The sequence below is a fragment of the Diadema setosum genome, chromosome 19, assembly GCF_964275005.1.
Source record: "Diadema setosum chromosome 19, eeDiaSeto1, whole genome shotgun sequence".
NCBI lineage: Eukaryota > Metazoa > Echinodermata > Echinoidea > Diadematoida > Diadematidae > Diadema > Diadema setosum.
In genome coordinates this window covers 35,960,205-36,032,293 of record NC_092703.1, presented here as the reverse complement: position 1 = coordinate 36,032,293, position 72,089 = coordinate 35,960,205, and the positions used below count along the sequence as shown (strand labels likewise).

Below are 72,089 nucleotides of genomic sequence, written 5' to 3'. Positions count from 1 at the left end.
ATTATAGTCAAATATTCTACTTGTTGTTTCTACTGTTTTGGACACTTTCAAAAAAGATATCTAAATTATCTACAAATAAATATAACAAGTTGTGATTATATTTGACTTCTGGCTTGCGACCTTGAAATGAGAGGAAAAAAAAAGAAAGTTTACCAGGAAACTCCCAAAACCGTTGCCATTAAGAGGGAATAAGCTCTGTCCTTGTCCTTGTCCGTGTCCGTGATTATATCTTACTGATCTACTGACATTGACCAAGGATAGGTGCTGGGATACTGTCACCTTTCTTTCCCCTATAAAGCTATTGAACAAACCACAAGAATTAATGAGCGGAAATAACCGTGTCTAATTCATTTTATTTATCGGATGGCTACGGCGCTTGTCCCGTGGAGTGGCATGAGCCCACTATGATGGCTTTATGAAACGCTGATTAACAATCCTCCTTTATATTCCACACACACAAAAAAAAAAAAATCAAGATGTATACCTCGACAAAAACATTGTCCTTGTCCCAGACGCCTCCACCGTGATGAAGGTTATCAGCCTGCGGAATCAGGTGTTCCTTGATTTCAGTTTGATCTGTGGTGTTAAGCTAAAATAGAAAGGTCGGGTGCAAATTACAGCTACATCTTTTTTTTTATGCAGATTGGAATTTCAGTTTGTCGAGATATTATTGTATCGTAAAATTCAGGGGGGAAAAAACTTGTTTCAACGGCGTCATGTTTACTCGTATGCTTTGTTTGCTTGTTCTTTAATTTTAAACTAGTAAAAATCTAAACAATGGTAAAAGGCTGTGACATGTCGTGTGTGGGCAAATTGTTTTATTGAAAAAGAAATGTTTTTCCGCGAATGAAATAAAGACATATTGTAATTTGCAGTAGTGAAATAGATTCTGTTAACGGTCTGGAGTAAACACGTATTTTCAATCTGATCACATTCTGTGGGAATGGATCGTGTATATAGCAAGGTAGATATTTTCATCATTTTCGCTTCGAATTAGAAAGTACTAATGACAAATAAATGTGTTTTTTTTTATTTCTATTAACAATATGCTTTCGAAACCAAATCCATTATATGCAATTCAACACATCTAGGCATTTTTTGCTAGAAACTCTACTTGCCATTTGCCGCATCATCACATCAAGCTCAATTATCGATTGCAATTTCCGTTTTATTTTTATTCTTTATTCAGAATTATGTCCTTGAGGACGATCTTATAAGTCCAAATCAACCGAACAAATCCCTGTGAATAGCTAGCACATACTTTGTACATCGCCAGCAAACGACGACGGCAAGTGTAGAAAAGTAAATAAGCAAAATCATGTACCATAATACTTCAGTAATGAGGTTTTACAGAAGACTTTACTTCACGATTACAAATAGCTAGGATACCCCTCCCGATTATCCACAATATTTGGCTGTCCGATAAATATACTTGCATTTATGGTGACTTTAATTCCTGTGGTAAAACGTAGAAACCAATTAGTGGAAGTATGGTACCATTAAACAGTGTGGCAATTTTGTTGGCATGGGTTTTTTGCAGTCGTAGTGACTGTAGCTCGTTGCTTACGTTTTCAATAATTTCTTACATGTGCAAATTTTGATATCTTTATTCAATAAATAGAATCGCTAGACTCTATGCTGCACTGGAAAATAACCTTGCTGGCTGGGACAATGAATACGACCTCGACAGACATTTCAATGCGTGTAACATTGCAAACAAGAACGAATTCTGTTTAAAAAAATGTTAAGTTACAGAATTAAAACGTTTAATCTGTTGGCAAGAGTAGTTGTTTTTTTTTTTTTTTTGTTGGGTTACAACAAGTACAAGTTACAACAAGCCAGTTATCGGTAAAAATATGATTTCATGCGAAAATTTGCATAATACATTCACTAAAAATAGAAAGGCTTTATTTTCATATTGTATGACCATGTAATCTTGTAGTTGACATCAAGCTCTCTCTTCAGGAAAAATTTTGCGGCGATCGCGCGATCAGCGGCCGAGATCTGATGGGGGGGGGGGGGGGGGTCAAATTGAGCCCCAGAAAAAAGTTGGTCTCAAATAACCCAGATAAAATAGGGTTAAGTTAAATATATAGCAAATTCGGAAATCATTCTTCGATTTCTTTTTCTTGTTGTAATTCCACGTTTTAAAGACATGATGAAGGAATTTGCTCAAGCATACACGTATGTGTGTGTGTGTGTGTGTAGTGTGTGTTTATATACATATGGGAAAAAATTCTAAATGCGAGAATCGATTACACATAACAGAAAGAGATTTACAATGTTCAAGCAAACACAATCCTACCTCCAGGTTGGCGTGTTCGATTTCAACTATGCACTTATAAAACTGGCATGCATAGATGCGATCGATGATGTGCTTGGCTTCCATCATATTCGGGTCTGCAGAGTGCCTGATGGCTGTAATGGTAACATCAGTCACCTTACAAAAGGCTTCAGGGTCATCTATGCAGCTTTTCAGTTTGTATTTCCTTCTAAAACAATGAATTGAAACCAAGCATTTATGATATTTTTAGTGCAATGAATTGACTGTTGATAGGCCTAATTATAATTGTGGTTACACTGCCAATCTTAATCGATAAGACTATAGTAACTCAAATGGGTCCCATGACTATGCTCCGTCGAAAACTGCTCCGAAAATTACGACAAATGCTGGGCGACAAACGCTCCATGCCATTCGTTCTGCCGACATTATTTTGCTCTGCCCATACTTAGTCCGCGGATAATCACTCCGCCGACATTTGCTCCGAAAATACGACTTTCGCTCCTCCGTCTTTTGCCCTGACGACGATTACTCCACCGACATTTTCTTCGAAGGAACGACACTTGCTCCCCTGACCATAGTGCTCCGCTGACTGTGCCGAAAATTAAACGTTAACTTCACTTATATCACATATAATGGTGATATTTGTTATGAATTCTGTGTAAAACTACGAAAGTCTGGTCACATTTAAATGTTATTTAGAAATTATTTTTGCAGAATTCTTGTTTCATTTATAATAAATACTTTGTATTGGAGTCTAGTTGATTCGGTTACCATCGATTCATTCAAACGTTCCTATGGTTAAAGTGCCCGTTTTTCCTGCACCTAAGTGCTGCGCTATTAGTTGGAACTTGCGTGTCTCGAAACCACTTGAGTGTTGCAATTGTTAGGACTACTTTGTGATTCGTGCGTTGACTTGTTTATATCAAACGATAATCACAGTGGTTTTGAAAGTTTTGCAATATGGCAAAGAACATATTGATTTGGTTAGCAAATTATTACTATATAATGCTGCCAGTGTCAAAGACGGTTTGCTGAACAGTGTGTTTCCTTTTTCCCTTTTGTCCGCTCACATGTCACTCCTTTTTATTCCTCTCCGTAAATTGTGAACAGCGACAACAACAACAAAAGCATATACACTCTAATACACTGCCACTACAAATCAAGACTGTGTGCTTTACCCACTTATTGTATCCCTATGTCTTTGAGGCAACATGTTCATAGTGAGGAATAAGAAGAACTCGGAATGTCGCTTTGGCGACCGGTAGGCCTATGGGATGTCTCCGTCATAATGCATGGTTCTCCTCATAGGTCTATAGTACAAGTACAATGTCTTGACAATGTGTGATGACAGTTTCACATAATTGCATAATATCAAGAAGACAGATTTGTCACAAATGTGTTGAATGTTCACTTTCCTTGAACTATAGGTATAATTCCATGAATGGCTATATCATTTTAGAGTTCAGGTATTTGGGGATTTCAGGATCTTTACCTGACTTTTGTTTCTTTGATAAGTATATGCATTGATCAATTTTTAAAGCATGGAAAAAAAGTGTGACTTCAGTATTAGGTAGAAAAATATCAGCAATTTCACCTGACCTTTGTCCCTTGACCTTTGCCCCTATGATCCTAAAATTCCCAAGAGAATCACTGTCAGGTAGAACATGCATAGGTATTTACTACCTTTCATGATGATACCTTGAGTCACTTTCGAGATATGGTGGAAGAAGTAAAATGTAGCATTTCACTTGACAATTTGACCTTTTGACCTTTGACCTTGAGGGAAGAATCTTTCACGAGAATCTCTATTGGGTAAGACATGTAGGCCTATATCTTCTTTTTCACGAAAAATCCTGAACACTAACTTGGTAATACTTTTCGCGAAAGACAAAATGCCAGACTTAGAAAGAGCGAGAGGATTAAAAAAGATCTGCCTCATGTGCATTCCAAAACAAGATACAAACAAGAGATCTAATTCCTTCATGAATTTTCTTTGTGTGGGAGCAGTGACAGAATGCATAATACAAGCGATTCTTGGAAATTAGATAAACATTGCAAAGCCAAGATACAGCAAATACTGAGACTTATGCGGAACAAAATCTTTATGAGTCAGATAGATGAAATTAACTTGAAAAAAAAAAAGACTTATCAAAAAACTGGAATTGAATTACAGTGCCCATGGCTTGATAAATTAATGAACCAGTAACTTTGATTACCCTGGCATTTTCGGATACTGTAACCAATGCAACATTTGAATGAATTTGATTTAAGAAAGGCATAACAACTCGAGTTAACAATTTCGGAATGTCTACCTGTCAGTAGTACTGCTACCTGTCGCAGATAGCACATGTCAAACCACTTGGAAACTTTACAAGCATTAAAAAGACACAATTTAAGATGTCCAAGTTATGAAAATTGTAAGACATGTTCGATTCATGACACGTAATAGAGTGTGTATAACCTGTGTTCAACTTTATACAAGGCTCATGGATAATGACGCTTTGGATATAACTTTCATTGATTTTGTCGGTAATATTGATTTAAAGAAATAAGCACTATTTATACAAGTAAATAAATGCAACTAATTTACTCATAATGCATAGATTTTTGGATGTTTGTATAGCACGTGCACAGGAGAATTAAGTCTACTCTACAGCCTTTACTTTACAGCCTTTTACTTTGTTACTTTCACGTCTACAGACACCATTCTGCATCTGCGTATTGGTTATGGTGATCAATGTAGGGGCGCTCTTCGAATACATAGGTTCTTTTTTGATTGCTTCCGGAAAAGAAATTATCTATTTCCCTTGATAATTAAACATTACCATTAAAAATGGACAAGACCCCCCCCCCCCCGCCAAAAAAAAAAAGAAACGTTGTTGTTGTTTGCTCCAAGTTAAGAACGAGACATCTATATAATGTATGTCTTTAAAACTTTTTTTTTTCATCTGATGTAATATTTTGCATAAATGAGTTTGACATTGAACTTTACCCACCCTTGTGCTCCTTGAAGATTGATGTGGTTTGCCGTCGTTCCAAATACGTCTTTTAACCTTGAAATAAAATCAAGAGGGCGATTGATTAAAGACAATGAAGCAAAACAAGGAAAGGTCACTTTAATCACATGATACCTGTATATTGGCATTGTTCGAGTTTGAAATTGCATTGCGGCCCTTGAGGAACATGAGGGAAGAACATCTTTCAAGTAGGCCTACTCAAGCAAAGTGTGTAACACAACCAACGGGTTTTTTTTTTTTTGTAACATTGTTTGTCGTCATAAACAAGTAAATAAACATTGCTCTTACTTCATTGACACAGGTTATATATGTATATGTTTGATACGTAGAAGTACATTAGTATACGTGTATATACGCATAAGCACAACGTTGCATCAGCAGACTAACAAAAGATTTTAAGATCTTTAAATGATAGCATTGATATTTCTCATCCATTAGATAAATGCAACTTTTAGGAAATGGCATTACAGAAAAGTTAAAGTAAATTTAAGTGCATCGAGAAGCTTTTTATAATGACAACTATTTTGAACTGATCATGGGTTTCCTTAAACACTAAGCATGGTACACTCATTAACTTTCTATCATCGACTGTGTCAAAGCAGAAGACAGCACGGTATAAATACGTAAGAATAATCTGTTTGGAATTTATCAACTCGCTTCTTTTTCATGGTTATTAGGATTTTATCTAAGCATATACATACTAGGTGTTTCAAAAAACATTTCCCACTTTTGATCATAAATATTTCAAAACTATTCATTCAATAAAACTGTCATTGATATGAATAATAGCTGGATAGTGTACAATTTGGTTGAAGGGAATTTGCACGTGAAAGCATAGATCAGTTTCATTAAATCTAAGACTGATTTTGAAGTTAGGTTTCAGATTTTGGTCAAATTTTAACCCTCTGTACAAAAATTGAACTTCGCACAGGAATCAATGATGTGTATGTGAGTGTGTGCTGACAATGGCCCTGAACAATGGACATGCCTGGACCACCTGTTGACTAGGCGTCAGTCTGGCGCTCCCTGTCACATGAATGCTTAATCAATAATTCATGTGGATTGCCCTGGGCACTGCTAGTCTGAATTCATGCACGCTTAAAGTCCTTGCAAACACCACATTTCATTCCAGGTGGCAATCATTTTCAAATTTTGCTTCACATATCACTAAATTTGGGATATGAATAAGCATAAATGATCTAAAGTTCCTCATTTTAATACAATTGTCTACTAATTAAATAGTCTGACAAATTTTTCGCTTTTTCGATAAAAAGAGATAATTTTTGGTAAAGAGTTCAGCAGCATTTATTCCTTGGGGCGATTTGTTTCAGAGTAGATTTATCTAAGACTCCATATACACAAGTGTATATAACCTAATTGATTTTCTTTACTTCCTGTCACCACGTTTACGATAGAACAGAAGGTATTCATTGTAATTTTGTTTTTCAGAAGTAGGGAGAGCACTGACGCGACTCAACGACAGTATCGACAGGCGTTTGACTTTACACAGATACTGCCAGATGCTGAATAAAGACTAGCTGTGGTAGTGGAATTTCTCATGAATGAATAATAAAGCATTCAAACCCTGGCCATTGTTCAGGACCATTGTCAGGGTGTTAACCACACACTCCTGTACACACCCATTGACCCCAGTGCAAAGTGAAATTTTGTACAGAGGGTTGAAAATAGAGCAAAGTCTGGAACCTAACTGTGAAATTAATCATGGATTTCATGAAACTGATTTATGCTTTCATATTTAAACCACCTTCAACCAAATTGTACACTATTCAGCTATCACTCATATCAATGACAGCGTTATCTGATATATAGTTTCTGAATTATCAAGAATCAAAAGTGGGAAATGTTTTTTGAAACACCTAGTATATATGTATATTTATTTGTGTATATATATATATATATATATATATAATGTATTAATAAAGATGTGTATGTGTATGTGTGTGCGTGCATTTTATGGAGGCATGATGACAGAAAGTCTGTAGTGTGGTTATTTTCATTATTACTCCATGTCAGACAATTAATATTGATCAAGTCAACACGAGATGCACATTCGATTGGCCACGTATCAGTGATTGTGTAAAAGAATGGTCGAATGTACCATATATTATATATATACATATATATATATATATATATATATGATATGGCTTTAGCCATTGAAGATGTGATCATGCAGGTGCTCGTATCATTTTGAAACCGATTGTGAGCTTATGCTTTCACTCAGTTCAAAGTAATGCTGAAGATTGTATATGCTCAGGGTGGCCCAAAAAGAACGGAAGGCCTCAGATCTTTGATTCCAGCAACATTGTTTAAAATATGTCATTATTTTGCATACTATTAGAAAGGCCATTCTTTTTCCAATAGAATGACTCCAATTTCTTTGATTTTTGTTAATGCGTTATGATTTTAGGACCATTTTTGTGAACCCTTGCAATTTTCAAAATGTGATCATTTTGCACTCTCAGACATACCGAAATCAGCGACAATTCGGCTTGCCATAGAACCAGTAGCGTTCACTATGTGTGGAATGTGGGCGGAAGGTGTAATTGTTATTGTCCGTTATCATTGTGAATAATGGGAATGTCATTGTGAATATCATTGTGAATGCTACCAGTTCTATGTCAAGCCGAATTTTCGCTGGTTTCGGTATCTCTGAGAGTGAAATATTATCACATTTTGAAAATTGCAAGGGTTGACAAAATTGTCCTAAAATCATAACACATTAACCTAAATTAAAGAACTTTGTGTCATTCCATTGGAAAAAGAATGGCTTTTCCAATAGTGTGCAAATTAATGTCATATTTGCAACAATATTGCTGAAATTAAAGATCTTCGGCGTTCCGTTCTTTTTGGGCCACCCTGTATATTTAATACTAGTGAGTTTCCTTACAATTTTATGGTTAATAATCTCATAATGATAATTATTCAGGTGTTTAGAAATGTGCAAACAATGTAAGATAAGTTTGGGAAAGAACCATTCCAGCAGGAGATATGAATACGATTAAGAATCCATTTGTTAATTTTTATCCAAATTACAATATCATGGTAAAGTGTTCAAACCAGTTAGAGATTTTTAAAAAGACAAGGACTTTGCGGATATTTGGCGCAATACAAGCCTGTGCACATTACAATGTACATGGCGTTGCAATACTGCTCAAATTGTTTTGTTCGTATCTTACAGCCTGAAAATGTTGTGGTTGATGTACATTCGAAATATGAATACCGAAGTGACCATTCTGCAAATACTTTAGATGTGAATCGTTTGGTAAATAATACAGAAATATGCTAGCTGTTTGAAACCTCAATATTGCTTTGTTAACCGATGACTCTTTTAAAACCACGAGGGAAAATCTGATAACATCAGTTATCAGGGAAAATAGTTTTAAAGAATTGGTAAGCAGCCGATGTTTGTTTTTTTTTTGGGGGGGGGGAGCATAAAAATACAGAAGATTGTGTTGCCTATAAAACTCAAGATCAAATACGATCAATTTGTTGGAGAAATGGATAAGATCATATACCTGAGAATCCTGACAATAATAAGTTGCGTGAAGATTTCGGCATCAAGGAAGCTGAGCTGCTGAACATTCATGAGGAATATGTTCAAAAATTGATTGTGGACCCAAGATCTTCATGGACAGGGGAAAACACTTTTTTAACCATGAAAAAGGGAATGACTGTTCTACAATAACCAAACCACAGCGCACATTGACGGACGAAAATGTTCTATGCTTACATGTACACATCAAATTGATGATAGTCATATTGATTCTATTTCAGCTGATCTGGACATAACAGCACTTGTGAAACTATCATCATTGTGTAAATATAATATACTTGAAAACGAATTCAATGACGCATCACTGTCATGCGATAAAACTCCCGGCCTTGACGAGTTTTCTTTAGTAAAATGTCAAATGTTTAATGAATGGTTAGATAAACTTGAAACTTGAAACTTGAACTTGAAGCAGTTATAAAAATTAGGAATGTGTAAGGACACCCTGTTTGGGAAAAAATAATAATTAATCATATCTTAGCCAGGGTACAAGCAATGAAATGACAAAGTGTTGCCTTCATTATTCCTTAGTGATTTAGCAGAGGGTTCTTGAAGAAGAGATATATTGGAGAAAATATACGATTTTTTTTTGTTTAGTTCCGTCACTTCTTGTAAAGCACATTATGTGGATCTATTGTGTTTAGTATAAATTCAAGATAAGAAACTGACGATTTTGTGGCAGTGAACCTATAAGATTATGTGCTTATTAAAGGAGATTTAAATATTTAAATAATTTCAGACCTTTGAAATGTTGATGTCTACAGATATTGAAAGTGGTGTCATCAACATTCTTTTTCAGGTCCAGCTTTCATTTGAAAGGTTAAATTGTGGCAAAGATACCCTATATCCCGTTATCAATTTCCTATTTCAAGTGAGTTAATGCTCATCTGTATGGGAAATCATGAAATAGAAAACACTTTAGTCAGTGGTAGTTGAAAATAGGGAATGTGCGGTAAAAATATGTCAGTATGGATATGACACTCTAATTTATCTTGTAGAAAATGAAAGTAATGTTTTAAAGTGTATTGATTGTTGTCTCGCTATTCAGGCTCTCAGCATATCCAGCTTGAAAAATGATTAAGCCTTATGATTCAAATTGGCAATTTTCAAAGCATCTTCTGCATGCCATTCAATGTGGATTGAGTCGAGTCTGATATCAATCACTTAATAGGCATCTGTTTTCCAGTTAGTAACCTGCCAAATGTTTCTATCACCATTTTTAAAACTAAAACTCAGGAAGTGAAGCGGTTGCTATGCCTATAAAATCATTGTCCTGCAAAATCACTGAATTAATTCACTGACATCCCATTTTTTAAAATGCATTCAGTACTTTGCCAAACCCACCGAACTTTTTCCCCTTCTAATCAGCAATACACAGTTTGTTGAGCAAAATGTGTGTGTGGTTTTTTTTTAATCAAATGTTCATTAAGACGGTAGTTTGAAAATTATTCATTTGAAAAGTTTTTGCTGTGCACTGATATTCGGACGGGTGAAAAGGATTCTGGATTCTGGAACAAAATAAAGGGAAGTGTAGACTTCGCCCATATATCAAAAATAAATGTATAGTGGACATTTCTTTTTCACTGTCACTGTTTTTCATAGAAGCCGAGGGTAAAGGTTGTAATAAAGACAATTTATCTGAGACGCTGTTGACTTATTGGTAGCACGGTCCCTTTAATAGGCAATGATAAGTATTTAGACAGGTAGTTAAAATGCAAGCGTATTGTAACTTGAACTGTTTGGAACAACCTATTCCTGAAATTTTAATATAACCATATACTTTTTTTTTTCAAACAAAACAGTTCTGTTTTATGTGGCGATTTTCTTTTTTTTTTTTTGGGGGGGGGGAGAAATGCGTCATTCAAATCATGTATAATATGCGACATACATTTAAATATTTCATCATCTTTATTTATGTTTGCTTCCTCCACAGGCTATGCCATGAGATAAACGTATAATTCAATGGAAAGAATCTTGATCTTAGTTTTGAAGGTGTTATGAATTCGTTTTGGAGAAATAGTATTTATCTATATGAAGTGACATATTCCAGTTTCGTTTGTTTGTTTGTTTGTTTGTTCATTTCCATCTGAGAAGATGGCTGGATAGCCCATATTCAGCGACACTAAGCTGGTCTTCCATGGAGTCCAGTTGGATGTGAGGTGGAACCACTTCACCGGGTTAAACATCCTGCTCTTTACGATGAATGAATGAAGCAGGATCTTTTACGTGCATGAGTTGTGACTCTCTCTCTCATACACGTAAGTGTGATAATGCTGATTTTAAAATAAAAGAATAACAAAATTGGGGAAGTGACTTAAGTCTAACTTAAGTTCCATTCATACAATGGCAAGATCGATCTAAGGAGGAAAAAAATCTTCAGCGAAAAAAAATGCAGTATTACCAGCCCTGTATTTTCAGCAGGAACCTACCAAGCACGTTCTCACCGCTTTACAGTTTACAGAAGACAACATTACGCTTGGCTGATATCGAGAGATGGCTATAAGGATGACAAACATCATCTACATTCTCTCCCTCCTCTCCATACGTGTCCTATGATTCTAATAATACTGATGATAATTGTAACAACAATAATAATAATAACAACAATAATAATATTGTATAAGAATATATGAGATATGATCATGAGAGGTACACGAATTTACTGCTTACATGGTTGAAACTGCACATGTCTCTTTGTGTTTGTATGCTTCGTAGTGAAGACGTCGTTCCTCAGCAAACATGGTATGAATTTTTGTTGCCATCTGTCAGGGAATAAGAATCAATCAAACAAGTCACTCATAAGTTGACATTGGACATCTGCTGTATATAAAGAAAAATCATCTTAACCTGAATGATTATTGCAGTTCTACATTAATGGTATACAATTCCACATTGCAACATGAGTTTCACACGATGAGATCCGAGTTTGAGTATAGTGAGGTACGCGACTGCAGGTCACATAAAGACAAAAAAAAAAAATGTAATACATACCTCATATCCGAAGCATAATTCTTTCCTTGTGCACTGGCCTTGGCAATTGACATCACATGTTCTTACGGAAGAAAGGATGCACTCGAAATTTAATGACGACGATAAGCCCAGGAAAAGTGCGTCTCTGTTGACATAGTCAATTTTATGCACATCCACTCCGTTGACGTGGTTCCTGACGATTTGTCCCAGGAAGAACTTCTCACTTGGAATCACCTTTGGATATAATTTCGTTTATTAAAGAACACTGGTGACAAACATAATTCACCCCGGCACGCATAATCCGATAAGTGCACTAGGTTTTATCACTGTTAACTTTTTCCTAAAGGTTTTGACGCATAATACCAAAAAAAAAAAAATCATAAATTTTACATGTAAATAAAAACATGCATGGGACAAAGACCGTTGGTACCCATGAATTTTGATCCAATTTGATCATTAGAATAACCATAACCACAATCATCAGCGTAACGATAATTTCTATGAAATAACCCCCATCCCCTTAGTTGAATCCCTTGTCCAATTCATACTGGCATTCTTATACGCTATTCATATCCATTTGCACTGGATCGCGACACAACAACTTTTCGCACAACTAATATGTTTTCGTATGTGGAAGAACTGTCAAGAATCAACTACTTAAAGCTACATCAACCTTACTGTATCATCCCTAAAACTAGCTGTGATAACAACGCAAAATATAACTTGAACAACCTTTATTGTAATACATTTTGGTTTCAAATGTAATTCAATATCTCTATACTGCTAAACGCAATGATAATGATAATCTTTAATGTAATACACTTTAACCCCAAATGTAATACTAGTAACAGGAGACAACTCCAAATTTTATACGGATCCCAAATGTAATAACGACCGTCAATGTTATACTTTTTTTTTACGCTAAATGTAACATCAATCTTAGATGCAATATCGATTGACCTTTATTTTTATTCAATACAACCCTACAACTAATATCGATCTTAGATGTAATAAATGTTTACCCTTAACCCTAAAGGGCCGGGCTTTTTTGGCTATGCTAAGACCGGGGGGGGGGGGGAGGGGGATGGATTCCGCCCGCCCCCCCCCCCCCAGATCTCGGCCATCGGTCGTGTAATCGCGATGAAATTTTGCATGCGTGAGACCCACGTCATAATCTACAAGATTGTGTCATAATTTTTTTTAAAACAATCAATTTCTAATTCTAATTAATAAATTATGCAAATTAATCTCAAGGTCATATTTTAGCCTAATTAAAAGCATTGAGATTCTAATTTTTGATCCGGCTGTAAATCTGTTTCAGCATATTCAACAATCGTGCATCACATAGACCTAAAAAACTCATTTCAATTCTTATGTATTTTATTGTTTTCCGAATTGCTTATGTATTTCTCTGTTTTTCAACTTTTGTTTTTTCTTTTTTTTATTGGAAATTGTCACTGACCACTTTTCTACCACAATAAAATTAGCATAAAATTAATCAATGAAAGTGATTAATTGTAAAAAATAATCAGGTTTTTAAGACTTTCATGACAGAACACTGTTTTCATAATATTATAGGAAATGTACACAAAATCACAAAATTGTGCCCGTTTTGGGGCGATATTCCGTTACAAAAATGGGCGTGGCTTCGCAAAAGTATGCGCGGACATTGCAAATTTGGTCTCAAAAGTTGCACGAGACTTGAACAAACAGAGTCAAGAAGCCTCGCAACAAGGCCTACTCGCGTTATAGAATTATAGCGCGAAACGTTCCGCCCCCCCCCCCCCTGGCCATTTTAGGGTTAATGTAATACATTTTAGCTCTGAAAATTATAATCTGAGACAACCTCCTGATGCTAACCCTACATGTAACATCTACCGTAAGTGAAAGACATTTAACACCATTGATATCTATGGATAACCATCAATGTTTATCAAAAGATAAGGTACCAGCGTTGTCTTTTGTGGTAACACTTTTCGTTTTAAATTACAGGTGGCTGCTTTACGTTTATTTCTACATAAATACTGTACATACTTACATTTATATGATTTAGTTACACTGCATTTAGAGTTGAAGCGTGTTACATTATTCTTAACAGGATGCACTACGTTAAGGGTTAATTACATTTGGGGTTGTTTCTTGTTATTGAATTTAGAGTTGACTCGAATATTGGGTTACAATGTACTACATTTAAAGTCGACATTCAGTAATTTTATTCATTAGGGGTACTACGTACCCTTCCCACTGTTTCATATTCTACTTGTGCACCTGCCTTATTTTGTTTCAGTCAATCCCGTGAAGTTGCTAGATTTCGTCGCAAATTATATGGTGCAAAAACAAACGTTACATAAATATATAATTATATATACATGTATATATATATATATATATTATATATATATATATATATATATATATATATATATATATATATATATATACATATATATAGATATATCCATGTTGATAAGGTAGTCCACGTGTTGGCAAGATAAAAAGATAAGTAACAAAGACGCAACAAAGTTCATGCGGTATTCACCAACGGTTTATTTCTTCACACAAATTTTCGAGCGTCTCGCCGCCCTTTCTCAAGTGAAAGGGCGGCGAGACGCTCGAAAATTTGAGTGTAGAAATAAACCGTTGGTGAATACAGCACGAACTTTGTTGCGGCTTTATTACTTATCTTATATATAGATATAGATATATACAGATATATATATACATATATGTACATACTTACATATATACATACATATAGCACAAGGTTATACGTCTGCGGCCAGGAGCAGATGTATTAGCTTGTGTGTATGTCTTCTTAAGAAACGGATTTTAATCTAACATCGCATCATCTCATCCTGGTCGCTGATGAAGAATGCAATGACTAACCTGTTTGGTGTCTTGTTTCTAAAACATGCGCTTTCCTCGCCAGGACAAAGCGTTTTAATGTCATTTAAGGTTTTTTTTTTTTCACATAGAGCGAGAGAGAGAGAGCGGACAGTTTGTGCCATTCGAATATTGCCAAAATGCAGTTCTCCCCTTCTCCTCTCATATTTCAATTTTCTTATTTGAATCATGTGAATTGATACATAAAACAAATAGATACCTAGTCGATTCAATAATCCCTCGTTCAAAGTCATAACTTAAAGAAAGTAAGGACCCAAGGGCCTGAAGGAAAGATTGTGGTACAGTTAGCGCTTGTCATTCTTCTCTTTGTATTCATCATATCAAACTACTGTCGCTTTATTTTGTTTGTTCCAGGACACTCAACGAAATCCTGCAAAACATAAGCATTCATTTATATCATATCAGAATGAAATAATGCCTCCAGACACCCTTCAGGCGGAGGCATAAAAAGTGAAAGATGGAGACATGTGAAAGTCCCAGAAAATCCTAGAAAGCAATTATTTGATATCTATTCTTTTAGTTTGATACTGCATAATCACCTCAGAATTTCTCGCGCCATTAATGATTTCGCAGATAAGATCCATTTCCTTGTCGAAGATTCCAAATCCTTGTAGATCATCCATTAGGTTGTTTTTCTTGATGAGGTACCTTAAAACCTTGCCAGAATATTCTTCGTGCTGGTCAACACAATGAAACGGGGGGGGGGGAAGGAAGAAAGTAAAAGTAATATTTGTAATATACGATGTTTAATCACTGGTGTACAAAAGACAATGAATGAAAACAATATTAGATTAACCATATCATAACTTGACGTCGTAAATGGCTCCCTCCTTTTTAACTGCAATCTGCTACTGTCCCATAGCAGCACATGAATTCAACTGCGTGCACATTACTATATAATGACCGTATTGTAGCTACTAAAACCATCACAAAACAAGGAGACGATTCGTTGAAATGAACTATGGAACTTTGCGTAACCTGTTGATGTTGGATGTTGATCAATAAAACATTTATGGCCCTTCGTGGTCTAAATCATGATGATGTTAACGGGAGCAACGAAAAATTTCGTCAATGTTATATATAACTTTCACGAAACATCTTTTTAAAAAAGATACAAGCAAGGAAAGTCACGTTTGATAATCTCCGTACCGTCCACGTGTTTCTGTCAACTTTGATAAACTGCTGATAGATGTGTGAGAAAGGGCCATGACCAAGATCGTGGCACAAGCCTGCGATTTCCACACATCGTACATCGACATCTGTTATGGTGGTGTTTTCCTGAGATTGAAGCTGTCTTGCAAGCTTTCCTGCCAGGTGAAAAACTCTGCGAAAAATGACACACAACAAATGATCACAGCAAATATGTTACTCCATTAATAATTACACAGAAACAACTCTTAATCCTTTTTAATAGTAAAATATGTACAGCCTGAGTGCCCAGAGGTATGGAAATAAGCAGATTTACCGTGATATATAAAATAGAAAGGTCATATCATTTCAAGATCGCGAGCCGAAAGGAATATAATGCCTCTGTAAATAGTACACGTACATTCATTATTTTTTCTTTTCATTTTTAGGTGTAACCTGTTTTGATAATACATTACAATACAATACAATGGTCTGTCTACCATTAGCAGAATAACCTTACCCAAAAATTAAATGCCTTAAAATAAATGGATTGACAGTAATATGTGTTAATAATGTGTGGCAAATAAAGACAGAATAAACTGACCAGAAAGAATATGAATTATTATTGGAAAAATGAGCAAAGAAAATGGGATTCCATCGATGGAATTCCATTTTCTTTGCTCATTTTTCCACAAATAGGCCTAATGTATAACAATACAATACAATGGTCTGACAATGATGATTCATCTTTGTTTTTTCCTGATATCAAAATATGCATTAATAGTTAATGTATATAATAATGTAACGAAAGCTACCTTTATTTACTTTGGTTGTCTGTTTCTCCCTATCCATATTCTGCTTCAGGCTCATTGTTCCCTCTACTTTCACGTTTATCTGGCACAGGTGTCCTACCCATGAGTTTTGGGATCACCATGGTCTTTCAGCATGTTCAGTGCCATTCATTTTGTCCTACTTCATTCCATTGCTTTCATCCCCTCCCACATCTGATTGGTTCCTGCTATAACGCCAAGCCTGCCAATTAATTTTCGTTGTTCAGTATCTGCGGAACTTTCTAGTTCATTGTAGTTGGTGCACAAGTTGTGTTCTTGCGTGCTCGTGTTCGATATAGGCATATGTTTTCCTTTGTGTGCTTGAGATTCCCCCCCCCTGAAAAAAAAAAAAGAAGATTCTGCTAAGATGAAAAGCTCAGGCCCCTTTTATTCCCTGCTAAATTTATTTCAACAACAGTTTAAGGTATTGCATTAGTTGATATCGTTAAAGAAACGCTTGTCACCCTAATGAATGCTCAAATCGAGTATGAACTCCGCAGGGGTAAACAAAGAACACAGGACCAAGCTGTTTAATGTCCCGAAGTCTCTGAAACTCTGGTGTATCCACGATCAGTTGACAGTGCGAAGGTACTTCGATGATACCATGTACAGTGTCATATATTTTCTGTGAGAGTAAGACAAAAACAAACGGACATCTACCTATTAATCCTTGAATAAATTTCTCCGATAAATTCAAACAAATATTGTATTTCCTCTCAAGATAGTCACTGCCCCCTCGGCGTAGAGAAAAATGCTTAACAAAAATAATACAATTTTGCAGACCTCTGGAGAGTTAGCAACACAATAAGTATAGCATCTCGAAGGCAATTGATAGAACTACGCAGTTTCATTTCAACATGTATAAACGCCGGGCTCGACATAAGCGGTGGCCAGGTGACCATCAATTTATTTATTTTTAATATCTTTATTTAGAAAACAATCTTTTGTATCTTTTGTTTCCTTGATTGAGTGCATCAGAGCTGTATGTCTCACACTGCACTTTAATAAGAAACTGATTCAGTTGCTGACGAAGCTTCGGCCGAAACAGACTGTCCAACTAAGTCACTAATAAAGCAACGCCTTCCATCCTACTATTATTGTACTTTATGAGCTCGTGTAGTTGAGCACTGCCATATTGCAGTTAACACTTTACTTACTTATTTATCTATTTATTTATTTGTTTATTCATTTATTCATCTATTTTTACAAAGGGGCATACGGTGTCAGTTATTGATAGTAGCGCAAGAGGTATGAGTTGCGGAATTCGAAAAGAATAATGTGCTGATTCTTTTTTTTTTTTTCTTGTTCAATCAATTTTGGAATACGTCAATCATTACATAGTTCTGAGCGAATCGGTAGATTATTGCAATATATCACCATCTTTCCCTGACAACGACTCACCTCCTTTGCTACACCTAATGCACAACTGTGGATCGGGATGGAGCTGAGATGTTGTTTTGTTCGCAAAGATGTAATGAGAACTATATAGGGACCTCTTCCACATAATAGATTAGAGAAACCACACACAAATTGTGTATAACATGTATCACGATGGTCGTAATCTAACCCCCTGTCTATGTTCAACGTGCTGTTGCACAGGTGGAACCTTGTGGATCTGATGATAGTATTGGCCATCTGAACGGATGTAAGTTATTTGTTATCTTACTGTTCACATATACAAACACAAACATTATTCTCGCACACTCAATTGTATATGTGTGAATATAATTATGTAATAATGTTATGTATAAAGATTATGTTAAAAATTTTGAGTCTTATTCTGTGTATGAGCACCCCCTCCCTCTCCTTCTGACATTGTATATTGTTCTTTCTGTTGTATATTTTTTTCTAGTGCTTTGTAATGCATTGATGTTTACCATTCTAGGTGTTAGACCAACCATATATACAAAGAGCAAAGTCTATTTTGAAATTATTGTTCTTATGTTGTGGTTTGTTTTTGTTCGTTTTTTGTCAAATTGTCATACAAGATGTACATTAATGTTCTTGCATTGTTCCAATGTTTAATGTATAGGCTTCGTATTTTTTGTAAATTTGTAGGCGGTGGAAATGAATGAATGAATGAATGAATGAATGAATGAAAATGTGTGTGTGTGTGTGTGTGTGTGTGTTTTGTGTAGTTCGTCGATGCTGACCTTTGTTGTTGAGAGGGCGTTGCCTGAAAGAAAAAAAAAAACATGACACCAAACATTTTACTGGCAACGACATTGAGTTGATACCACCAACAGGGAAGTAAAAAAAAAAATGATATTACACATGCTTTCTTGTGAGTTTCTTATTCATTCCCACTGCTGCACTGTTAAGTTGCTTAAGTCTAGACTATAATGCAAGTTAAAGCCTGCGATAATTGGCTCAGTTTTCCTGCAGGAATTCGATTATATCACAATGGACCTTAAGAGGAGGGAACTTTTGTGTTCGAAAGTATTTCTGGTTCTATCTCTGCGGTCTGACACCAACTTCTAGACAGGAAATGTCACAGTGGCATTCACGTTAGGTAAGCATTTAAATTGATTATCTTGGTAAAAGTATTTAAGATGAAATCATAAGGCAGAAAGACATACACAGAAAAAAATACTTTATTGTTATAGAAGTTTATTGCAACAAAGGTCACGATATACTGCACTCTTTTCGCGCCACTCAAATTTGCAATCGCGTTTCATCTCATTCTTCGTCTTCATGTATAATACGTGCATACATATGAATTATCATAGAATATGATGATAATAACGTTAGGACATACCGTCCGATCCGTTCACAAGTTTTTCAAGATCCTCGGCACTATTAAGATTCCTTCTTCTTCCAAAGGTCATGTAGTTGTTCCATTCAGGGCAATGAACTATGCCTGAATAATTAAAATGTTATATCAAAATGCTGCAGTGAAACTTGCCATCAAGGCAGAATGTAAGTTTGATGTTCGTTTCACTAACGAAAACCAGTGACGGATCGTGCATACCTTCATAACTGTTCATTTTATCACATGATAGAAATAGAAAGACAAATGGCTTGAATATGGACACTGTCGCTTAAAATGATAGAAATCGTATTTAGATTTAAACCAGTGGTGGGAGAGGTGCATGGATTTGATGGATTTACTGATATCATGCTATGATATTCTTACGTTTATCTGTCTTCGTGTGATGCAGCAACTTGCTTCATTATAATAAATGCATATTATATATAGTTTATGAATAGCATTAATAATAATCAATCATCAATCATCAATAACAACAATCACGTATGAACATTATATTATGTACACACAGTGTATACACACAGTGTAACACTTTCTATATAAATCAATTACCAAATCGCTAAACAGGACCTTGTGTATAATGTACAAGTAAGCTGAATAAACCAGATTTGTGCAATTTAACTTTTTTTTTATATGTGTCATTCATTCAAGGCATTACAAAAAAAAGCAAATTCTTTCTTAAATTCCTACAGAGGGAATATTCCAAACAAAGTAAAGTCCTTTGTCAATGTTTCAAATTTACAGTCTACCTATTGACAGTTCACACAACATAATAATTGGTACTGTGTGTGGATATTTCAAATTGTCTTTTGTTATATGAGTCGTCAAAAAACATGTTCTTATTATAAGCAAATCACTATGAAAAAGACGAAAACGCTTTCACCTATACATGAAACATAAGGTTATGGACTGTATGTAAAAGATATGTTTGTATGTGTGTTTGTGTGTTGAAAGCTGAAAGTTCAAACTTATTTTTTAGTTCCATCAATTAAGCAGAGAAATTGAATGTATAGACAGAACATATTTGTTACAATTGCTAAAGCAAGATACATGTGAAAATGAGTAACAAAATAAAAAAAACACATATATACAATTGTTTCTTTTTAATACATAATTTTTGTGCATAGTTCAAATTAAATAAGAATGGGAGAGGAAATGAAAAGGAAAGCTTGGACGATATGGGACCCTCAGAAAATACATGAGCGAATAGTGAATTAAAAACTACAAATCAATATAAAACAAAATCACACGAACCAATGTCAACTGACATGAAATCAAATTAGGAAGGACACAAAGAATAAAAAAAAAGAAAGGAAAAATTAAACAACAACAAGTCTCATCGTGGACACAAGCAAACTGGACTCCATGATGTAAGAGTAAAAATAGGACAACCTTGATTGAATATAATATAGACCAGTTCGTAATTCCACTTTGCGCATGAGCGGTTTGTAAATTCACTGAGATAAACATATGTGATGCGATGATTATTCACGTGATCCTCATCTAAGTGGTGCTTGCCAGCACATCAACCTGACAGAAAGAATGGTGTATTTCGCAATATAAAAGGAAATAGGCTGTTGTTGCATTTAATACAAAACAATGAAATGGATGCCTGCTAAATTGTCAACTGATGTAGTATTCTGATCACCTGATCTCAAAGTTCATTTTTTGTTCGAACATGAATTCCATAAACTGTTACGTCGGGCAAGCTCATGCATTTTGCTAGTCCAGATTCTGGACGTTTTTTATCATTACACATCAAAGAGATTATACCTATAGAGTAAGTAGTCGCCATACGCGTGCGTACAAATAGTGCGTCCACAATTGAAGAGGGAGCGCACACTCAGCTCCTGGCACTGGATCTAAGTCTACGTTCAAGTCATATCTTCTCATATCATATCTGGAATTATAAGTTATTCTTCATTACACATTTTCATTTCCAGAATCACAATGTGGTTAATTGTTTAAATATTAGTTTCTACGATGATATCATATCATTTGAACCATTTGGTAGAGTCCAGACCTTTTTGTTATTCCCAAAATAAACAGTGGGAACTTGGGTGTAGACTAGACAGTACTTGAGCATTATGACGTTTGTTTCGCGTACATTCCCACTCACGCCATAAAATCAAACAACATCAGCACCATTATGACGCTTCAACATGACCATTGTGACGTCACAATAAAACAACGCAAGGTCACTGCGCCGAATATTGAAGTCGAGCGCATTACACAGTGCGCTGCCACCTACTGATTAATAACTGTACAGGATCCGTGCAATGGCGGCTCCCACAACGCAAAATGGCAGCTCCCTCGCGCGGCTGCCTCCCCACTGGACTACGCCCTCTTGTGGTATAATCTCTTTGTTACACATCCACCTCAGTGCGCCGCTTCATAGCTTATGGCGCTATCCCTTTTACCGCTCGCGCTCGCGGTGCCCACAAACCTGGGGGGCATTTCATGAAGCGTTTTGTCAGATATTTCATCTGACAAAATGTTAAAAGCTACTGAAATCCTTGCATCTGACTGGCTGAGAGCAAATTTGTCCAACAAGTTGTCGGACAAAAATGCTTCATGAAATGCCCCCCTGAACGCCCGAACTAGAGATGCGTGCGTGCGCTGCATATCAATACACGAGCGTACGGTGGGGCATACGCGTGCTGTAGCGGTGTGTGCGCGCGGTCAATGATCACACAAAACAGTCCAGGCAGTGGACTAGCATTTTGCCTCTTTGAAAACGAGTGAAGTGGCTAACCAAGTGAGAGAGAAAAAAAGGCCGTTTGTACCAATGTGTACAGGGCCGGCGTACTGTTTTCAAAAGTGTGGGGGCCCACTTCCGGGTTTCATGAGCTAACAAGCATAAAAAAGAAGGTCCTCAGCTCATCTCTCCCCGTCCCCGTCCACTTCCGGGTTTCTTCAACTGACAAGCTGAATCAAGAACAATGGCCGCAAGCGAGTAACACGTCACTTTATCATCTCTCCCGAATTTCACTTGGATATTAATCTTTGGATACTGTTTTCGACATCTCCTGCTGTACTAAAACATCATAATGAGTACCCAGACAAGGAAGGTGCCGCCAAGGAAGGTAAAACAAGACAGGAAATGTGATTCTGGGGTGGAAAACCGTGGCGCCACTCTCCCTTCTCCGAAGAATTCTACGCCGCCACCAAGAAGACGGCCTTCCGCAGCTCAACCCGCCAGCCCACCCCGGGTAAAGCACCACCTCGAGACCACTTCAACAGCAGCGGCCGCAGCACCCGTGCCATCCGATACCCACGACATGCCCGACATGTCAAGAGATCTCCATGACAAAAGGGATGACGTAACTTCACCTGAAGGAATTGCCCGCTACTTCCATGAAGCAACAGAAAAGTTCGAACGGATGATAAAGAAAGCGGTGGATTCCTTGATTGAAAACATCAAACAGGTGGAGACTCATCTGGGACAGGCTATTGAGTTTGAAAGCAGGAGAGTAACGGCGGTCGAGAACAGGAATCTGCAGCTGGAGAAAAGAATGGGCGAGCTGGAAAAAGAGGTCAGTGCGCTGCGATCAGAAGTGGAGAGGCACAACTCAGCCATCAACAAGAGTGAAAGGTTCTCACGGAGGAACAACATTCGCATCGTGGGTATACCCGAGTCCACCAATGCCGACGAGGATTGCACAGCTCTCGTCGAGAAAATCACGAAGGAGAAGTTTGGCCTTGACATCAAGGTAGAGAGAGCGCACCGCGATGGAAAAGCCTCAAAGGATCGACCCAGACACATCCTCTTCAAAACCCTGTCATACCGCGAGAAAGTCGACATCATGAAGAATCAGCGCCTGAAGCTCGCGAAGGAAGCGTACTTCATGACAGACGATCTCACAGCTGACGATCTGGCTGAGAAGAGGAAATGGTCCACAGCCGTTCAGGAGCTGTACAAGAACGGTGTGAAGCTTCGCTTCTTTGCCGGGAAATGGAGGAACCGAACTGGAGTCCCGCACAACTTCCTTTCCTCCAGTTAGGTCACTACAGTCTCCTGCGTGTATGTACTATAGTAATGATTCTCTATATCTCTTGTTTAATTCATTACGTCACAACCATGTTTCTTTATGTCTATTTCTCTTTTACTCCGATCATCCTCCTCTCTGCCTTTCTTTCTCTGACGACCTCTAAGTCTGCAACACGGCAAATATGAATATCCATGTGTACTTATGTAATCAAATATCATGCTGTGTTACCAATGTAAATAGAATATTTCCAAAGATATTTTGACTTTATATGTATGTACAGGGAGAGTTGATGTAGCAATGATCTTTACTGTGACATCTCACCTGTGCGATGCGGCCACTACTCTTGACAGTACTTCGTAAACAATTTACACTCTGTATGACTTGCTATTTTCCTTCCTTCTCTTCTTGTCTGCTTTCGGCAACTTTTAAACAAATGCTGATGGTAACGTTATGGTCTATATGTTGTCCTCCTTTGAAATATGGATGACTTTAGTCCATGTTTACATAAAAATGTCCAGTGTCGATATTATTTGCCTGATGAGTTCAATTCAGAATTTATTAATAATGAGCATTCTTTCAGTTTATTACATGTCAATGCCCGCAGTCTGTTAAGAAATTATGAAAATATGCAATTATTATTGTCTACGATAAATATGCAATTCTCCGCTATTGGCATCACAGAAACATGGCTTAACGACAAATCTCCCCCTTTATATAACATTGATGGGTATTCTGTTGTCCGTTCTGATAGAAAATGCGGAAGGGGAGGTGGAGTCGCCCTGTTCCTATCACACATATTATCGTATAAAGAAAGGCCTGATTTGACATACAATGGAAATGAATTTGATTTCACATGTGTTGAAATCAATATGTATAATAGAAAAAACATAATACTTTGTGTAATATACAGGCCCCCTCATACAGATAGTAATTCATTTGTAGATAATTTTGATGTTTTATTAGAGCTGATCAATCAAGAAAACAAAGATGTATATATTATGGGTGACTTTAACATTGATCTTTTGAAAGAGGAGCACATTCTTAGAAATAGATTTTGCAATATCTTGCAAGCAAATTTTTGTAATATCACAATTGATAAGCCTTCGAGAATCACTGTCAATTCATCAACGTTGATCGATAATATTTTTACGAATATTGACACAGATTATTCGAAATCTGGTCTTTTGTATAGTGATATCTCTGACCATTTACCTATATTTTTCATTTGTGGTGACACACAGAATTCTTATGTTAAGCAGAAAGAACGTAAAAAGAAGCGGAAATTCACACTAGAAAATATATCATTACTCAACGATGATTTAATCACGGAAACGTGGGATGATGTATTAATTTCTGCAGACCCAAACATTGCTTATGACACCTTTTGGAATATATTCCTTTCTTATTTTAACAAACATATCCCCACAGTTGCAAAGAAAAACAATAAAAAAATCAAAAATCCATGGATAACAAAGGGAATTTTTCGTTCCATTAAGAAAAGAAATGTTTTATATAAAAACAGTTTACGGCATCCTGATAATGATAATGTTAATCGATATAAATTATACAGAAATAAACTTACACAGATTATCAGGCTTTCCCGCAGAATGTATTATACGGAAGCTTTTGAAAATGCTACTGGAAATATGTCAGCCACTTGGAAGGTTATTAACGACGTCATCGGTAAGCAAAAGAAGGTGTCAACATCTCAAATTACGAATAATGGACAAACGTTTTGTGATCCTAAAGATGTAGCATGTTGTTTTAATGAGTACTTTGTTAATGTAGGTCCTAGTCAAGCTTCTAAGATTGATCATACACAGACAGATTTCTCGCAGTACTTGGGCACGTCAAACGATAATTCATTATTTTTCAAACCAACAGATTTTGATGAGATCCTTGTTATTGTGCATTCTATAAAATCTAGTCATACATGTGGTCCTGATGAAATGAGCACGTCTTTTTTAAAACAGATTGTTGGGAGTATATTGACACCTTTAGTACATATCTGTAATTTGTCGTTGTCAACTGGTGTATTTCCGAACGCATGTAAAATTGCAAAAGTTATTCCAATATATAAAAAAGATGACTCTTCTTTTGTCTCGAATTACCGACCTATCTCTATTCTTCCTAGTCTTTCTAAAGTCATAGAAAGACTTGTTTATAACAGACTGTATGATTTTTTATTACAAAATGATATACTGAACCAAGACCAATATGGTTTCAGGAAATTTCACTCTACTGATATGGCACTAGCCCAGTTGTATGACAGAGTGTCGACTGCCTTAGCTGAACAAAAACATGTCATTGGTGTGTTCATGGACCTAAGCAAGGCATTCGACACTCTTGACCACACTATCCTTTTACGCAAACTATATTGTTATGGAGTTCGTGGCATTCCACTGGAATGGTTTGAAGATTATTTATCAAACAGACAGCAATACGTATACTATGAATCGGTAAACTCTGAAGTTTTACCCATACATTGTGGCGTCCCACAAGGATCCATATTGGGACCATTACTATTTCTAGTGTATATAAATGATATTACAAATTCCTCTAAGTTACTGCAATATATCCTGTTCGCCGATGACACCAATGTATTTTGTTCCAATTCTGATTTTCAGTCGCTTTTAAGAACTCTTAATACTGAATTGCCGAAATTATCTACATGGTTCAAGAGCAATAGATTGTCACTCAACTTAAAAAAGACAAATCTTATTTATTTTCATAATAAGAAGCATAAAAATGAAATGCGCCAATTGAATATAATGGTGGATGGTATATTATTGGAGCAAAAAGAAAGTGTCAAATTCCTTGGAATATATATCAGTGAAAATATGAAATGGAATGCTCATGTGCAATACATCTCAGATAAAGTGTCTCGTAACGTTGGTATACTCTGTAAGCTTAAGTATTATATCCCAAAGAATATTCTATTTATGCTTTATAATTCGTTGATATTGTCGAATATCTCATATTGTAACATTGTTTGGGCAACTGCGAAAAGTCACATTGACAGTATATTGCTCCTACAAAAGAAAGCTATACGTATATGTACCAATTCAGGTCATTGGGACCATTCGGATCCTTTGTTCGTAGAATTAAAAACACTAAAGGTAAATGATATTAATTTTTTGCAAAATTCACTTTTTATGTTTCGTCTGTATAACGGTCAGTTGCCATCTTCTTTCTTCTCATTATTTCAGCTAAACAAGGATATACATTCTCATCCCACAAGGCAATCTGATAAATTTCATCTACAAAATCCTAAAACCGTGATGGCTCTGAAATCCATCAGACACACTGGACCTGATATTTGGAACTCTCTTCCTTCAGAAATTCGAATTTTAAAGTCTATGTATTCTTTCAAGAAAGCTGTAAAGACAATGCTGCTCTCTGGATATCAGTGATCTTATAATGTCTTTGCAATTGTATTGTATGTGAAATTCCCTCGTTGAATTATCGCCGTTCAGAATTTATTGCGTAATGTTATGTAACCGACCATGACCTGTAACTGTTCACCTGTACCTCGGTGAGAAAATACTTTGCCATGCTTTACTATTCAGCGATCCAGGTGATCTCACTTTGTGTATTAGCGAAAGCAGACAGACCTCTCCTCTCTCCTTTCTCCTATCCTATCTCTATGCAAGTCATCCCTCCCCTTATTTTCCTATATGTTATGTATTATGTACGAGGGCTGCATGCAAATCAAGCAGTGCTTAAGCTGTAGCCCTTCTGCGTTATTCATTGCATCACTGATAATTATGTTCTGTTGTACATTGTAAAGGCAATGAAGAAACTGTATTGCTGTACATTCTAGAGGTAATGAAGAAACTTACCTTGTTAGCAATTAATGTTTATGTATATCCATTTGTATGTATGGTACCATCAATGTATATGATATATGTGTATCTGCATGAGCAATGATATAGTGCAGGAACCAATAAAATCAAATCAAATCAAATCAAATCAAACAAGCAAAAAAAAAAAAAAGAGTCCTCAGCTCATCTCTATACCCGTCCACTTCCGGGTTTCTTCAGCTGACAAGCAAAGAAAAAAAAAAAAGGTCCTCAGCTCATTCTCTCCCCTCCCATTGTAGTGCCTCTTACATACTTCCGGGTTGAAAAAAGTGTGGGGGCCCAAAGTGATGACACCTTATGTATTCCTTTGTATGGTGCACAAAAATGGCGCCCCCTCGCCCCCACGGCTGCGCCGCCCCTGGTGTAGATGATCTAATTACGAACTGGCTTATTGCGAAGGATTGTCTACATAATATGAATGATACCGGTAAGAATGCAGAAGAGCGGACATGAAAGAAGGAAAGAATTATAGACACAATGGTTTATATCATCTATACGGTACACACGAACATCTTTTCTCTAATAAAAAAAGATTAATATATAACTGTTTAATTAAAAAAATGATGACTTGATTGAGATGATAAAACGAACCAAATGCTGTTTAATCATACCACTTCAATAAAAAATAAAAAAAATCAATTTTTGAAAGTGTTCAGAGTTTCAGCTATTGGGAATCATTCTGTCGCCTCGTTGGATAGTTGTGAATGGATTCATTTCTTCGAAACATTGTTTCAAAAGGAATGTATGTGGAAGACTGTTTTTATTATAATTAAATATAACTTGACCTAAATTAAACAAATTCAAATCTGTAATATTCAATATTTTGCGTTCAAAAATAACGGGTCCGTATGAGACAATATGCAGCATGGCATAATACGTAGTGATATCTTTTGTAATAGAAGTATCTTATCTAAGAGTGTTTGGTGTGTATTTCCCTACGAGAGAATACCATAATTCAAATATGGCAATATTAGGGATGAATACCATTTGAGCAGGAACGGTACAGGACGACAAAATTTAAGCTTATTAATCATACAAATGTTTCGTGAAATAGTTTTAGATATACTATCAATAAGAAATTTCCATGAAAACTTATTATCAAGTGTTACTCCAAGATTTTTAAAACGGGAAACATTTTCCAGTTGAGTACCATAAAAAAAAACCAATATCAACAGGTAGTGTCTCTGTACAGTTATTAAAGACAATAATTTTGCTCTGTGAAGATTGAGAGATAATATATTTGCTTTTATCTATAGGGCGACAGTTTCTAATTCCAAGTTTATTGTATTTTCAAGGGTATGAGATGATTATTGTGCTAAAAAATAAATTAGAGTCATCCGCAAAGAGAATAAAAGTGTGTGTGAATGTGTGAGAACGTATGTGTGTAATTATAGAGTTTCATGTCATGGCATACCCTTGTACTCAGTTTTTCTTTACTACTTTACCATAAGCATGTATGTATCAATATATAGTGCTTACCTTTTTGTATGAGGACGATCAGTAGGCCTATCAGGATCACTGCGATTGCAACAAGGATGTAAACCCAAGTCAAAGGTGCCTTTGGTGCTGACTCTGGCACTGTTAATATAATGTAAGAGAAAATAATCATGTCAAAAAAAAAAAAAAAAAACCTGACGCCATAATATGCTAATTTATTTACAAAGTATTCATTGTCGATGTTATCAACATACTTTATACTTTACAAACCCATCTACGCTTTAGTGTCGATCGAGTTTACTTTTTTCTGTAGTATTAATGAAGTAATTTTTGTTTTTCTGAGGGTCAGGTCTGTCCTCCTTCTTGTTCTTTTTTTTTTTCCTTTTCTTTCTTCTTCTTTTCGAAATATAACGTTTGTTTTCGTGGCCGGTATGTGAAAGCAATCATTTAATTGCCATGCTTTGACAGTCCTATATTATAAGCAAGTGAGCACTAAGTATAGCTTTCCGGATACAAAAGCCCCGCCATAAACCTAATTTTTGTGTGAATGAGTGTGTGTGTATGTGGGTGTTAATTTGCTTTGGTATAATTGCACCGATTTTTTAAAGTATGATTTCAATACTTTTTCCAAAAAAAAAATGTGAAAAGGTGATCTATCAGATTAATGACAAACAGCACGGACAGTTGGGAAAACCGATTTGTGCTACATTTTCTAGGACGAGATGATACGAACTTGATTTATAACTTTTCGGCGAAAATAAATGTGACAGACTACCACGAAGAATAGCAAAGTAGCTGGAGACAGATTTCCTGATTCACTGCGTGTTAACCCCTGCAGAATGTCCAGACTGCAACGCAAAATCCTATACTGTATACGATTTCAAATCACGTGATGCCAGGAATGCAAAGATCGAGAAAATAAATTGCAGTGGGTCAACACGCGAGCATACACTCACATAGAAAGTTATCCACACAGTCACACACTTCTTAAACAAAGTGTAAACATTAAAAATAGAGAAAATAGCACTTACCGTCGTCATCTGAATCACTATTGTTCGTTACGAGAAGCATCTTCGGGATACCAAACTTTAGTTGACCGGTTTTCAAAATCTGGCTGCAGAGATAGCAACCCGAATCATATCGGGTGATATTGGAAAGTAACAGAGAAAAGTCGTACTTCACGATAAATCGGGATTTGAACTGACGTGTTACGCGTTCGGCACATTCAAATGTATCATTCCCTGGATATGCAGTAACGAGATCCTCGTAGCTCTGATTCTCGCACGTGAGCAATGGCTCTGTTGAGTGGATGTACTTCCAGTGCTGCACCAGCACGTTGCCAGCATTTTCGAGTGAACACTGAAGGGTTACATCTTCACCCGACTCAGAATGAACTGAAACGTCAGAAGCCGCAACCAATAATTCTAGTGATTGAGATTTGGGAATACGAAAGGAACAAATAACATGAACAAGAAATGTCAGACACCGTCCTAACCAGGGGCGGATCCAGGGAGGACCGCAACCGGCGCACGCCCCCCCCCCCCTCTATTTTTTGTTGAAACAAAAGAAATAAAAAGAAAAAAATGGGGGAGGGGTGCGTGCGCCCCCCCCCCCTTTGATATTGTAAACGCGCCCCCTCTTTACGGAATTCCTGGATCCGCCCCTGCTAACAATTCCGAAAATAAACAAACCACGAGACGATAACACAGACACTTAAAAGGGTAAAGACCAAAAATCATACAGATTTCAGAATTGCCTAAAATTGAGGTACATTTCCAGTAAAATAAGCTACAAAGAGTCTGCCAAAGTGTCAAAACAGTAATTCGTTATTATTGCGAATGTCGGCATCAGCAACGGAATACTCTTCTGTAGACTTATAAACTGTGCTTCATGAACAACAAACACGGATGAGTTTATCATGGGTACAGTCATAAAACATATTCATGTCATTCGAAACGAATTTCCTTTTTTAACCACTTTATCCAATTTATGTTAAACACAAACACATGTCATTTGTATACAAAGCATTGATATTTAATCATACGCTGTATGTAGACCTGTAAGAGGTTATGTTAAGTGTGTTCAACAGGAGCATTGATATCTAACTATACGCTGTTATAACGTGGGCCTGTAAGAAGTTAAGTGTGCTTACCTGAATCGTTCCTGTTCTTTACTATAAGAATGAACGACTCCTCGATGACTGTACCACCATGCCCACTATTATGTATAAAGGTATTGCTACATTTGTAGCATCCGGTATCGAGGAGGGAGACTTGAAAAATTAACAGGTCGTAGTTGGGCTGTAGGGTTACTTTGGATTTCAAGTCTTGTGTCACATGAGTTCCGTATCTTATCAAACCATTTAATGGAAATACGGCAACAAGCTGATTTAAGCTCTGGTTCTTGCACTCGGACATTGGCTCTATTGTGCGTAAGTAATCCCAATAACGGGCAGACACAGTGTCATCAATTTCTAAGGAACACGGCAGTGTCACATTTTGGCCCAGCGTAGCCTCCAACAGATGTTCCGATGTCGTAAATGTTACTGCCAGAAACAAAAAAGACAAGGAGAAAAAAAAAATAAGAGAAAGGATGATGGAAGAAATATGAGTTTAAAAGCACTTACATAGAATGGAAACACTGTGCATTATAGTAAGAAGCTGTGATGCAATGTTTCAAATGACTAAAGATTTAATTTTTACGAACATTGAATGCCCAACCATTGCCCATAGGAAAGAATATTGTTGAATGAAAGAAATACAAGAACAAAAATAGAGAGCGCTGATAACGTAAACAATGATGATCTTTATCGTTCTTATATGCGGACAGGAATTAAACAAACACGAATAGACAACACATCGAAGAGAAGTGAAAGAAGTTTCAGAATGCCTTTTAATTCTTACCATGGAGAAGAACCATAACGAAAACGAGCTGATTATTGGTCATGGTCATACCGGGCCTTTTCTTGATTATGTATTCTGCAGAATAGAGGAAAATCAGTGTTAACATATCTGACAGTACTTGTAATGGATAGCGATTAAGTACTTTTTTTTTCAAATTTACTGTTTCCCAAGTATTGAAGGAAGATCAAGTTTCTCCTCAGTTATCTCTCATGTGACTTGAAAAATCACAAACAGTAATTACAGACGTTCTTCAGCAGTTTGATATAGATTGCACAAGGATCAGTCTTTGAATGTATTCATTTCAGTTATGTAGTAATCCCATAAAATGTGTTAAAGAAAAAAACACTATCAACGACAGTAACATAACATACGCAACACATGAAACATGAAAGCCTATGTACACGTGTAACAAAATAAAGGCAATACTACATTTGATTTGATGTGATTTTGATTTTCTGAATTTTCTTTTCATATGAATACAAAGTCAATTGAAGAAAATGATTGAGCACAGTATGATTTGAATCTAACAATCAAAACAAATAAATGATTAATTCAAATACCCAACATTTGCTTCCTGACATCATGCAAAATGAAAACAAACAGATTATTTTATTCATATACATTTATACAAACATAGGTTCCCGTATATGGGATGTTGTTCAAATACAAATTAAGTAACTCTTGATGAACAGAAATTCAGGAGACCATCATCATAAGCAAACGTTTGACGAGGAAAATGGCCTCAGAAATGATTGTCTAAACAATACGACATTGTAAGAATGTAATATACAAGTCACCACTCACTGAATGGAGATAAAGAGGGAGAAAGGGAGGGAAGAATGAAGGGAACAAAAAGTGCAGCGGTGCATTGTGTAAAATGGGAAGTGTTTGCGTGGAAATGAGTTTGTGAATACTGTATGTGTTCATGTTCATGTTTGTTTTTACGTTCAGTTCGGACCCCTAAATACTCTAACTTAAGAAGTGAAGGAAAAAAAAACAAACAGATAAATAACAACATGCTCAATATTCGGATACATATTGAGTAAACATCATATCTTTTAGCTGTCTTTTGAATAAAAATGGATACATCTACAGTAATCGGGTACAAAGTTCCGAACATCAAAGCCATGATGTTTTAAGGATTTTTGTGACAAAACAATTCTTGAGTTTTCAAGATGATAATCAGATGAACGGCGAGTTGGGTAGGAATGAATATCAAAGTCAGAAATTACGAAATCATTGAACACCGAGGAATGTTGGTTGAACGTGTATTAATTTTGTGCATAAAAATTGCCGTTTGGAAAGTATGAATCTCATTAATCTTTAATGTTTTTAATTGAGAAAACAATGGGTCAGAGGGCAAAAAGTAGTGGGAGTTTGAATATCAAAGCATGATACAATATAAACGAAGATTTCTGAGAAACCAGGTTTCTCAGGTGCATGGTATAAGCTTCCGATGCCTCTAGAAACTGATATATTAGTATTGTGTAAATGATCATTCCAAGACAAATTTGAGCCAATGGTAATACCTAGGAATTTAGTAGATTCGCTGTCCGTCAATATAAATACAATAATCAATACAATTAGTATTTATGGAATTATGAATTATGAATTATGAAATCTAACATGATTTGTCTTAGAAATATCAAGTGACAGCTAATTGCACAAAACTCATTAAGATACTTTACTTATCTCCGAATTTAGTATGGTAATGAGACTTCCTCCTAATGAGAATAAAAGATGTTTGTATCATCAGCAAAAAGTATAAAACTAAGAGACGTGGATGAATTTATAACATTAACATCATTGATATAAATCAGAAAAAGTAGAGGACCCAATATGGATCCTTGGATGACACCACAATGTAATATTGGATTTGGAGGATTCTGAGGAATGAAATGGTATGTTGTTTTCTGTTAGATAAATAACCACAAATTTTATACCATATCTCATCAGTTTATTGATCAAAATATCATGGTTGCTGATGGTGTCAAATGCCTTTGATAAATCCTCTACAAAACTCCAATCGATGATCTTTATTCGCAAAACATTCTGTCAATAACTGGACAATGGCATATTCAGCAGAGTGTTTGTTTTTTCTGAATCCGAATTAGTTAGCGACAAGCAAATGATTGGTATTTATGAAAGGAAAATATACAACCGTCTATGAATAACTCTCTCGAGAATTTTAGACATACAGGGTAATACGGAAATTGGCCTGTAATTTGTCAAAAGTGAAGGATCATCTTTCTTAAAAAATGAAAATCACTTTGGCTATTTTAAAAGAATAAGACATTTACCGGTAGAAATAGATAAATGAAAAAATATATACGTAAGAGGTTTAACTGTACTGAAAATGTTCCTAAGTAGACACACACTAAGTCCGTCATGGTCCGTTGACCTAGTAGAACTGAGGGTTCTGACAATCTGAAGTATTTCTTCCTCTTCTGTTGGAGTAAGAAAAAAGGTGTCTTGTTTAAATGAGGAAGAAACTTTGTGAAACTGATATCATAATTTATATGATTATTCAAAGATCTTGTTGGTAAAAACCATAGTGTTATATACCATGTTAAATGTGATCTGATTGACTATCCATCTAGTAGGTCAATACGAAGGGAAATTTCAAGTATGAGTTGGCACATTTGTTCTGTGGGCCAATGCACAAAAGTAAAGATTGCACTTTACTCACCTCTGTCAGAAAATACGTAGAATAATATTGCACTTTACATAGATCAGTAATAAATCAAAGGAATGTGTTGTTTTCATAAAGGAAAAATTAATTTTGTGTAATTCTTCTTTTGTTTTAAGATTTCAAACAGGCCGCTGGACAATGTGGCCCTTTCCAAAAATAAGGGAACAAACAAACAAAAAAGTGCCATAGTGGGTCTAGCGCTAACCACAACTTCACTTCCACGTATTGTTCTATAGACAATTGTAGAACATTGTATTGTGAGTGTTGTGAATAGAATACAAAAACTTCAGTGATCAATTTAATGTACGGACTTTAGAGCTTTTTGCGTAAAACCCTGTGTCCACTTAGGAAATAGGATGACAGTTTGAAAAAGCACAAATTTTATATGAGGCCTATGAGGATACTTCCTGCCAGGTTCTTCGCAGAACAATACATTCATGGACTTGAAGCACTGACGTTTATCACTACGATGCCCTTTACAGAAAGAACGAAACTGATATTGAGCGCGTTTATGAGGCCTCTAGTTAGTTATCATGGAAATGTATTTTTATCACAAAGGAAGGAAATTGGGACCAATTGTTATGGGGTTTTTTTTAAAGCCAAAAACATGATTGGCATGCAGCAACATGGTCAAATCGTCTTTGCTCCAATTACAAAATGATTAAAAAAGACTTGGCTTCCTCATTTTAAGAGACACTGACTAAGATAAACAAGGGCTCATATGTTACCCGCCAATAACAATCGATTTCTCGAGATTCAGTAAATGATGATTTATGAATATTATGTCTGCTGAAGGAAGTTGGAGATGAGTTGCATTATCTATTTGTCTGTCCTTTCTTTAGTAAAGAAAGACGAAAGGTACATACCAAAGGAATTTTATTAACCATTGTGCTTACCAAATGGGTAGATTGTTTAGTGTAGATAAAAGATGCCATTAAAAAAAAAAAAAACTGTAAAAATTATTAAAATAGTAATTTTGTACTCTTCTTTATCATTAGTGATGAAAACTTTTTTTAAATATAATAGTAAAGTTACTACCACCGATTACTCCCGATTGGGGGTCGATAGAGTTTAATAACATCTTACAACCCAAGTTAGGATTTGGTCCTCATTAATAAACATTCTATCCCTCCCCCCCCCCCCCCATAGGTAACTTTGGCACTCATCGATTTGACATGAAATCTGACATCTGACTTGAAACTGCATTTACAAACGTATACACTTTTAATACAATTTCAGCTCATCATTTCTGTTTTATATAGAAGATTTATGAACAATTCTATTATGGTGGGTCCTGGGCTCCCTGAGAGCGCCCCCCCCCCCCCCCACCCAATCCCAGGTTAGTGGATCATAGTGCTCATCAGCGCAGACACGTATTTTATCATCCTACGAATAATAGCAGGCTTGCCAAGATACAACATTGACTACAAGTATCCGTTTTCAAGAAGATGAAGAGGATGTATAAAGAGTGGCCCAAAATTTGTTTCCCTACAATTACCGGAAACTACATTCTTACTCATAGCACTATAAACTGGCTCCTTCACTTCTTGTTCTAGAGACGAAGGTTTTAAGAGATTCCTTAATGTCGGGACTTAGGGCATTCTCTGCCCCTTTGAAAAAATGTAAGTCCTGTCACCCTGGGAATGGATCCTGCCTTTCAAATTCGGTGAAAATGTGAGTGTTATTACAGCACAACGGTTAAAGCATTAATAGCTCGCTTACGTCTTTCAAATTCAAAGAAAAAATTACGATGTATTACAAAATTCTTTGGATCACATAGGCTGAAAAATCAAAGAACCATGAAAACAATCATGAAGAAAGGGGCGGATCCAGGAATTCTGTAGGGGGGGGGGCAACCAATATTTTTGGTGCCACTTCCGGGTTTCATTTCATTTGTTTTTCTTTTATTTCTTTTGTTTTTAGCGAAAAATAAAGGGGGCGTGCGCCAGTTGCGCCCCCCCCCCCCCCCCCGATCGGCCAACCCCTGGAAGATGTCTAATCTTGTATTACCATGGACCCCACGTGTTTGTCCCCAATCCCTCTACTTTGCCTGTCCACCCGAGTAATTTGTGAGCTTTCGCAATCACGATACGGCTGGTAGATGAGCGTGCTGTGTGCAAAATTTGCTTCTGCAAATGCTCAAATCCTAGCAACGTCCCGTCCTGGGGAAAATGCGAGAACGGTTCTCGACTAAAATAGCGCCCCGTCTAGTCCAGTGTACACGTAAGCGTGGAGAATTAAGGCGGACAGAGAAAAACGTCCCACCCACACAGGCCTACTACCATTCCCAAGCCATATTATTCTGCGGTATCCGTGAGAAAGAACAGTGGTTTTACCGTGCTCCACCCATTTATAAGCAACGAGAATTACATTGTCCTCGGAACAAAGGCAAGATGATAAGTATCGTGGGGAAATAGGGGAAAATGAGGATTGTTTTTCAAGCATTTCGTCGCGTTTTCTTAACAGCAGGTCCCCCCCCCCCACACACACACACACACACAAAATTGGTGGTAACGGAATTACCTAATAGTAGCGGTATTCTGCAATACACTGGTAAAAAAAAAAAAAAAAAATGCAAATTCATGGTGCATAATGTATTCGCAGATATCTTGATAAATATTATCAATGCATTTAGCTATAATATTTAAACAATATATAGAATAATTACTCTCTTTAGATTTCAATCTAAACAAATGCTTCAAGTTCATAAGTGCCAAATGAGCCTATATTGTCAAAAACTTGGGGCCGTATTCTGAGAGCTAATTAAGTGTCTGATTAGCACTTAATCACCGAATTGGTATTCTGAGAGCATGATTAAGTAGGGGATATATTAACTACCATAGCAACAAGCGTTTTGGCGGGAAGGACCTACGCGTTTGCGCGTATCAATGCGCGTGCACGTCTGAGAGGACTTAATCACAGAGTTAATTACGAATCGGTATTCTGAGGGTGTAATTAAGTATGAAAGTTAATGGAAAACTTAATGATACCAAAGAGTGTCATTAACTACTCCGATATCACGCATTACATCGTGTTTTCTCTGCCACAACGATGCTTACCGTCTTCGGTAACCGAGGAGCGGTTGAATCTTGTTATCATGGTATCCGTAGAATTCAGAGAAAAAAAAGAAACATAGCCGATCTTCGAGGAATTTTGTCATTTTATGTGAGCAAAGAGGTTGAGATCTTCGCGTGTGTAGGGGTTGTAATCAACCGGAGTGTGCGCACGGAGCTCTTGGGTTGTAATTACAGGGGGCGTGCAGGAGCGCGCATTGAGGGCATATTTGCGCGTGTAATCATCATTTTGGCTTCTAACAACGCTTCTGATTGGATGGAATAACAATTAGATGGGAGGGACCTAAGATAATTACAGGGGACTTAATCATACCTTAATTACGTCCTCAGAATACCGATTTTGCCCATGATTAAGGGCCTATTAACTTCACGACTTAATCACGAAGTTAATTACAGACTTAATTACGACCTCAGAATACCACCCCTGACATTTTCATGCTAAACAATTGTGATTAGTAGTTTTTTTATGTCCATCTAGATCTACTAACTTGTAAGTACAGTATTACACATAGAGCTGCATTTACATATTTGGTATTACATCATCAAGATTTTGTCTATATCAAGTAAAGAATGTCACACAGCGACGAAAAATCACATCTAAGGCACACGGTAACGGAATTACAGGGCAGTAGCACTCCACACAAATACAATTCTATGATTCAGTCCATAATACTCAAGGTTTCTTGTTTTTTCTGTTTTTAACATCATGCAAGACACCATTCTCCATTATCGTTTCCCTAAATATGCACATTATCGATAACATGCATGAATGACATATCTTACATTATATGCACATGCACAAGGAAAAGAATATAAAAAACTGCCCTGATTGAAATTACAGTCACAAGTGAATCTAAATTCAAATCATTAAGTGCAAATCAACAGTGCAAGGGCACAGCTAGCAGACACATCACAGAACACAAGATTATAGATTAAGAGCAGTAAATGGCATTTTTACTTCCTGGTGGCAAATGATGAAATAAGGAGGCACAAGCTGGATTGTACGGCAAGTGAAACTGGACGAGTGAGTTTGGAAGCAGAGGAGCACTGAATTTGTATAAAAACTTCTAAGGATGGGAAATGTAGACTTATAGTACATTTCAATATACAGAACAAAAACCAAAATCTTAGATATGCAATGTATATCATAAATGTTGTTTTTGTTCTTTATTCCTTAAAAGGGGGAATAATAAAAGAATGAGAGCAGACGCTCTGGATTAAAGGGGCATGAAAATACAAACTAAGGGTCCCTATATGGAAGAAAGATCAAAGAAACAAATCAAAGGAGATCATAGTAATACATCTACCACTAAAGTTAAAGGACTTGCGGATGAAAGGATGATATGTTCAATAAAATGTCCGACTTTTGACTTATAGCGTATAGTGGTAGGTTTTATAGAAAGATCAAACGTATGACATTCAGTTTACTAGATATATGTAGGTACAAAAATGGGGGCTGGCATGCCAATTTACGATTGTGTATTCCTCCCTACTTTATCTCTCCTCAAACGTGTCAAACAAATACTTCTTTTCATTTTCCATCTGTCAATAGCAGTGCTCTTTTTCCCTTTTTAACAAGAAATTGTATGTCCTTTTCTTTCTAAGCTTTGCTCAATCTATGCTGCATCTCACCCATTCGATAGTATCTCAGCACTGCACACACACACACACACACACACACAAATGTATTGAAACATGATACCTTTTAACATGGTTATGTAGATTGATATCAGGCAACATTGCATAATTTTTAACATTCGGGAATGAACATCTTAGCAAATCTTAACTTTCCTTGTATACATGAGAAAAGGTGAAAGCTGGGAGAGACTCTATCATGCACACATAGCTTACACATATGGCATATCCTGATGTCAGGACTCCTTGTCAGACGTCAGAGCATCCAACTGTGCTGAGTTACATTATGTATCATGTGGGTATATATATTCTAACTTTCACTCCTTTACTGCAAATCACTGATACCTCGGAGATAATGTTTGAAGCTATTTCATGAACACTCAGCTAACATTCACGTTTGCAAGAAAGTATAGGTTATCTCATTTTTTTTCCCATGTTAGATATGGATGTAATTACGTACCACTACCACAGTTAGAGAAGAACTAAAAAAGATATTTAACAAAATGTAAAAGGAATTTTTCAGGGAGTCAGAAAGAAGTAAGAATTTAGAAGCAGAGACAAAATCAGTGATTAGTTAGTTAAGGAGAAAACTTTCTGTCAATTTTATAGCAACGAGATTGCATCAATTTGTCAGTAGATTTTGAAAATTTCTCCCCCAAAAAACATTATATACTGAGAGTGAATAAATGCTTCATAGAATTTACACGTTTATGCATAAGAACAAAAATATGGAAGTATGGATAAAGCAGATAGACCTTTAAATTGTTTTGTTTTAAATTTTCATTTTCAGAAGCAGAGAAAAAAAAAATCAGTGATAAGTTAGTTCAGGGAAAAAACTTTCTTTCAATTTTATAGCAACGAGATTGCATCAATTTGTCAGTGCATTTTGACAATTTCTCAAAAAGAATATACCCATTTACTGAGAGTGAATAAATGCATCATAAAATGTGAAATGTTGAAGCATTACAAGAAAAATATGGAAGTATGGATAAAGCAGATAGACTTGTTGTTTTATTTTATATTTTTATTTTATAACCTTGTAAAATCTTAGGTAAATACAACAATAGTTTTCCAACTATGAAAGTGCAGGCAATGAAAATGAGGAAAGTTATTGGAAAAGGGTTTTCTAAGTTACCATAAATGATAAATAGGCTTACAATAATCAATTTTTATAAGATTCGAGAAACTGAGAATATACTTTACTTTGAATTTGCTGTTTTTTGCCCTTCCCATACGGAATTGCCCAAATAACGATTCACATCGAGAACAACCCTTTTGACACCTACACGTATTCATATATTTTCCCAACTTTGCTACAATTAACAGGCCATACCTCTAAATCAGTTTTAAAATTGCTTGATAGTGCCTGATCATAATAATTTCACACTGCCCAAGTTAACGCAGGTGCGTTACAATTCCATAAAAGCAAGCTCCTTGATGAAAGACATGTCTCTGCATCTATATTAGATCTACATTTAAACTGTAACAGTGTTAGGCCTACGCTTGTTTGTGTGTTCGACCTCATACGAACAATAACATAGAAACATCGATCGTCAGTAATGAGTAGCGAAGAACTTCTGTACAATTTGTACAATGTCAATGCTATGTCCAAACAAAGCGTGCTGTACGACGTACAATCAATGTCGCAATGTGATATTCATATTTTATAGAACAAAGATTGATGTAGCAATTTTTGCTTACCTTTGAGTAAATATTAATTGGTCAAGGTGATGCTCTCGAGAGTAAGATATGAATTCTTGCCATCATGCTACCAGTTCGTCATTATTAGTATTACACAAGTAGGCGATACAATGATAAGTACCAGGTATCATTCGCATCGGCATGCGACGACTATTGATATAGTGATCATTATTATAGGAATGAAATATGGCGTCGTACACATTGCGCGCAGCTTTAGTCGACGTCTGATTTGACTAGTCTTTAATGAAGCCTAATTTTCTAATCGTGCAGTGGTCTCTTACAGCTGCCCGATGTGAAATTGTTCGATAACATTCTGAGGGGAAAAAAAAAAGTGATTGGGTATTTAAATATCAAATGAAGATTTTTTTTTTAATTCTTTCATTACATTAAGTCAATGACACTATAGTAAACCACCATTTGCCACTGTTCGCAGTGGTCTGTTTTCCTCATTGCATATTTCTAGCACTAGGGGTGTAGTTTGTTTTTGTCATGGGTATATCCCACCAAACTTGAAACGTCTTTAACTGTATACGCTGTTATTTTCGTGAATGACGAGGTCATAGACATTTTCGCGAAATGTTTTCACGAATTAACGCCGATGCTTTCGTTAATGCTCTATTAACACAGCGCATGGACTCATTTTCACGTGTTATTAAATTCGCGATCCAACTGTGATTAGCGAAATTCGCGAAAAATAAACCCTCGCAAAAATAACAGCTTATACAGAGGTAGTTCGGTGGTATTCCCCGTCAGAACAGACTGTGCTCCTCTCTTGTTTTATCATGCTAGTAGTTTTTGCATGATTACGATGTGTTATTTCCTCCACCGCAGTAACTATACACAGCCCAGTCGCAGTGGTTGTGTGTAGTTATCACCGCAGTAGACACAAGGAACACACGGTCGACTATACTTTATTCGCACACAAACGCACAAAATGCTGACATTAATGATAGTCTTTGACTTTGAGAGAGGGCTTGGAAATCATTAGAAGTATTCGAGGTTAATACATTAACTTAGATGCAAACCTATTCTGATCCCTGGAATTTCCCAATTGCCTTAGGAATTATGCTGTATTTAATTTATTTCCTTTTTAACTCTTTTCTGTTCATATTCATAATCAACAGAGGCTCTTCATGAAAATAAGACGTATATAATTATTCTATCGAGAAAATGATCAAACGTTTGATAGTCTCCTATCACACCTGCGAAAATACAGAGGCAGACCTTACAAGTATGGGTTTGTTATAATAAACAGTCAAGCATATTGAATTATATACTATGAATAGTACATGTGAGTCTATGCATTGTACACATAAATTTATATTTTCTTTTTGTATTTACTGATGTGTATTGATTATATTTGGGATTGTATAGGGTACGTCTCGTGAAAAAAAAATCGTAATTTCATTGTACATATTACTCAAAACATAAATTTGTCATATACTTTTAAAGATATTTCAATAGATAGATAGCAGCGATTGACAGCTTTTCACACTGTTCGTGTCCATGTCAACTTTTTTTGAGCAACCAATTTCTTATCGCTTCAACGTCTATTTGATTTGATTTGATTTCAGTTGTTATTCAGTTGTTGATGATTTGTATCGTTGAAGCATACATTCGAGTACATTTATTTTTTTTTCTAAATCTCAAAACCTCCCCGCATTATCGAAGAGCATGTCCTCACACACTTAATGAAAATAGGAGATAATATATCCTTTATGTGGAGAAAATTTTATATCTTGCTTATTTTGAAAGCGAAATTGGACATGACATGAATGCCAGTTGTGTCTTGTGCAATAATTACAAGAAATGCGTAAATGATGACATGTTCTGCCACGAATAATATCCATCCTATTCCATGTGCACAGGGTCAATTTTCAAAATCTGTCACATACTTATGACAAATAATTGAGTGATATAAGTATTAATATTGTCCCTAGTCTGCTTGCGATTCAGTTCACTGTTATACTATGGACTCACACTGTGTATTCATTAATAGCCTGCAGCTTATTTAAAGTCTTAAACACTGGGCAGCCTTTAGTCGGGTGTAGCATAAAGAGGCAATCGTAAACACCACTATCAAAAGGTTTCTTTGAATATTTCTCATGAACAAGAATCCGTGGATGCAAAAAAAAAAAAAAAAAAAAAGGCCACATACATGCACAACAGAGCATGGCTTACCGATTCCAGCTAGTAAAAACAAATATGTATTTAATATTAATTTGCCATTGCATGCAAGTGGAATGGGAATCTCACTTATCTGGTGCCACTTGCAAACTCTCTGTATTTGCCAAATTTCAATTCTAATCTATGTATTGTCCGGCAGGAAATTCATATTGTGCTAAGCCCTTCACATGTCATAGTGCATATATACAATAAAAATCACAAATCACAGAACCATTTTGACATGCATTTAACATTCAGCTTATACTGCGTTAAATTTTCGAAGACGTAATTAAATATCTAAAAGTTAATCAAAGAAAGATTTAAATATTGCACATCTCAGAACTAAACAAAAAAAAAATTAATTCACCAAAATTGCAAGCAGTGTAAACCTTTGGTCAAGCCCTCCTGTAATATGCCATTCACGAGCCTTCCACCTATAGGAAAATTATTAATTTACTGCTTTCTAAATTCGACGCACTTAAACTTATATTTTTAGACCCAGAGTATTTCTACACAAGTCCAGAAACAGGTATGTTAAAAGGCACAAAATAAATAACTGGAACATTAACTCCACATTGCCAGGTAGGTTGGCCTGATACAGTATAATGTTCTCAAAAAGTGATATTCTCACTTTGTGTCTACAACAAAACCAGATCCTTTCTTTTACTTGTTACTTCATGTATTTTTGTTAGAAGCACAACAGACATACAGCAGACACAAAATAATTAGGCCTATATTCACACAATTAATTATCTCTCACACATAGTAGTAGAGCCCCTATTATCATCACTAAGCACACATAGATGAAATATCCACACTGTTTCTAACAGGGAGCTTTACAGAGTGGATATTTAGTGGGTACATGGAGGCCAGTATAAGAATTATATAGTTATTCATGAAAATTCCACGTTATAAAAACATGAAACCTCGAAGCGCTGTCTGATTCCTAGGCAGGTGTGTTCATTCCATCTATAAACAACCAAAGAGTGCTCAGAAGAATAGAAAACTTAAAATGATTGGGTTCTACAGGGAAACAAAGCAGAAAACGAAGCAGTCCATAAATAAACCTAACAATGCGCATCCAATAAAACCTTATGTATATTAACACTGCGTATGTGTATAGCCCGGATTGGAATTTTCTCAGTTTTGCTACAGTGTATCTCTGAATCAAATAATTGCTTCATGTCGTAATTATCACCTTAAACAGCCCAAATAGCTGCGCTAGGATCCCATCAGAGACATTTCTCTGCATTTACTATTATCTCGTGGTTTGTCTGTTTGCGTTTGAGATGATACTCAAAATATATGAACATCGAGTGTCATCAGAGTAGAATACACAACAAGTGTCAACACCACGTCCAAACAAAGCACGTCAAAATGAAGTGGGGGTCTCTCTTCCACCTTCCTGAAGCCACAATGTGAACTCATGTCTTAAAAGCAAAACGACCGAAGTAACGATAATTGCTTACCTGGCAGATTTCTGTCAAGGTGATGTTCGAGTATCAAAAATAAGAATCCTTACACCGGCATTAGCTTTTTTTTTAATACCGGTTTGCTGATTATCTACATTCATGTGCGATGGAAAAACATCAACGCCAACGGGACGAAAATGGAAAATGGAAAAATGGCCGCATCCAGGAATATACATGCGTCGCATACAGGAATATATACGCTCATAGTCTGATTTGACTAGTCCCTAATGCAGCATTTGTTAGCCATACAGTGGTCTCTCACTTGTCTTATAAGCTGCCTTCTATGAAATTGCAAGGTAACATTCTGAGGAAAAAAAAGAAAGAAAATGACTTGGTATTTAAACGTCCAATGAACAAGTTCTGCTATTCTTGTACATTTCGCAGTGGTATAACATCGCAGACTGCACTCTCCGGTTTCGTCATGGGTATTCCCCAAACTAAACAGACTGTGCTCCTTTCTTTCGCTGCCATGATTCGGGCGTAATGATAGGCTATAGGGCTCACACGGGTAAATATTTCCCCATAGCGACGTGTGTTAAAATTCAGAATTCCAAAAATTACGTAAATTAGCTTGGAGAAATGAGGTATTTCATATTTGCTGGCCTGAAAAAGTAAGATATATCCTTTCATCTGTCAAATTTCCTAGAGGGGTTTTTCAGCTCAAACTCTGTCATAGGGTTCGCAAAGCCAGACTACGAGCTCTTTTTACTCAATTCTGTACATACACCCAATCAATATAGTCCCTTGAGATTACATGAGAAAAGCTTTCCTCTTCCAACCAAAATGCAGTTTGTAGAGGAATTCATACTCAATATCTGCAGCTATTCACTTTCTTCCCAAACTGCATTTCTGATTTTTAATCAATTTTTTTCGTCATTTATTTCAGGTACTGTATTTGGTTTTGTATTCTGATTTTGTGATGCAGTCAGGGATATTCCATTATATCTACAGGTGTGAACCCTATATCCTTTACTGCAGTATGCACAAGCACAGACACATCGTCGACTATATACAGCATCATTCGCGCACAGACGCACACCAAATGTGGCAATGAATTATGAACACAGTTTCCAAGGCGACTTTAAAGGGACGGGTATACTAATGGTTGAGATGGTTCCACCATTGATTAAGATCGCTTTGTTTTGGATATCTCAGCCATTTTTTAATCAATTTTCATTAAACAAATTTTGAACTCCTCCTATTTGCTCTTTCATGTTTCATGACAAGTTTCTCTTTATCTTTAAAAAAAAAGAAGAAAATATCATCATTATAAATTTAAAACGTTGGAAACCGGAAACTCCTCCTCAACCGAAACTGCACAATCCCTTTAACAGAAAGTGCATTTAGAGGAATGCCTGATGGTTTTTCGTTTTGGTCACCCTTGGTATTAAAATCAAACAAAAATAAGTGAAAACTTGAAATGCTGTCAAAATTTGCTCCTTGTAACTGTGAAGAAAAACGAGCATAATGCAAGTCTTATTGTATGTAGGAGAACAAATTATTGTGTCACCCCCTCTTCCTCTTGAGTATTAGGGTCAACATTACATCAAACTAAAAAAAAAAAATAAAAAAAAAGGTTAGATAATTTATATTTGATGTTATTTTCATGAAGTTCATGGTTGAAATTCAATCACCTTCGGAATCCAGGCTGTGTTTTCCTTAAAAATTATCCACAGTTCTATAACTCCTTGATGGAGTCTAGTGAGGGTAACATAATGCCATATCTGGTTGATATTCCTGTTAACAAAGAAAATAGGAATAAAACCATTTACTGCTCTAATTTATCTTTCATTTCAGTACAACGGTAAAGCTTTCGTGTATTCTGCTATCAATTTCCCAATATCACTTAAAAATTGCCTCATACGTTTCACTCGAATAAGGAAAATGTTGGTCTTTTTAATAACAACAAAACTTATAAGCATTACTTCACAAATTTTACACAGTTGTATATGAAGGAGTTGTGCCCGATCATTCATTTATAAGAATATTCTTATTTGCTCTGCAGATTTTTGGGTAATATAATAATTTACATTGAGTGTCAGCCTGTCACGTTAAATCCAGAAATGCATCAAATAGCTTCAACAATGATTATGTAAAGCGTGTATGACTTGTTAGATGCTTAAGGAGTATATGAGATATATACACAGGTATGAGAACATTTTCGCAGTATTATACATTATCGCTGTGTTTGTACATGACTTTACATTTATAGGGTTACTTCAACAGCAGAGGGAGCATGAGAAAATGGTGGCTATTAAGGAATGTCAACCTTACAGAGCAAAGAATGTCAGATATGGTAAAAAGTCACTTATATACACAACAAATATTTAAAATAAACACCTTGAAAAGAATAGAAATATATTAATGATATGACAGAAAAAAAAAGGTCAAATTCGAACTATCATACATGCCAAATTGCACTTGGTCAAAACATGGAGACATCCTGTTTGTTTATTTTTTAGCAAAGATTTTCGAATAATACACAACATTTATTTCTGCATTGCTGAATACTGTGGTTTTGAAAATTTTATGTCAAAATCCATTTGCTTTTTAAGATTAAAAAAAAAACTTTCACAAATCTTTCACAACGAGATCGGCTTGCTTTCGCATATTAATGCGAAAATGGGGTTCTCGGAAGTTCACTTTAAGCATGTCTTTTAGCTTCAACACAAAAAGCATTGCTTTGGGCTTCTTTTTTTTCTGGGAGCATTGTATATATATATATATATATATATATATATATATATATATATATATAGATATATATATATGACGGAAGAAAAACTTGCAGTATAGACGTTGCAGTGATGTTCACTCTTGCCTTTATTCCCCAAGCTTTCTGCTGTTTCACCAGCCTTTTTCAAGGGCTTGACAAGACATAAACATAAAAGCAAAATAGCAACCAATTTGCATGCATTTGAACAGAAATAGAAATACATGTGTAGCAATAACAAGAAGCCAATCAAACGGAATATATAGACAGTAACACCAACTTGCATACACATTTCTACAGAATAAGGCAAACAACAAAAATAAAAACCAAAAACAAGGCAAAAGAAAATCGAACAAACATGGACAGCAATATTACAGTCGCTCCAACGGAAAGGCAGTATTATCACATACACCTGCACTGAAAAAAATAATGAAATTGCAGTAGTAGTTTAGTATAGGTAACAGCAGCGGTAATTTGTTTGATAGATACTTTATTTTCTGCAAATCAATATACATAAGTTACATAATCATGAAGATGCAGGAAATATATTAAGTAAATTCAACGCAGAGTGGTTTGACTTGCATAAACCACGATACATATAAGTACATAATCATGAACATGTAGAAAATATCTAGAATAAATTTAACACAGTCTTTAGACTTGCATAAATAACAATATGAAAGAAATATAATATACAATATGCATGTCTGTGCAGCAGTGATAAGAATAACATTTATAATTAAGAAACGATTATGCAGAGGGCCGCCATTATAAGCATTGCTTGAAAAGATGGCCGGCCCGAGGAAAAGATAAGGACGTACTAGATTCGTAACAATATAAATTCTGCTGCGATGGTAGCAGGGGAAAATAAACTCTAGTGTGTGATGGTGGTGGTGGTGAATGTGTGTGCAGGTGCTTGAAGGTGCACAATGGCAGATAGGCTGGAATTTAGAATAATAACATTGGTTTACTGAAAGAGGGGACGATATGCGTTGTTGCTATCGGGAGACCAACATTAGTTGCATAATTTGTTTGTTTTTAGTTCGTATTTGAAGTATACTGTAATAAAATGTACTTCTTTAAGTTTGCTTTAAATGAAAACAAGGAGGCACACTGTTTCAACTCCTCAGGAAGAGTGTTCCATGTATCCGGACCTTGATGTCTAATCGACTTTTGAGCAAGTAATAAACCAACATTGTTATTACTATTTCTATTTCTGTTCAAATGCATGCAAATTGGTTGCTATTTTGCTTTTATGTTTATGTCTCATCAAGCCCTTGAAAAAGGCTGGTGAAACAGCCGAAAGCTCGGGGAATAAAGGCAAGAGTGAACATCACTGCAACGTCTATACTGCAAGTTTTTCTTCCACACATATACCAATGATGCAGTACCCACCACGAGGCCAAGCCCGCTTCACGTTGTATATAATATATATATGTCAGGAATATACAGTTTGTTGAGGATTGATGAAAAGTGCTCGATGCTGTAGAGTATATTAGGTGTATACCTTTGACGTCTTATCCACTACCTTTATTACGATCAATTTGTTTTAGTTTCTTTTTTAGATGCCTCAACCATTCCAAAACCGATTTTCATCGCATAAACTTTGAATTCCTCTTAAATGCTATGCGGATCTGTACTGCAGTATTTCATAAGTGGTTTCTGGTACTCCTCATCCTCACTAATACTGTCATCCCTTTAAGTTCCATGCATATCACTGTGGACCTTAAATCTGAGGGAATGTAGTATGCCAAAAAAAAGTAATAATAAAGCATATAAAATCACAGTCACGCAAATGTCTGGAAAAGTATGATTTGCCTGACCGGCTAAAATGCAGCTCGCACATTATCGTTGTTCATAGGTCCTACGTACGCCTCCCCCTCATCCACCCCCTGAACGGGGACGTTTCATCAGAAAAACAAAACAAAACAAACAACACTAACGTAATTATACATCGCAAGAAAAAGACAGAGAATTAACTCAGAGTGTGTATGAACATCAAAGTAAAACTCATCAGCAGATATATAGACAGCGATTAATGAAATGTAAATAGAATAGAATAGGCGCGAATTGGTCATTGGAGATCATCAAATGCAGAACCACCAAGTTCGTCAATGACAAATATTAGAATGATTGCTATCGTCAGAGGAAATCTTCGTGATGCGTGCTGGATAGGACTGGATATGTGCTCTGGGAATACTAAGGAATCAGAAAATGAGGAAAACAAAACAATCATTATGACTCATTGGTCAGATTCGCGAGTAGACAGAAGTAAACTGAACGATGACACGGTCAATGCAACCCTTGAATGAATCCAATTACCATAACAATAGCCAAGTCACGAAGTGGGGGTGGGTGCGGCCACACTAAACCTTGCTAGAGAGCGTAAAAATCAACTTCCAGTGATTCGGCGCCTTGCCTGTGTAGAAACCAACCGAGAAGTCGTTCTCGATCGAACTCCAAATCTCATAATAAGTCGTACAATTTTGTATGTTGTCTAATAATGCATGTAGCGCATGCAGACGCCTGCTGTACATGTGAAATGATTTGCTCATCTAGTTACGAACTTCACACGATTGCACCAATCGTTCGTTAATGGACCGATTATTCGGGGAATTTTCTTGACATTCGACATTCATTTTGCTGATCGTGCTGTAGGATTGGCGAGGAACTTTTTCGGTGAGTTTGTGACACAGATGCAATCGTTTTGCGAAGATGTTGTTATGGTGCCTGCAGAAGCCGCTCGCTGGCCCACCGGAGGAGTAGGGCGATACCAACCGTGGCCGGACGTGGAGCCCTCACATATGTGAAAGCAACTACAATATTCGGCACATGCTCAATAATGTTGTTTCATTGTGTTTAATTATAGCCGCGCAGACTCACTTACTGGTGTTTATTATGTATGCCTGGTTGATTACCGTCTGGTTCACTTTATGAATCTATCCTTAGGGCCTAGATCTAGTAATCAATCTGTATTCTGTGCCTGTCGTGTGAGTGTGTTGAATAAATATAATCTGTGTAGAACTAGAAACTATGTCAATTGATCATCTCATGATCGACATGGACAACATGATCAAGCGCAACTCAAAACTTTGTTATTGTGTAAACTTCCAATGCACATTGCTCATCTCGTCTCATCTTAGTTCTGATGGGTATATCTTTCTTTGATTGTGTGTTGTTGGTTTTTTTTTTTTTGGTTACAGTTCGTTATTCCAAAGGTTCTCCGCGCAACTTTAACACCAGCGCACCCCCTGTCCGGTTGGCCCCTACTAAGGGGTGTTGGACAGTATACACGAAGAAGAAGAAGAAGAAGAAGAAGAAGAAAAGGTTCGTTATTCCGAAGATTTGATCGTTATTCCAAAGGTTTCTTAGATCGTTATTCCGAAAATGTGATAAGGTTTGTTATTCCGAAGGTTCATTAAACCGAAAAATGAAAAATGTATTTCATTGTCGGATCAACAAACCTTCGGAATAACAAACCCTATTTCATTTTTGGATTAATGAACCTTTGGAATAACGAACCCTATTTCATTTTCAGATAAACGAGCCTTCGGAATAGTGAACCCTATTTAATTTTCGGATTAATGAACCTTCGAATTAACGAATCGAAATAACGAACCTTTGGAATAATGGCACAAATTGCAATACATGTATGTTCGGATTAACGAACTAGGTACATGTACATGTACAGGGAATTTGTGTTTCGGATTAACAAACCTTCAGAATAACGAACCTTCGGAATAACAAACAGCACCCATTTTTTTTTTCCCCGTAGAGATCCAATGCAACCAATGTTGTAATGAATGTGCCAACCCCCTACCCCCCCCCCAAAAAAAAAAGAAAAAAAGAAAGAAAAAGAAACTAAAATATCTTGTGAATAAATGATATTTTATCGGAGTCAGTCATCAAGGGTAACATTATAGACTTTTGTAGGACTGGATCTGTGGTTGAGATAGTGTTTGACTGACTTAGTATTGATTGCATACAAAATTGTATGTAAGAATTAGCACCTGCACAACATGCTATGCGGAATGCAAATTAATAATTATATTGAAAACTGTGTTACAGCCTTGTATGTGACACTAGTGACTTGTACGTCTGGTTTTTGCTAAAAAAAAAGAAAAAAGAAAAAAAAAAAAAAAACTTCTGTGTCTGATTGTAGTAAACTGACTGTAAAAGTTACCTAGTACTGGTACTAAGATCTCACTGGATATGTTGGTACGACATGAATTTATATAGTACAGCATGTTTTATCAAAAGGTGTTATCACATTTTCGGGGCATTTCATTTACCCTGTATACTTAATAGTATTGTAACTAGCTAGACAAATTCATTTCAGAGACAAGTGGCAAGTCTACCTTTTCTTGACTGAGCACCGAAGATGGTGAACCCATTATCCATAGAGTAGAGCACTGTAAATTGTCACCTTGCTGTGAGTGATGCAGTGTGAAGGGATTATATTTGCCATAAATGATCGCCATGTCGTGATTTGTCAGATGGCACAGCTGTACAACTGATGCTCTCCTGAAGGTATAATACAAACAACTGTACATTATTATGAAGAATCGTTCCACATTGTGTGTACCTAACAACTGGTACATTCACCATTTTGTGTTTTGTTTACCAAATGTTATCTCTCTCCCTCCCTCTCTTTTACTCTATATGTGCCCTCCTCTCACACAGATGGGAAGTTCAAAAAATTTGTATTCATGAGTGAGATTTTCATGACTTGGCGTCTTGCTGTGCGTGCATGTGTGTGAGCGAGGGAGGGAAGCGACTGAGCGAGGGGAGGGTGTGGGTGGGGGGTGTCCGCCCTCCCATGGTAGGGAGCTTTTTCAATTTTTAGCTCTTAATGGTGCAAACTGGTGCATACAATTTGTACTTAAGTGATTATTTTTTTACTTACATTGGTATTTTAAAAGAAAAAAGGGAAATATGCCTTCAATTGCAACTCTCACTCAAATCCTATGCTCCCATTGCGTGAGAAAAATGAGTGCCATCATGAGATCGTGAAACGGACCCTCAATGCTTGAGTCTCACGCAGAATGCATGAGACTTGGTACAGTAGCTCTGCTCTCTCCCCACCTTCACCCATTTTTCTTCTCACTTGCTTAGTACATTGTGGTCCATATCACCAGATTTTATAGTCTCATTTCAATGCCTTCACGACTACACACCAATACATCATACTGGCTAAATGTTAGGTTAGCCTGTGGAAGTCTAGTCTCCTCTCTTGGTCTCTTGAATAAATGAAGAGCTCATATGCAAAAGGGGCTAGATCCATTTTTGATGAAAATTGAGTTCTTAGCATCACTGCACAGAATTCCATTTGAGTTTAATAGTTACAGTGAAAATTTCAAATCCAGACAAACATTTGAACAGAAATTATAGCAAAATTAGATTTTGATTTTCCATACACTTGTGTACAAATTCGTAAACAAACCAGTTTTTCTCTAAAGTACTAAAAGTGGATCTAGCCCCTTTTGCAAATAAGCTCCTCAAATAGTGCAGTGATTACATTTTCTTAAAATTGTGATAACTCAAACTTCTACCCATTTGGGATCACAGTGCAGCTTATGCAACAGTACCTCCCGTTCAGACTAGTATGAGCTTTCATGCATTTTGTGTAGTTTGATAAAATGATGAACAGTGAACACAACAGCTGCTTGTTAATTCCTATTAACAGCAGGTGCATCACATTCAAAGATCAGTGTTTGCTTCTATTGCAAATGTTGCATGCCAAGAAAATCATTTCGAACTTTCAGTTTTTAGATCCTGCATCACTCTCTGTGTAGAGAATACAGCATTGTTTGTCACACAAACTTGTTAGAGCTGCGCGGTGCAGACAAATAGGAGACACGACTAGATACAAACATCCTCGACAGCGGATCTCCTGGTAGATTTAAGCATCATGGCCATTCATTCTGTCTCTGGCACTGGTGTATTCACAGTCTAACCTCATCCATTCCTTACAGTGTTATTCAAATCTGAAAGTTCAATAGAGACGTCGGACTGTAATCCCATTGTGCCATTCAGCATATTGTAGTCAAATGCTCCCCATGGATGCGAGTGTGTACATAACCCCTCTGGGAATGTTGATCACTGGTAGGATGGGTGCTCAGACATGGTACCGGTACATGTACAGACTGTACTTGTAATATTTAAACATGTTTTTCTTTTGATGTCTAGTAGATCTTCTGTACTCGGGTGCCCTTTCCTTACACTCTTTGGAGCACCAAGTACAAAGGCACATGATGTGTGTCATGTTGTCATAATGTAGTGTTGTTGTTGTTGTTGTTGTTTTGTTTCAGGGCATCCAAAGACTAAATTTATTGTTTTGTAAGACATGTAAGACCTTCATTTCTACTATAAAGAGAAAAAATATGGCCATCAAATGCTCAGTTACAGCTACTACATTGTATAGGCAATCATACTAAGTACATAAGTAGAATAGTGATAAAAAATTATGTAGTAATAACAGTTTGTGTCAGAATTCAATCGTATCACACTAATTTGTTGTGCTGTCTATAGTTCAACATGTACTGTTTATACATGTATGTTGTGATGTTGTGTTCCTACTTGTAGGGAACTACACTCTATTGTATAAATCTCAGACACCACTTGGAGGTAGACATATATGACAAAGGGTCAGTCAATGACCTGTGCTTGTGTGTAGCTACTCAAATGAATTCACTATATCTTGTCATTTAATAGGCATCAACTTTAATAGCAAATGTTCTGTTTCTGTGTGAGTCATGCAGGATTTTAATTTTTTTAATTCTCGCAAGGAGAATCTCTATGTGAGGTCTAAAGCAAGACAAATGAAAACTAAGTTTTAATTTGAAGTTGTGACATACAATGTTTTCGGAAAGCTCTGGCAAAAATTATACAAAACTTGGCAACCATTGATAACCATTGGCAATCATAGGTAATCATCAACTAAAAAATGTTTATTCTATTCTTTCTGTAATCATGCAAAAAGAAAAAAACAGACATCTATTGTATGGTTCCTTGTATTATTATGAGTTGGGTCATTTTAAAAGCCTCATTTCTATTTTCTCCCTAATTGCATCACTTCTTATGTGTTTTCGTTGTTTCTTTTTTACAAAAATACTTTTTGTTTGGGAATGGATTGAGCTTTATTAAGTATTTTACCTTTTTTTTTAATGGAGGTGAATGAAGCTAGAGAATTAAAATCAAATCCACAAAATCAAATCTCATATGATGGCTCCAGTCCTTCATCTTTCCACAGGAAGTTCACTGGGAGCAGGGCATCATGGGAGGAGGGGGCAGCAAGCAGAAATCCCAGGGTGCCGTGGGCCACTCCCTCCGGCGAGACGAGTACTACATGCTGCAGCACTGCCTGTACAGTCTTCCCTTTCCCCCGGGAACCATAAATGCTGAGGTGGTGGCAGCCGCCTCCAAGATTACAGAGAGGATAGAGTACAAGGATCCCATCACACTTCTCTCCAAAGGTTAGAAATGATCTGCATAATATTAACTCTTTGAGTGCTGTGTCGCATGGCGATTGTCACAGACAACCCCCAGTGCTTTAGCCTTATACACTGGCACAGAAAAAGGGTTAAACCTTATCAGAACTTCATCTTAAATTTATTCCTTAGCTGTGAAGGGGTTTAGTACACAATGTAATGTAATCATACAGATGTAAAGTGTATGTCCATGCCATGTTTAAATTTACTGGCAGAATAGAATCTAATATCAAACAAACAGAATGGTAAAATTCTCTTAAAGATCAGTCAAATCAGAATAGCAGGAAATGTAAGATACAGATGCTGTGAACAAATTGAAGCTAAAGCATACCAGTACTGTATTCTTCTAACACTTCCTGTCAAATTTCTCTTTTTTTTTTATGAGGAGACTCTTTGTTTAGGTTGGTCTAAGTAAAATTTGATAACTCTTATTGAAGTCAAAGGCAAATGGGTGTTTACAGTCAGCTAAAGTCATTCTGTTGATTTCAGTGCTAAACAGACAATATGTCTTCCTTATTACCTCTGCCATCTGATCTGTACACTGTAGGTGAGAGAGCAAAGGGCATCTACATCCTGGTCAAAGGTCACCTCAGTGTTTTGTCCTCCTCACGTGACCTTGTGGCAGAGCTTGGACCAGGCAGCTTTGTGGGGGAAGTCTCGACACTCTTCTACCAGCCTGTTACAGCTACCGTCCAGTCAACAACTCCGTGAGTTCATTTTTGTACAGTTTGCAGAACTTGAAAGATGGATCACCTACAAGAGCTGGCAGCAGTTGGCATGTGTAGAATCACCTTATGATTTGGCTGTTGATAATCTGTGAACAGTGGTGATGTGATTGTGAATTAATGTAAATTTTTCAAGTACACACATCTTTGTAGGTATTTATGATAGGTCACATGAAGCTTTTATTGTGAAAAATTGTCTTGAGAGCATAAACTAACAAATTATACACTATGAAACATAAGTAGTAGACAAAAAAAGATACTTTCACCATTATGAATTTCAATCGCATGAGCAAATGGAAATTCTACACATTCAAATTGATTGACCACACCTTCTTGTTACCATGGTGACAGGTCCCAGCTGCTACTATTAAAGGAGGGGACCTTGAGGAGGGCAATAGGTGAGGTGGTCTCCACAGACCTAATGGACTATTTTGTGAGGAGGCGGTACTTTGACACCAGTGGCATGTTAGACCAGGGGGATCTGCTTCATAGGATAGCTCTGGACACTCTATCCAAGGTATGTGCTGGAGTGGATTTGGTGTATGACTTGAACCTTATGAGTGCTGTTCTGTTAAGTGTTTACATGTAGGAGTTACCAATCTGTAATATATTGTGAATATCTAATGTTCAGATCCTTCCCAGGCATTCCCAGATTATGCATAATGACATATCAGTCCAAGCAAGCACTTTTTCTTTACACTTATAGACCACAATATTTCTTTTGCCTGCTTTGTTCCCTCATGTGTTTTATATTGCTTATAATTCTTCTGCCCCAAAGGTGGCAGTGCATTATGTTTTCAGATCCATCCATCCATCTATCCCACACCTTACCTTGGATGGATATAATAAACGTCCCAAGCCATGATTTTTTTTGTCATCCGACTCTAGTAATGACATATATGCCCTGATCAGATTTAGGAATGTCCCTTCAGGTCAAAAGTCAAATGTCACTGAATTTGGCTAAAGATACAATTTTCAGCTTATTTCATGATCTGTTTCATATTCCTATAATGATGATAGTTATAAATTAACAATGTGTGTTTACTGAGTGGACTCTCTCTCTCTCAGGGAATTATTGAAAATATCTAATTTCAGCATGCCTGAAAATTTTTATTTAAGATATATTATTGTCAAAGAAGCAAAAATCACGTATCAGTGTGGACAAATTCATTTGAATAAGTCATTTTTCTCATCTAGTTCCCTGTGGATTTAATGTGCTATATTTTCTGTCCTTTTTTTCTTGTGACATATTTTCCATTACACACTAATTTGGCAGCTCCCGTTGTTCAGCAAGTGGAATACGTCTGCACTCACATCACTGGTCAAGCAGTGTAAGGAGGATGCAGGCATCCCTCATCCAGTCCTGCTTATACCAAACAACTCAGTGCTTGCCACGGAGGGGGAGAAGACAGAGGAGGTTGTCATAGTAACCAGGGGCAAGTAAGTTCGTGTCCCACTTCATAAGATGTTAGGTTCGTAATTACTGTATACGCCGAATATTTCACGAGGATTTTTATTTTCACGAATTTAATGAGTCGGGTGCTATTTGCGAAATTAAAGACACGCAAAAATAATGACTTTGAATCCCATATGACTGTGATGCACATTTTTCCATTCAGTACGGTACTCCACGATCGCGAAATCGTCAGGAAGTCCCGATTCGCGCAAATTTAGACTCGCTAAATATATGGCGTATACAGTAGATGACTTGTGTATGATACAGTTGTGAATAATTTCACGTTTGTCTTGTGAAATTCTTGTGTTTTCCGTTCAGCTGAGGTATTGACTGATCTTCCACTTCTGATGTGCCAAAATGTGTTTTAGATGTTTTATGCAACTTCGGTAGACTGTGAAACAAGTTAAAGAAAAAGAAAAAATGATGAACAAACAGCCCACAAAAATTATGGTATAACACTCATTGAATGACTGAAATTTGCATCATTTGTGTTGCTGACACAACATTTGCTTATACAGCAATATTGCTCCGGTCTTATTTTCTCCAAGGACTTGAGGGGTGGGTTAGAGTTGTGATAGGGTTTCAGGTTTAGTTTGATTTGAGGATCAGGATTAGGGTTAGGATTATAATTGTGGGTAGGTTTTATATTTGGCTTACCATGCAAATCATTGGAGCGATTGCCACAGGAGCAACTATCATTGAACTAAGCACGACATCTTGGCAATGAACTTAATTCGTTGAGGACGAGTCCCGTGTATACTCGGGCAGGTGTCTATGGGAAATGCGTGTTGTAGCAAAATCAGTCTGTCCTCAACGGGTTAAAACAGTTAACCAGCATTTATGATGTGAGTGCAGACAAACATTTGATTGTAATGTCCCTCTTGGAACTGTGTCATCTATAGCTAGAGACTGTTGATGTAGAACTTTGAGTTCACTCTTTCTTTCTCCTTCATGCTGTAGGGTTGAGGTGAGGCTGGAAAAGGAGGTTATAGCAACCTTGGACCCTGAAAGGTGGCCGGTGTGGATCGGAGAAGAGGGTAAGATGTCATCATTATCTGTCAGACTGTATCTTGTCTTGTCTTGTCTTGTCTTGATGGGCCAAATTCACAAAGGTAGTTTGAATGCAGTCCACAGATTATGTAAGCTTCACATGCATTTATTTGTGTGACAGATTGTGTTTGCCAACAGACATCAAATAATGAGTGCACAATGAACGCAGATGTGAAGGGTACTCTTATGTGAAGGATGTGCCTATTTCACATTTGTTTTTAACCTGTAACTAAATTTGAACAATGGATTTGATTTAACTACTCCATAAATTCAGGTCTTTATGTCTACATAGGTGTCTGTGTTCACTGATTTGATGTTTCCTCTTCTTCATGTCTTCTTTACATTACTTTTTCTTCATTGTATTGTGTGACAGGTCTGTTTGTTAATGCTGACAATCTGTGTGCTGTGTGTGCCAGTGGAACTTGCCAGGCGGTGAGGCTACAGAAGTCAACCACACAAAGCATCACCAACAAGGTACAGTACCATGGGGCAATTGGTCAACAGCAGGAATGGCAGTGTTTAGACAAATTCCTGAATTCAGGCCCTGGTAGTATCAAAGTTCAGGCTTTTTTGGGTACAACGAGGCTTCATTGAGATGTATTTTAGACCATCTCTTTCATTCTACAATGTTTGTAACTGGTATCCCTACAACAATCATCCATTGCCCATTAACCCGTTGAGGATGGTTTAATTTTGCTAAAACACACATTTCCCATAGACATTTGCCCGAGTATACTCGGGACTCGTCCCTCAATGGCTTAAGCATCCATTGCCCAAAGTAGAATGTGGTGGTATCCTGCATCAGTGTAGAATGTAGCTATCACAAGTACATGTCTAACTACTGAGGAGTAGCCATCATAGCTATGTATCATAGCAATGATGAATGTGTAATTATCTGTTTTAGCTGAAGCCTTCACATCCACCAATTGTTTTCCTCACAGAATGCTGTAGAAGATAAATATTTCCAAATTATATTGCAGTGAAAATCCAATTTGCTATAGCTTAGACGAATGGAAATACATCCATATGTGTTTCAGGTATATGACATATAGATTTTCTTTTATAACCCTTATTTTGAAGAATTTATGTTTAATAGTACAAATTGAAGACTATAAGATGTTGCAGAAATATCTTATCATATTTCAAAGTACAAAAGAAGATGCAAAATAATATGAGCATTGAATGGCATACAGTTAGTCAGTGTGACTACTCTGGGTAGTCAGAAGTGTGAGGTTCTGTGATGTCTTTTTCATGCCAAACTTTGCCCTCTATCTCAGTAATGATATAAAGCTCACCAGCACAACATATGAAGAGTTTGTTCGCAAAAACCGATAAGTCCATTTTTGATGATTTTGAAGTACGGTCTCTGTCATTAAGTACAAAATAATATCTTTTAAATGATATATTGGTCACTACATATAAAGGTACATTTTTGAAGTTATGGTCAAAAGAAGCGAAAATTTTCTTATTATTCTCTTTATTTTTCTTGACCTTTAATCGCAAATATCTCCATTTGGCAAATATGGACTTAGCGGTTTTTGCGAACAAACTCTTCATATATACCACGTAATTTTTGTGCAATCATGAAAAATGTTTTAGAGCAAATTTCTCACATACTGTGTCAAAGCCATGATGAACAGAAACCCACAGTGGACGATGAATGCCAAGATGGAAAGGAAACTACCACTTTAGAATGAAAACATCACTCTCAATTACAAAGTGATACTTTCCAAAGGAGCCTTTAACAGTCTTTTAACAGTCTTTGATATAAGTACTTATTTGATTTTTCCTCCCATTTACTCATTTTAGTACAAGGCTGAGGCTGGACTGGCATTTGAGAAGCTAGCAAAAGTCTGGCAGAAAAGACTAAGTCAGCAGGAACAATTCCCGGACCGGATGAAGGCGGAGCTACTTCTACCGGTAACTTCACCCCTCATATTGATCAGTGTTTTTAAATTGTGTTTGCTAGTTTAGTTTGCACTCACAAATCCTTCTCTGTCGCACAGGGTCTGTGCCGAAAAGACAACATGTACCACAGGCAGTGTCCCATAGACCGTGTACTGTAGCTGCTCGTCAGGAGCAACTACAGTGGTGGGAATACGAAAGAGATGTTTTGTTTGGCAAACTAATGCTAGCTAGCGATCATAATATCCCCACTCAGACTATTGGAAAATATGTATCGTTTACTTCCTGATCAGTTCCTTTGGTTTTGAACATGCGATCACACTACAGACAAACTCTAGAGCTGTGTAGCTTGTAAGGATTCAAAACTACCTGTAGTTTCAGTCCCTCACATATCATGCATGCTCCACACAGGCAAAATCCTTACACCCTCTGTGATGGTTGTGAAGATGGTGCGTACTGTTCCAGGAAAGTGATTTCTAGTACAATAGTGATCAACTTGGAAAAAACATGAGAGGTTGGTGTAGGCTTTCTTACAAATGGACAAAAAGGTCTGTATCGTGATCATTACCAAAGCTACAAAAATATCCAGTGTACAAGAAATCTAACCCTTTGTCAGTCTCAGTCAGTTCAGCATTTGAGTGCAGACTTCAGTTTAAAATATGCACAGCTCATTATGCATTCTGCTTCTAAATTCAAACATAAAATTCACCTTCCAATGGACCTGTAATAGCTGTCATTGATCAAATTGCTCATGCAGTAGTACATATTATTTATTCAATGTTTGTCTTTTTCACAAACCATGCCCTTTCATTTGTCCTGTGTAGTATTATACAGATACTACTTTTTCAGAGGTGTAATGTAACACTTCACATATTCATTAGAGTTTTGTTTTTCCCAGAGAGATAGTATTTTCTCTGAAGCACCTCGCAGTGCCGAGGAAAAATATTGTCTGGAGGGGAAAGTATCATTCCCTGGGGACTGTCAAGTGTTACAACAATAGACAGGGCAAAATGTGATGTACATGTGTCGTCTACACAAATACACATCATTTCATTCTAGCCCATCGACAACCAGTCAAATTCTGGAATACATTACCTGAGGGTACATTGTCCACTGCTCATAATTTAAAGATTTTGATCCTCACTGCATTAATCATGGGATTGCATTATGACCAATGACTGACCCGTATTTATGTAGACCATTTTCATATACAGTAATATTTCCCTTGTACTATCTTGTCTTTCCTGTGTTTGTCCCAGGTTCTCCTCAACACACTATCACAAGTGGAGATGTTTTCTGAAGCTTCCCTACTGTACCTCTATGACATGGCAGTGTTGGCTCGGGCCAACTTACATGCAGACAATGATGTTATTGTAGGTAAGACAGTTACATCAGAATGGTCATGTCCTACAAGACCATTACATCGGAATGGTCATGTCCTAGTGTTCTGGTATGGTATTAATGATTGGGGAAAAAAGTGAGCACTTACATGAAGTAAGCGGACACTAGAAGGGCCTATTTTCAGTCAGTTTTGGGGGCATATTTGTACAAAGCATGAATTCTTGACTTTTCTTTCTGCTGCACAATCTGCATTTAGTATATTTTTAAGTATTAGCAGTGGCTCTACCAGCTACTGTAGTCCATATGCTGTAATTCAAAATACTTGTAAAGCTCTTGAAGTATAAAGAATGAATTCCAGATGTTTTCTTGGTAAGAATATACTTTGATGTATAGCTGTTAAGATTGTCATGCATTGCACATGGTAAAACAGTTGTACCTCTCCAAGCTGGGTCACAACCAAGTCCCTCTGTGCCTTTCATTTAAATCTAGTGATCAACTGAGCTGTCACCATTATTCCTCCTGTTACCATGGTTACACATACCTGGACCCCGTTTTATCAAAAGATAAAATCGATTTTAAATTTCCTTACCACACAGGCTGCCATAGACTTACAGTTGAAATCAACTATAAAATCAATTTTAACTCTTCATAAAACTGGGCCCTGCTAGTCTACAGAGAGACATTTGGCTCTTTACTGGCAATGCCAGTGGTGCAGTACATCACCTTGTTAGACTCTCATAATGTTGTAATTGCACAGATAGGTTCCTCTTTCATATGAACTCTTTGATGTGAATATCTGCCAGTGACAAGAAATTGTATGCTAATGCATTACACTCATTAGCTACATGTAAACTGCAGGAAACAATCAATGTCTTTTCTTCATACCAGACCCAGGTCAGATGGATATAATTTTCCCAGAACAATCTTGATTGTTGTTATGAACACATTGTGAGTTTATATCTACAATTATCAAACTAGATTGTCAGCGTGAAAAGAAAAGGTGAATGGCCAGTAAAATGCCATCCAATCCTTTTAATTTCTGACAGTGGTAGCATGTACTATTTCTGTGTGCTTTAAGATGTCGCATCTCATATGAGAAGTGTTCAATTTCCTGTGCAGATGGTTCAGGTAATGTAGCCAAAGTAAAGAGAGCTCTGCAGGCCAGAGAGACCAAGGCATCTCAGAGGAAGAAGCAACCTGTCAGTCAGGAACCAGCCTTGAGGAGGATACAAGGAGAGGAGGCTGCATCGGTCTTGGCAGGTTAGACAGAGGGATAGAGGACATAGGGGGTGCTGTGGTATAGTAGATAAGACTCCTGACTCCCGATCAGAGGACCCGAGTTCGAATTCCGCCCAGCGCTTACATCCTTGGGCAAAATGTTTAACCCACCACGTCCCTCTCGACCCAGGTGTATAAATGGGTTGCCAGGGGTAATAATAATGGCACGGCCCTCTGGTAGAGCGGTGGCAACACTGAATAGGTTACCCTGGGTAAATAAGACATTATTTCTAGGTGAGCGCACATGCATGCTGCACATGCTTCTGCTTGCTCTCCAAAAAAAGCTTCTGCTTGCTTGTTATTTTGACATTTCACTTGATAATACTATTACCACCACCTGTGTAATAGTGCTCAGAAACTGCTAGACAAGTTTCTATCAGTGAAGCTCAGGTTTTACGCTGTATTTTGATATATTCATTTCTGGATGGATTTGGTTTTGGATTTTGCTGTACTCAGTGTGCCCTGTGCTTCCTTTGCATCACTGTGTAAGTAGCACATTCTGCTATGCTGTTCCTGCTTGGATGAACGTGAACATCTGGATTACAAGTCAGGCACAATGCAGCCTATTCATCTCAGAGTATTTGTTGCTCTTTGTCTCTGTGCTTTTCTGAGTGACCCAGTGCATTGCAGTAGCCAGTCTGCCCTACATCCTTTTCATCATGGATCATTCACCAGAAGGCACTTTCTAAAGAGGAGAATTTTATACAGTCCAAACTGCACTGCCTCCTTTCAACTAGACATTCTCCATGACGGTGATGTCCATCCAAACCCAGGACCCAACACCCAAAATGGAGAGATATCGCGTGCGTCAGGTTGCCGTGGTACATCTCACCATGCCCAACACCAAATCAAATACACCCCAGGTGAACTTCTGCGATGGAGACATACCAAACTGCAACTCCCGCGGGATGTTTGCGACATCATCAAGTCTTGTGTCATTCAACGGAAGAGAACACGGAGAGGAACTCGAGGAGGCTGCAAAAAGAATACTGTGTCACGTAACAAGCCAGTATCATCCTTGAATCTCCAGTTGTGTTCCATGTACGCCCAGTCAGTGTGTAATAAGACCGCTCTTGTTCAAGATTTCATCTGCGACAGTAATGTCGACTTGATTGCCATGACGGAAACCTGGTTAAAAGACACGCATTCAGCAATCTCTAGTGAACTTGTCCCTCCCGGATATCGTTTTGTTCATCGACCGAGGAGTGACCGCCGTGGCGGTGGAACTGGCCTTGTCTTCAGAGAGACAATTGATGTTCATATGGTAGCTGCTGGTGAGAAGGACTCATTCGAGTTCGCCGAGTATTATATTTCATATCACACGTTTCATATGAAATTGATCAATATTTACAGACCGCCGTATTCAGAATCACATCCCGTGTCAGTTTCATCATTTATACCTGAATTTAATGATTATATTCACTGTCATTTGCTGTCTAACGTCCCCCTGCTGATTACAGGAGATTTCAATATTCATGTAGATATTATCAATGCTGAGTCAAGGTCTTTTTTGAATCTCCTCGAGTCTCTTTGCTGCAGGCAATTGGTTGATTTTAGTACACACAAACGTGGTCACACCCTTGACTTGTTGATTTGTCGGCAGTCAGATGATATTGTCATCGGCCAACCCTGGCCACATGGTTCTCTGTTGTGTGATCATATTCCTGTTTATATGTGCCGTCTTAAGTCATACAAACCTCCATTGCCTTTCAAAGTATTGTCATTTCGCAGGTTGTCTGCAATTGTTATTGAAACCCTACAAACAGATGTTGTTGAAAGTGAACTGTGTAAGCGCATACCAAGTGATGTCAATGAACTGGCTGTATTGTATGATGCTACACTGAGTGACATCATTGATAAGCATGCACCTGTGGTAACAAAGAAAGTTGTTTTGCGTCCCCAAGTACCTTGGTTCACTGATACTGTCAGGGCTGCAAAACGGAAGAAAAGGAAGGCTGAAAAGTGTTGGTTGAAAACTAGGAAAGACAGAGATTGGAATAGTTACAAGTCAGAACGTAATTCCATGCTGTATTTGTTAAATGAAGCCCGCCGAAAGTATCACAATGATTTAGTCATGGAAAACAAAGACGACCAAAATCGTTTGTTTCACATGGTGAAGTCTTTGTTGAATGTAGCTAATAAGCAACCTGTAATACCACAGCACACTGACAAACACGCCTTTGTGAATGACTTAGGCAAGTTTTTTCATGACAAAGTAATGAAAATTCATGTCGACATTGAGTCAAGACTGAATGTGCTGAGCAAATCATTCACAGATTCTGTTCAAGAGACCTCACACAGTGCACCAATGTTTTACAAGCTTTAAGCCACTCTCAGAGCATGATGTTGAGAAACTCATATCTAAGCTCAGTAAAAAGTCGTGTGCATTAGACCCAATGCCCACAAAGATTCTCTTACAATGTGATGCCGCACTGATTCCTGTGGTAACGTCCTTAATTAATCTCTCCTTAGCAACTGGTCAATTCCCCTCACAGTGGAAACATGCTTTAGTTAAACCCATTTTGAAGAAGGCTGGTCTAGATATGGAGTTTTGTAATCTGCGGCCTGTGAGTAACCTGAAGTATGTATCAAAGTTGGTTGAAGGTGCTGCCCATCAGCAAATTGTTGATCACCTTAATGTTAATTCACTTCTGCCTTTTAACCAGTCGGCTTACAGACAATACCACAGTACTGAAACAACATTGTTAAGAATTAAGAGTGACATATTGATGGCTATGGACAATCAGAAAGTAACCATATTGCTTTTACTAGATCTGAGCAGTGCTTTCGACACCATAGATCATTCTCGCTTAGTGGAATCACTGAATACTTGCTTTGGCATTGATGGTGTTGCTCTGAAATGGATTAAGTCATACTTAGTAGATAGATATCAACAGATCGATATTGATGGTACTGTTTCTGATTTCTTCCCAGTGCCCTCTGGAGTCCCACAGGGGTCTCGGCTGGGCCCTCTGTTCTTTACTTTGTACACAAGCAATCTGATCAAAAATGTGTATGATAAGTTTCCTGGTGTATCCTGTCACTGCTACGCAGATGACACACAGATGTATTTGTCGTTCACTCCTGACGCACTTGCTCAGCAGCAAAGCGTCACTGAAATGGAAATATGTGTCAATTATGTACGTGAATGGATGCTGCTAAACAAACTCATGCTAAATGACAGTAAGACTGAACTGTTATTGATTGGCACATCCAAGCAAATATCTAAACTTTCTTTTGATGGGATATCGGTTGGAAGTTCTGTCATAAAGTCATCTTCCACTGTTAGGAATCTTGGAGTGTGTTTTGACACGCATCTGAACATGGAAGCACACATCACAAATGTGTGTAAATCATCATACCATATGATATATAACCTTAGACGTATCAGGAAATATTTTGATGAGAACAGTATGAAAATGATTGTCCAAGCATGTATTGTTAGTAAATTGGATTATTGTAATGGGTTATTACATGGACTCCCTGATTCTCAAGTTGGGCGCCTGCAGCGAGTCCAAAACTCCTGTGCAAGGCTTATTTGTAACAAACCTAGGTTTTCAAGGATTACTCCTCTTCTGAAAGATTTACACTGGCTTCCGATTCGTAAACGAATATTGTTTAAGATTTTGTTGATTGTGTATAAGTCACTTATCGGTCAAGCCCCCAGTTACATATCCGAATTATTAGTGTTTAAATCTCATCGACATACTCATAATTTGCGCAGTTCTAAGGACACTCTTCTTTTACAGATTCCAACATGTAAAACAAAAGTAACATTGGGAGACAGAGCATTTGCCTGTGCAGCTCCCAAACTCTGGAATGATCTACCACTAGAAGTCCGGAAATCCCCAACAGTAGCAGTCTTTAAATCACGACTCAAAACACATCTCTTCTTTTAACTGTTCGTTATTATCAAGCACATCAGAAGCTTTTGCAGCGCAGAAGAATATATGTCTGTAGGTTTTGCGCTTTATAAATTGATATTATTATTATTATTATTATCGTTATTATTGTTATTATTATTATTATTGTTATTATTATTATTATCATTATTGTTATTATTATTGTTATTATTATTATTATTGTATATTATTATTATTATTAATATTAGTATTATTGTTGTTGTTGTTGTTATTATTATTATTATTATTATTATTATTATTATTATTATTATTATTATTATTATTATTATTATTATTATTATTATTATTATTATTATTATAGACAGAGTGTTAGAGGCAGAGAGATAGTTGGGCAGATTGAAAGACAAAGAAAGAGGGAGAAATACTAATGTCTTCTTTACCCAGGGCAGCCTCTTCAGTGTTGCCACTGCTCTGCCAGAGGGTCCTGCCGTTATTATTACCCTAGCATTGCCAGGTACCCATTTATACACCTGGGTCGAGAGCTGACGGACAGTGTGGGTAACAACCGGTTACATCTTGTCAGAGGACATGAGCACTGGGCTGGATTCTAACTCGGGTCCTCCGATTGGGAGTCGAGAGTTTTATCCACTATGCCACAGCGCCCCCATGCTGAAATCAGAAATGAATAGATGGAGAGAGAGAGAGAGGAGAGAAAGATGTAGACATTGGGAAAGGAAAAAAGAAAAAGGTAGATATGAGTGAGAGAGAAAGAGGAAGAGACAGACATAAATATTGTAGATAGACAGAGAGGTGGATAGGGACAGAGATTTAGAAGGGAGGAGAGACACGAGGCAGACAAAGACAGAGAGAAAGAAAGAGAGACATAGAGAGAGATGATTACATTAATGTGTGAAAAGACAAGTGTGAGTACTGGTGAAACATGGCTTTTCCTTCCAAAATTACAAAATGTTCTTTTGTTTCTAAACTTAAGCATGAAGTTGAAAAAGGTTTTAAATAACCTCTTACTCTTCCCTAAAAAATCGGAGCCACACTCATGTATTTGTGTTCCGTAGGTTGCCAGCAAATGTAAGACAATACAGCATGGTAGGCGAGAATGGGATAAAGTCTCATGTGCTTGATGTAGCCAGGGATAATTTGAGCTGGACCCTGTGAACACAAGAGAAATAAACTTGTAATATAATAACTGCACAGTAAAATTGTAATCAGTCTTTTATTAAATGCATCCAACTTTCTCCTATCTCAGAAACGGACATCTTCCTGCTTCCTCTGAGAGGGGAGATAGCTGTCGGTGGTGTCGACAACTTCATCTTCCCTGAGAGGAGCCTCATCTGTAAGTCATTATGATTAAAACCTCTCTTCATCCTGATATAAACTGTCGCACTATTTAAAAGGACTTACGTTTGATATCTGTTGAAGGGTGGTGTGCATGTTATATGAGTCCATATGTAATGAGTTGTGACCATATTTTTTTTGTCTTATTTACTAATTCCACTGTGATAGATATTTTCTTTCTTTCATATCTGTGCATTCCAAGGGCTTAATTTAGACTGAGGCACATCAGGTATCTTCCCTTTGTGATTAGAATAAAGTGGTGTATTTGGAGTGCTATGCAGAGCTGGGTGAATGATATACAAGTATAAGTTATTGGCACACAAATTCCAAAACTCAGATAACAGCAATACTGTTTCATCTTGCCACACTTGAGTGGAGTTGCAGAATTGTTACCTAGAGTGCAGTGAGTGCAATGACAATTTACTACGTTGAGATTTTATTTCGCATTCACTGCTTATTTTTGTCGATGTAGGGCAATTTGTTAATCAGTTGCAAATTAAAACAACTTGGCAGAAAAATTTAGTGAATTTGAAGAATTACGCAGTACTCGCTGCAAACTACAAGAATTAGAACCAGCACTGGCCGTCGGCGGAAGCTCGGTGGTCTATGGGATAAGACACTTGTGCACTGCAGAGATCAAGTTGTAGGACCGAATCCTGCCCGAGTATGTAAGCCCGTGATTTCTTTTGTCATGGCTACTACTACAGTGTACTCCCGTTATAATGAACACAGTTATAACAAAATTCCAGTTACAATGAAGTAAAAGTTCAGGCCGCAAAATCATCCACTCTATTCATATACAGTGTATTTCTGTTGTTTATTTGTTCGGTTATAACAAAATTTTGATATAACGAATGAAAACTGCCAGTCCCAAGCACTTTGTTATAACGGTAGTCCACTGTACAACACTGATGAATTCAGAGTGCTTATTTATGACGATGAAGGGAAATTTGTTTATCAGTTGCAATGATTTGATTTTGTCAGTAACCCTGGACTGTTTAAGCATATATTTCCCAAATATCTCCACAGATCTTCCAGAAGCACAACTCAAGGAGGTCAGGTTGGTAGCGAAAGGAGCTACCCTGGTTCTGACAATAGAAGGCAGGCGTCTTCTGAACCTATGCAACGTTTATTCAGATGTACATTTGAATGTACCCCGCCCACTTTTATGACTGTGAGAGGCTGTGAAATGCCAGAGGTATTTATTCCAAGAGGAGCGACATCCTATTTATGCAAACAAAATGATGTATAATGCAACAGTGAGAGTCCATTATGAAGATATGATATATTTTATTCCAGTATTGAATGTGGCTGTGGTTTCGTCTAGATAAAGGATGCTGCTAATGCTTTTATAATGGCACACATGTGGGTGGTTTTGTATTAGATGATGTGTGGCGAGGAGAAAGCTATTACAGCTTTCACACATACAGGTGCAACAAGGGATTTTATAGTCAGCAAAGATCTTTCCTCGTACAATATAAAGCAATGCCAAATTAAGTGAATGATTACATATCACAGACTTTTGTTATATTTTTTATATTTACCTCTTATACGGATACTGCTTGTTAACCTGTTCAATACTGAATTCCGGATTCCCCATAGACTTGAATCACAGGCCGCCAGGTTCCCGTATGGAATGGGTCAACAGATCTTCACTCATTGTGAGATGAAGAGATAGAGTGGAAGTGAATAAACACATAGCATGTTTGGTTTTTTAAATTCAGTTCAGTATTAAAACTTATGTCCGATGTTGATCGGAAACGGCACACACAAAAAAAGAAATAATAAAATAATTTGTGTGAATGTTGCCAATCATAATTACAGTGGACTCCCGTTATAACGAAATGCTCGGGACCGGCAGTTTTCTTTCGTTATAACGAAATTTCGTTATAACCGAACAAATACAATATATAACGAAAACAAGGAACCACGTATATATATCATATTATGTTTGCTGAATACTCATCATACACTGCAAAGCTATGTGAAATGTGATGGGATAACTGTATTACAATAATAAATGCAAGTTCCCCTCAGAAACTGTGTGTGACACAAGGAGCGAACACACAGTGGTGTGAAGCGTCCACCCATGCAGAGACGCAGCTATAAAATGCTTGTTCCGCTACGTATTTTCGAAAGCAATTCGCATTTCGTTATAACGGAGCACATTTCTCTTGTTTTTCTTTGTCTGTGGCGCTCGGAAAAGACTTCGTTATAACGGAAATTTCGCTATAACCGTGTTCGTTATAAGCGAATTTTGTACCATAGACTTTAATGGTGATAATTTTGGGACCAGAAGATTTACTTCGTTATAACGAAATTTCGTTATAACCGTGTTCGTTGTAACGGGAGTGCACTGTATTTGCCGCTTTAGTGATGTACAACAAATATCTGGTATGAAAGCAGGATGTAGCTGCTACAAAGCCTGAAAATTGTTCAGATTTAAAAATGGCATATAATCTCGAGTGTCCATCCAACATGTGATAATGGTTTTAATGTAACTTTGTATTAAAGTGGGAAGTGGATTCTGATATTTTGTGGACTCCTGCCCTCGTTTTGGACTTGTATTTTCGGGAAAGAATGTTTTATTTCTGTATGTGACTGCCTGGCTCAACACCGACAAAAAGTTGCAGATTAGGAGTCTGTGTAATGAACCGAAAAAATGTCATTTGGGTTGACCTACTCAAATTTGTAGAGTTTTTCTCACCTATGAGAGTACTATTTTTTCTCTATTGTCTGTCCAAATTTGGTAGCGTAAAACAAAACTGAAATCAACATATTGTCAATTTTTTAGGTCATATCATTTCAGACAGGCATTGCTATCTCTGCAAAATAAAATCCATTTTCATTGATACTCCTGCACAGCATGCCTGAGTGAACCTAATCTTGAATCCTCCCCCCCCCCCTTTTCTATGAAACTGTGCCTCCTAACTCTTACTTTAATCACTTTTTGAATGGATTAGGATTGTTCAATTTCAAAAGCTATACATCATTTTAAAGCTTAGAGCCTACAATTTTACTGTGTGTAGAAAAGTCAAAATTCATTTTGACCTACTTATCGGTTTTGAGCTAGGCAGTCACATATTTAATGATGAGAGTGTGTGTGAATATGAAATAGTAAATAAATGTGAAAACCATGACCATGCTCTGAATTTGTCTGTACTCTCACAAGTTGAATCATGTTCACCATCCATGCATCTTTCTTTGCAAGGTATGAATCAAAGATAGTAGAGATAACAAGATACAAAGGCGCGCGATAAAAATGGACATAAAATGGTTACCCTACATGACGATACAAAAGAGAGCCAAGTACAAACTCAGTACACCTAGAAACATCATTCATTTCCAAAGTTAGTGGTATCTTTATTATCTTAAAAAGATTTAAAAATTATAGTCGTAGCTCTTTTTCAAATAAGGGGATTATTTTGATGAACGAGATTTGAAAGTAATAAGGACTATTTCGTGGAGGTAAAAATTTGGCAACATGATCTCACAATCAAAGACGCTTGATAAACAACAATATCTTCATAGACAGCACGTCTCAGGCAAAGACGCACATCACCTGAGACGCGCTGTCCCTGAAGCCGCTGCTGCTGTTTATCAAGTGTCAAGACAGCGCGTCTCAGGTGATGTGCGTAATACGCTTGAGGACCATGCGCTGTCCATTTGTTTTGTACAGGATTAGCGCGCACTTTCCTGTCTTATTAGTTAAAGGGAAGATAAACCCCAAAAGCAATGTGGATTGAGTGAAAGCAGCAACATTAGTAGAACACATCAGTGAAAGTTTGAAGAAAATCGGACAATCGATGCAAAAGTTATGAATTTTTAAAGTTTTGGTGTTGGAACCGCTGGACGAGGAGACTACTAGAGGTTATGACGTATGAGTGGACAACAATACCAAGAAAATATAAAGAAAATTCTACAAAAATCAATTTTTCATGAAAATTACAAATTCCATCAGCTTGATATTGACATATGTTAAGGGTAGCAATTATTCCCCCTGCTTTCTGAAAGAGGTTGGTCCATTCCTCTTTCATAATTCTAGAAAAGTGAATTTTTGTTGAATTTCCTTTATATTTTCTTTGTATTGTTGTCCACTCATACGTCATATCCTCTAGTAGTCTCCTCATCCAGCGGTTCCAACACTAAAACTTTAAAAATTCATAACTTTTGCATCGATCGTCCGATTTTCCTCAAACTTTCACTGATGTGTTCTACTAATGTCGCTGCTTTCACTCAATCCACATTGCTTTTTGGGTTTACCTTCCCTTTAAGCGTCTTTGGTATGAATGCAAGGTTACTTTGACTAAGTATAGAGTATATGTTTATGTCATAGCACTCGGCCAAAAAAAAAGTGTTATGTTACTGTCATACAAAGAAACAAGAATACCTTATCTATATCTACTGTGTACTATGCTTTACAATGTGTAACGATGCTATATTTGATTATTTTGGTTCATAGCTGGCCATTTCTTTTGTTGGAGGCTGTTATACTCAGATTTT

General features: G+C 36.9%; 2 protein-coding genes across 2 annotated transcripts; one reads left to right on the top strand and one right to left on the bottom strand.

The window, feature by feature from the left end:
- Positions 1 to 23,572: 23,572 nt before the first annotated feature.
- On the bottom strand, positions 23,573 to 31,715 carry LOC140242482 (uncharacterized). Its single transcript, XM_072322215.1, has 5 exons — positions 31,673 to 31,715; positions 30,922 to 31,314; positions 29,801 to 30,193; positions 28,812 to 28,910; positions 23,573 to 23,634 (listed from the first exon to the last, which is right to left on the bottom strand). Exons 1-5 carry the CDS (start codon positions 31,713 to 31,715, stop codon positions 23,573 to 23,575), a joined length of 990 nt encoding a protein of 329 aa, XP_072178316.1.
- Positions 31,716 to 49,692: 17,977 nt separating this feature from the next.
- LOC140243092 (uncharacterized) lies at positions 49,693 to 68,758 on the top strand. Its single transcript, XM_072322825.1, has 12 exons — positions 49,693 to 49,804; positions 54,378 to 54,600; positions 55,163 to 55,322; positions 55,692 to 55,857; positions 56,617 to 56,780; positions 57,757 to 57,833; positions 58,220 to 58,320; positions 59,656 to 59,766; positions 61,011 to 61,128; positions 62,212 to 62,352; positions 67,498 to 67,584; positions 68,616 to 68,758. The coding sequence occupies exons 2-12, from the start codon at positions 54,402 to 54,404 to the stop codon at positions 68,756 to 68,758; spliced, it is 1,467 nt and encodes a 488-aa protein (XP_072178926.1). The 5' UTR covers positions 49,693 to 49,804; positions 54,378 to 54,401.
- The last annotated feature ends 3,331 nt before the right edge of the window (positions 68,759 to 72,089 follow it).

What these genes read in the sequence shown, in the direction of transcription:
- LOC140242482 (XM_072322215.1), bottom strand. Translation starts at nt 31,715, where the DNA reads ATGACCAATAATCAGCTCGTTTTCGTTATGGTTCTTCTCCATG. An exon ending in AAAGAACAGGAACGATTCAG is followed by an intron (nt 30,194 to 30,921) that starts GTAAGCACACTT and finishes CTCAATCACTAG; the next exon opens with AATTATTGGTTGCGGCTTCT. An exon ending in GATCGTCCTCATACAAAAAG is followed by an intron (nt 23,635 to 28,811) that starts GTAAGCACTATA and finishes GCCGTGTTGCAG; the next exon opens with ACTTAGAGGTCGTCAGAGAA.
- LOC140243092 (XM_072322825.1), top strand. Translation starts at nt 54,402, where the DNA reads ATGGGAGGAGGGGGCAGCAAGCAGAAATCCCAGGGTGCCGTGGGCCAC. An exon ending in CATCACACTTCTCTCCAAAG is followed by an intron (nt 54,601 to 55,162) that starts GTTAGAAATGAT and finishes TGTACACTGTAG; the next exon opens with GTGAGAGAGCAAAGGGCATC. An exon ending in AGGCGGAGCTACTTCTACCG is followed by an intron (nt 59,767 to 61,010) that starts GTAACTTCACCC and finishes TGTTTGTCCCAG; the next exon opens with GTTCTCCTCAACACACTATC.